At 50.2% G+C, this 72,089-nt stretch overlaps 1 protein-coding gene and 1 long non-coding RNA gene across 2 annotated transcripts; one reads left to right on the top strand and one right to left on the bottom strand.

The window, feature by feature from the left end:
* Positions 1-753: 753 nt before the first annotated feature.
* Positions 754-5,335, bottom strand: LOC140453082 (uncharacterized). The gene is made up of 3 exons (XR_011952295.1): positions 3,990-5,335; positions 1,079-1,136; positions 754-819 (listed from the first exon to the last, which is right to left on the bottom strand). It is a non-coding gene; the product is annotated as an uncharacterized lncRNA (long non-coding RNA).
* A 6,655-nt stretch (positions 5,336-11,990) lies between these two features.
* Positions 11,991-26,322, top strand: LOC140493007 (C2 calcium-dependent domain-containing protein 4C-like). Its single transcript, XM_072591734.1, has 2 exons — positions 11,991-12,112; positions 24,834-26,322. Exon 2 carries the CDS (start codon positions 24,875-24,877, stop codon positions 26,177-26,179), a length of 1,305 nt encoding a protein of 434 aa, XP_072447835.1. The 5' UTR covers positions 11,991-12,112; positions 24,834-24,874; the 3' UTR covers positions 26,180-26,322.
* The last annotated feature ends 45,767 nt before the right edge of the window (positions 26,323-72,089 follow it).

Here is a 72,089-nt window from a genome sequence, read left to right as displayed (position 1 = left end):
GGCCAATCCACCCTAACCTGCACATCCCTGGGCACTATGGGACAATTTAGCATGGCCAATCCACCCTAACCTGCACATCCCTGGGGCACTATGGGACAATTGAGCATGGCCAATCCACCCTAACCTATACATCCCTGGGCACTATGGGACAATTTAGCATGGCCAATCCACCCTAACCTATACATCCCTGGGCACTATGGGACAATTTAGCATGGCCAATCCACCCCAACCTGTACATCCCTGGGCACTATGGGACAATTTAGCATGGCCAATCCACCCTAACCTGCACATCCCTGGGGCACTGTGGGACAATTTAGCATGGCCAATCCACCCTAACCTGCACATCCCTGGGGCACTCTGGGACAATTTAGCATGGCCAATCCACCCTAACCTGCACATCCTGGGGCACTGTGGGACAATTTAGCATGGCCAATCCACCCTAACCTGCACATCCCTGGGCACTGTGGGACAATTTAGCATGGCCAACCCACCCTAATGTGCACATCTTTGTGAATGTGGGACAAAACTGGAGCATCCAGAAGAAACCACGTTGGTTGGGGGGGGGGGGGGGTAAAATGTGCAAACTCTACACAGACAGTTGCCCTGAGGCTGGAATCAAACTCGGGTCCTTGGCGCCATGAGCGCTAACCACTGAGCCCCCGTGCTGTCTGGTTTTATTTTTAAAAGGTTTGACGTTCTGGGAGTGAGGCGTTAAGGGGAAAACAGTTTAGGGATGCGTTTTCAAATTTGTTACCTGTTCAAAGTTTAGCTGCAGTCCCTCGGAGTTCTCCTTGGGTTTCGTGGTAAGGATATAGTCACCTTGGGGGGCGGGGGGGGGTAGGAGAAGAGAGAGAAAACAATTTTAAACTCCCACCGTAGTAAAACATACTGACACTCAGAGCGAGGGCAGAGGGGACGACGGTGATAGGGAGGGGGTGTAGGGGGTGACACAGAGATAGGGAGGAGATGTGGGGGGGGGGGACACAGAGTTTGGAATGTGAGGGGGCTGACGAGAGGGCCGGGGGGGGGGGGGGGTGTAGATGGAGGAAGGCGGAGGAATGGCTGAGTAAATATTTACCCAGGAGGGTCATCAACTGTTCGACCGAGATGACCTCAGTCTTTGGCAGTATCTTCACCTGCAAGACAGAGAGAGAGAGGGAGACTGCAGACATTCTGAAATGTTCCACGACAACACATTCAACAGATGGTCTTGTTCAACAGTAAAGATTCGATTCTAAGTTAAACACCGACGTGCATTTATGTAGCCCCCGACAAACTGGCAATAGGTAACTGGCAAAAAGAGAGAGAGGCAAAGACAGAGACTGTGTACTGGAAACAGGATTGTTTGTCCTCTTAAGTAAAGGACTGAGTTTATAGTCACAGACATTTAAAAACGTCAAGGGTTCAAGTGAAGACTCAAAGTGGCCATGTTAAATTGTCCCATAGTGCCCAGGGATGTGCAGGTTAGGGTGGATTGGCCATGTTAAATTGTCCCATAGTGCCCAGGGATGTGCAGGTTAGGGTGGATTGGCCATGTTAAATTGTCCCATAGTGTCCAGGGATGTGCAGGTTAGGGTGGATTGGCCGTGCTAAATTGTCCCATAGTGCCCAGGGATGTGCAGGTTAGGGTGGATTGGCCATGTTAAATTGTCCCATAGTGCCCAGGGATGTGCAGGTTAGGGTGGATTGGCCATGCTAAATTGTCCCAATAGTGCCAGGGATGTGCAGGTTAGGGTGGATTGCCATGCTAAATTGTCCCATAGTGCCCAGGGATGTGCAGGTTAGGGTGGATTGGCCATGGGAAATTGTCCCATAGTGCCCAGGGATGTGCAGGTTAGGGTGGATTGGTCATGCTAAATTGTCCCATAGTGCCCAGGGATGTGCAGGTTAGGGTGGATTGGCCATGCTCAATTGTCCCATAGTGCCCAGGGATGTGCAGGTTAGGGTGGATTGGCCATGGGAAATTGTCCCATAGTGCCCAGGGATGTGCAGGTTAGGGTGGATTGGCCATGCTAAATTGTCCCATAGTGCCCAGGGATGTGCAGGTTAGGGTGGATTGGCCATGCTAAATTGTCCCATAGTGTCCAGGGATGTGCAGGTTAGGGTGGATTGGCCATGCTAAATTGTCCCATAGTGTCCAGGATGTGCAGGTTAGGGTGGACTGGCCATGCTAAATTGTCCCATAGTGCCCAGGGATGTGCAGGTTAGGGTGGATTGGCCATGCTAGATTGTCCCATAGTGTCCAGGGATGTGCAGGTTAGGGTGGACTGGCCATGCTAAATTGTCCCATAGTGCCCAGGGATGGACAGGTTAGGGTGGATTGGCCATGCTAAATTGTCCCGTAGTGCCCAGGGATGTGCAGGTTAGGGGGGATTGGCCATGCTAAATTATCTATAGTGCCCAGGGACCTCCAGGTTAGGGTGGATGGGCTGAACGGCCTGCTACCACACTGCAGGGATTCTGTGAAATCAGAATTCGAGTTCCCTCAAATCATCACAATTCTTTAGCACTCTCCAAGCAGTGTGCGCCAAGTCTTTAGCTTTCTGTAGACGTTGGGCTGGACAGATTCCAAATAGGCCAAGGGGGTGAGGTTCGGGCAAAAGGTTCTTGGAGGCAAGGGATGGGATTCCATTTGGGGAGCTGGGATCTTATTGCAGGAGGGAGCACATCCAAGGGGTACAGGGGACTAATCCCCTGACCGAAACACAGTGTCTATAGTCACATTCAGATGGACTGACCCTCCCACAGTGCCCACTCCCTCAGCACTGACCCTCCGACAGCGCCCACTCCCTCAGCACTGACCCTCCGACAGCGCCCGCTCCCTCAGCACTGACCCTCCGACAGCGCCTGCTCCCTCAGCACTGACCCTCCGACAGCGCCTGCTCCCTCAGCACTGACCCTCCGACAGCGCCCGCTCCCTCAGCACTGACCCTCCGACAGCGCCCGCTCCCTCAGCACTGACCCTCCGACAGCGCCCGCTCCCTCAGCACTGACCCTCCCACAGCGCCCGCTCCCTCAGCACTGACCCTCCGACAGCGCCCGCTCCCTCAGCACTGACCCTCCGACAGCGCCCGCTCCCTCAGCACTGACCCTCCGACAGCGCCCGCTCCCTCAGCACTGACCCTCCGACAGCGCCCGCTCCCTCAGCACTGACCCTCCGACAGCGCCCGCTCCCTCAGCACTGACCCTCCCACAGCGCCCACTCCCCCAGCACTGACCCTCCCACAGCGCCCGCTCCCTCAGCACTGACCCTCCGACAGCCCCCACTCCCTCAGCACTGACCCTCCCACAGCACCCACTCCCTCAGCACTGACCATCCCACAGCGCCCACTCCCTCAGCACTGACCCCCCCACAGCGCCCACTCCCTCAGCACTGACCCTCCCACAGTGCCACTCCCTCAGCACTGACCCTCCCACAGTGCCCACTCCCTCAGCACTGACCCTCCCACAGTGCCCACTCCCTCAGCACTGACCCTCCCACAGTGCCCACTCCCTCAGCACTGACCCTCCCACAGTGCCCACTCCCTCAGCACTGACCCTCCCACAGTGCCCACTCCCTCAGCGCTGACCCTCCCACAGCACCCGCCCCCTCAGCACTGACCCTCCGACAGTGCCCGCCCCCTCAGCGCTGACCCTCCGACAGCGCCCGCTCCCCTCAGCACTGACCCTCCCACAGCGCCCGCTCCCTCAGCACTGACCCTCCGACAGCACCCGCTCCCTCAGCACTGACCCTCCGACAGCACCCGCTCCCTCAGCACTGACCCTCCCACAGCACCCGCTCCCTCAGCACTGACCCTCCCACAGCCCCCACTCCCTCAGCACTGACCCTCCCACAGCACCCGCTCCCTCAGCGCTGACCCTCCCTCAGCGCCGATACTGAAGGCAAATGGTTTCAGGGGTTAAGGAGGGTGATATGTAAATGCAGAGTTTGGACCGGGGAGTGGGGGGGGGGGGGGGGGGGGGGGGGGGGGAGCGCCAGGCTCCCCTACCTTCCAGCGTAGGAGCAGGATGTTGATAATGGCGATGAGGGGGCAGGGCCCCATTCTCACTCTGCGTGATCAGTGGGGTCTTCTCCCCTTCCAGGTCACCCACTTCACCAGGTGGAAGGTGCTGCTGGGGTCTGCCCTCGCCATCTCGGGTCTGGGCAGGGTGCCCTCCGGCTGCGCCGCGGGAGGGGCGACCCCCTCCGGTTCGGGCAGGGAGACCCGACCTCGCTCGCCGACTCCAGGCCGTTCACCTCCTCCAGGCCTTCCTGGGCGGGAGACGTCCGCCCATCGCTCTCCTTCCCGTCTCCCCCCGGAGTGCCAGCGGGAGCGGTCTCTTCCTTGGCCGGGCTGGCACCCTCCACAGCCGCCGCGTCACCTTCCTGCCAGCGCCCGTCCTCCGTGGCGGACATGGCTCCGCGGCCTCTGCCGATCCTCTGGGCCTGGATCAGCCGCCCCCTTGGCGCCTCGCGGTTGACGAGCCGCCCTCCCCCTCCCCGATTTTCACCGGAGCCGCGTCACGTTCCCGGTGAGGGTCGGGTCGTGCGGCCAGCGTCTCTCACGGCCTCGGCGAGAGGGCCGCGGTTTTCGGAGGCAGGAACGCCGCGGTTTCCGACGTCGCTCCCAGCGGCCAACAGTGCAACGCCCTCTCCGCCGATCCAGGCCGGGAAATCTCGGCGGGTGGGGCAGGATGAGTAGGCACCCTCCCGGCACCCTCTTTCCCCACCCTGAATGACTCGGCAACCTCGCCCTGGGTAACCCACTTCAGGACGCACCCAGGCCCTCGAGTTCGGCTCCTTTGCCCCTGTTTGGTGTCGGGTTTTGCAACTACGGCGCTTGCACGTGTGTGGGGAGAGTCACAAATTACCCCCGCCCCCCCCCTCGGGAAGGGACGGATGAGTCAGGTCTCCTTCTGTGTCCCGGACGACCCCTCCACCAGGACTTGACCACCTCTCATGGGCGTCCGGACGCCACTGCTCGGACTTCACCGTCTCTCCCCACCAAACTCCTAACCACCACGAAGACCAGGCACCCTTTTACCCTTGTGTTACCACCACCACACCCCTCAACCAAATATACCCCCACCCGACTCAAATTACCACCTCACCTCTGCCCCCACCACAACTACCACCCCAGCCCCACTCTGCTAAAACTACCCCTCCACCAGATCAACTCCTCCCACTAAAATGACACCGGCACCATCACCATAACTACACCCTCCAACAAAAAAAAGGTCTACCCCAACCCTGCCTTCACCAAAGCCAACACTCTCCCAACCAGAACTGACAACACCGACTCCTAACAAATCTACCCCCCAGCTGGAACGGCCAATGCCAACCCCACCAGATCTACCCCCCCAGCTAGAACGGCCAACGCCAACCCCACCAGATCTACCCCCCAGCTAGAACGGCCAACGCCAACCCCACCAGATCTACCCCCCAGCTAGAACGGCCAACGCCAACCCCACCAGATCTACCCCCCAGCTAGAACGGCCAACGCCAACCCCACCAGATCTACCCCCCAGCTAGAACGGCCAACGCCAACCCCACCAGATCTACCCCCCAGCTAGAACGGCCAACGCCAACCCCACCAGATCTACCCCCCAGCTAGAACGGCCAACACCAACCCCACCAGATCTAACCCCCCAGCTAGAACGGCCAACGCCAACCCTTCCAAACCTACCCCCAAATAGAACATCCAAACCAACCCTTCCAAATCTAGCCCCAACCAAATCAGCCAACACCAATCCCACCAAAACGTCCCCCCCAAAGCAAAATGACCCCTCCCCCACCAACCCAACACTCCCACCACTAGCCCCCAATCCCAATTACCCCCCAACCCCTACCTCCCTGTTATTTGCCCCCCTCCACTGACGTCAGAGGGACCTTGCTATCCCGCCCCTCCCCCACAACCCCCAGGAAACCCCGGTTTTGAAAAGCGGGGTAAATCCGGGCGATGACCGCCCGGTTGAGTGGCCACTCGGTGGATCTCCCGGATCCTGAGGTAACCCCGGGTCGATTCCCACCCGATCCCCCGGAAAATCGGGGTTTTATTATTTTTCCCCGCCTTTTTCAAAATGGCGGCGGGCGAACCGGAAACGGACGGCCGGGGCGACAAGGAGACCGCGGCAGGGACAAGAAGGGAACCGCTACCGGGCACCGGTCCTCCCAGTTCCCTCGGCTCGCAGCGCCCCCCAAGCTCCGCTGCAGGCCGGAGGACCACACTGCAGCTCAATGCAACTCATTCTCCCCCTTTCCCCAAATTTACCCCCTTCACCCCCCTCCATTTCCCAGTCAATTTACCCCCTTCACCTCCTCCTCCATTTCCCATTCCATTTACCCCCTCAATCTCCCCTCCATCTTCTATTCCATTTACCCCCTCAATCTCCCCCTCCATTTCCCATTCCATTTACCCCCTCAATCTCCCCTCCATCTTCTATTCCATTTACCCCCTTTCACCTCCCCCTCCATTTCCCATTCCATTTACCCCCTCAATCTCCCCTCCATCTTCTATTCCATTTACCCCCTCAACTCTCCCCCTCCATTTCCCATTCCATTTACCCCCTCAATCTCCCCTCCATCTTCTATTCCATTTACCCCCTCAATCTCCCCTCCATCTTCTATTCCATTTACCCCCTCAATCTCCCCTCCATCTTCTATTCAATTTACCCCCTCAATCTCCCCTCCATCTTCTATTCCATTTACCCCCTCAATCTCCCCTCCATTTCCCATTCCATTTACCCCCTCAATCTCCCCTCCTTCTTCTATTCCATTTACCCCCTCAATCTCCCCTCCATTTCCCATTCCATTTACCCCCTCAATCTCCCCTCCTTCTTCTATTCCATTTACGTCTTCACCTCCCCTTCCATCTCCTATTCCATTCACCCCTTCATCTTACCCATTTCCCATTCTATTATCCATTACATCTCCCACTCCATTTCCCATTCCATCTCCCCATCCATCTCCTCTTCCATTTACCCCCTTCATCTCACCCACCATTTCCCCTCCACCTACCCCTCCATCTCCCATTCCATTTACCCCTTCATCTGCCCCTCCATCTCCTATTCCATTCACCCCTTCATCTTCCCCATTTCCCATTCTATTTACCACTACATCTCCCCCTCCATTTCCCAGTCCATTTATCAGCTTCATCTCCCCATCACCTCTCCCTCCATTTCCCATTCTATTTTCCCCCTTCACCTCCCCCTCCATTTCCCATTCCATTTACCCCCCTCAATCTCCCCCTCCATTTCCCATTCCATTTACCCCTTCATCTCCCCATCACCTCCCCCTCCATTTCCCATTCCATTTACCCCTTTCATCTCCCCATCACCTCCCCCTCCATTTCCCATTCCATTTACCCCTTTCATCTCCCCATCACCTTCCCCTCCATTTCCTATTCCATTTGCCTCCTCCATTTCCAATTCCATTTACCGCCTCCATTTCCCCCTCCATTTTCCATTCTATTTACCCCTTCATCTCCCCCTCCATTTGCCATTCAATTTAACCCCTCAATCTCCCCCTCCATTTCCCATTCCATTTATCCCCCTCCATCTCCCCCTCCGTTTTCCATTCCATTTACCCCTTCACCTCCACCCCAGTTCCCATTCCATTTACCCCCTTTCATCTCCTCTTCTCCTCCCCCTCCATTTCCCATTCCATTTACCCCTTTCATCTCCCCATCACCTTCCCCTCCATTTCCTATTCCATTTGCCTCCTCCATTTCCAATTCCATTTACCGCCTCCATTTCCCCCTCCATTTTCCATTCTATTTACCCCTTCATCTCCCCCTCCATTTGCCATTCAATTTAACCCCTCAATCTCCCCCTCCATTTCCCATTCCATTTATCCCCCTCCATCTCCCCCTCCGTTTTCCATTCCATTTACCCCTTCACCTCCACCCCAGTTCCCATTCCATTTACCCCCTTCATCTCCTCTTCTCCTCCCCCTCCATTTCCCATTCCATTTACTCCCTCCACCTCCCCCTCCATTTCCCATTCCATTTACCCCCTTCACACATCCCTCCATTTCCCATTCCATTTACCCCCTCCACCTCCCACTCCATTTCCCATTCCATTTACCCCCTTCACACATCCCTCCATTTCCCATTCCATTTACCCCCTTCACCTCCCCCTCCATTTCCCATTCCATCTCCCCCTTCACCTCCCCTCCATTTCTCATTCCATTTACCCCCTTCACCTCCCCCTCCATTTCCCATTACATTTACCCCCTCCACCTCCCCCTCCATTTCCCATTCCATTTACCCCCTCCACCTCCCCCTCCATTTCCCATTCCATTTACCCCCCCCATCTCCCATTCCATCTCCCCATCACCTCCCCCTCCATCTCCCATTCCATTTACCCCCTTCATCTCCCCATCACCATCCCTCCATTTCCTATTCAATTTGCCTCCTCCATTTCACATTCTATTTACCCCTTCACCTCCCCCTCTATTTCCCATTCCACTTACCCCCTCCATCTCCCCCTCCATTTCCCATTCCACTTACCCCCTCCATCTCCCCCTCCATTTCCCATTCCATTTACCCCTTCACCTCCCCCTCCATCTCCCATTCTATTTACCCCTCCATCTCCCCCTCCATTTTCCATTCTATTTACCCCTTCATCTCCCCCTCCATTTGCCATTCAATTTAACCCCTCAAACTCCCCCTCCATTTCCCATTCCATTTACCCCTTCACCTCCCCCTCCATTTCTCATTCCATTTACCCCTTCACCTCCCCCTCCATCTCCCATTCCATTTACCCCTTCACCTCCCCCTCCATCTCCCATTCTATTTACCCCTCCACCTCCCCCTCCATTTCCCATTCCATTTACCCCTTCACCTCCCCCTCCATTTCCCATTCCATTTACCCCCTCCACCTCCCCCTCCATTTCTCATTCCATTTACCCCTTCACCTCCCCCTCCGTTTCCCATTCTATTTACCCCTTCACCTCCCCCTCCATTTCCCATTCCATTTACCCCTTCACCTCCCCCTCCATTTCCCATTCCATTTACCCCTTCACCTCCCCCTCCATTTCCCATTCTATTTACCCCCTCCACCTACCCCTCCATTTCCCATTCTATTTACCCCCTCCACCTCCCCCTCCATTTCCCCTTCCATTTCCCCCCTTCACCTCCCCCTCCATTTCCCATTCCATTTACCCCCTTCACCTCCCCCTCCATTTCCCATTCCATTTACCCCTTCACCTCCCCCTCCATTTCCCATTTTATTTACCCCCTCCACCTACCCCTCCATTTCCCATTCTATTTACCCCCTCCACCTCCCCCTCCATTTCCCCTTCCATTTCCCCCCTTCACCTCCCCCTCCATTTCCCATTCCATTTACCCCCTTCACCTCCCCCTCCATTTCCCATTCCATTTACCCCTTCACCTCCCCCTCCATTTCCCCTTCCTTTTCCCCCATCTATTCCCCCCACCCCGTCATTTGCACCTCTCCATTATACCCCATTTACCCTGACCTACCTCCCCCCTCCATTTGCCCCTAAACATCTACGACCATTACCACCCACTCCATCCCCTGTTCTCACCCCCCACCTCGCCCTTTTTTATCCCCATTTCTTCACCCTCCCCCTCTTTATTTCACCCACCATCACCCCCTTGGCAGGCCACGCAATGTCATTGTCCCACATCGTCGTTTACTCCATGAGAGGGTCAGGGCTGAGGGAGTGGGCGCTGTGGGAGGGTCAGTGCTGAGGGAGCGGGCGCTGTGGGAGGGTCAGTGCTGAGGGAGCAGGCGCTGTGGGAGGGTCAGTGCTGAGGGAGCGGGCACTGTCGGAGGGTCAGTGCTGAGGGAGCGGGGGCTGTGGGAGGGTCAGTGCTGAGGGAGCGGGCGCTGTGGGAGGGTCAGTGCTGAGGGAGCGGGCACTGTCGGAGGGTCAGTGCTGAGGGAGCGGGGGCTGTGGGAGGGTCAGTGCTGAGGGAGTGGGTGCTGTGGGAGGGTCTTTGCTGAGGGAGTGGGCGCTGTGGGAGGGTCAGTGCTGAGGGAGCAGGTGCTGTCGGAGGGTCAGTGCTGAGGGAGCGGGTGCTGTGGGAGGGTCAGTGCTGAGGGAGCAGGCGCTGTCGGAGGGTCAGTGCTGAGGGAGTGGGCGCTGTCGGAGGGTCAGTGCTGAGGGAGAGGGGGCTGTCGGAGGGTCAGTGCTGAGGGAGTGGGCGCTGTCGGAGGGTCAGTGCTGAGGGAGTGGGCACTGTCGGAGGGTCAGTGCTGAGGGAGCGGGTGCTGTGGGAGGGTCAGTGCTGAGGGAGTGGGCGCTGTCGGAGGGTCAGTGCTGAGGGAGTGGGTCCAGTTGGAGGGTCAGTGCTGAGGGAGCGGGCGCTGTGGGAGGGTCAGTGCTGAGGGAGTGGGCGTTGTCAGAGGGTCAGTGCTGAGGGAGTGGGTCCAGTTGGAGGGTCAGTGCTGAGGGAGCGGGCACTGTGGGAGGGTCAGTGCTGAGGGAGTGGGTCCAGTTGGAGGGTCAGTGCTGAGGGAGTGGGCGCTGTGGGAGGGTCAGTGCTGAGGGAGTGGGCGCTGTCGTAGGGTCAGTGCTGAGGGAGTGGGCGCTGTGGGAGGGTCAGTGCTGAGGGAGTGGGCACTGTCGGAGGGTCAGTGCTGAGGGATCGGGTGCTGCAGGTTTGGGAATCAACACCCGGTGGCAGCAGAGCCCAGTGCTGAGAGTCGGAGCAGATGGATCTCGGGATAAATTCCTCCGAATTCCTGGTGAATAACGGAGACCAGTCCCGAATGAATGGGTGTGACGGTAGGGGGTGACAACGTTCCCCCATTCTCAAGCCCCTAGGTGCAAGGCTGAATGGGTACAAAGACATAGATTGGATGACCATTGTGGGCTGAATGGCCTTTTCTGACCCACACAGAGGGGAGGATCAATATTTCATCAACTTCAGATGCAATGCAGGAGAGTAAAGCTTCCTCTACACTGTCCCCCCCCCCTCCCCCCCCATCCCAGGGACGGACAGCATGGGTTAAATACAGAGTAAAGCTCCCTCTACACTGTCCCCCCCATCCCAGGGACAGGGACAGCACGGGGTTAGATACAGAGTAAAGCTTCCTCTACACTGTCCCCCCCATCCCAGGGACAGGGACAGCACGGGGTTATATACAGAGTAAAGCTTCCTCTACACTGTCCCCCCCATCCCAGGGACAGGGACAGCACGGGGTTAGAAATAGAGTAAAGCTCCCTCTACACTGTCCCCCCCACCCCAGGGACAGGGACAGCACAGGGTTAGATACAAAGTAGAGCTTACTCTACACTGTCCCCCCCATCCCAGGGACAGCATGGGTTAGATGCAGAGTAAAGCTCCCTCTACACTGTCCCCCCCCATCCCAGGGACAGGGACAGCACGAGGTTAGATACAGAGTAAAGCTCCCTCTACACTGTCCCCCCCATCCCAGGAACAGGGACAGCACGAAGTTAGATGCAGAGTAAAGCTCCCTCTACACTGTCCCCCTATCCCAGGGACAGGGACAGCACGGGGTTAGATACAGAGTAAAGCTCCCTCTGTCTCTCTGCTCTCTACCTATCCCTCTGTCTGGCTAATCCATCCACTCCCCTCCCACACAGAGAGAGAGAGAGAGAGAGAGAGGGATAGAGACAGACAGAGAAATAGATCGAGACAGACAGATAGAGAGAAACAGAGAGAGAGAAAAACAGAGAGAGGTAGAGAGAGAGAGAGAGGGACAGAGAGAGAGAGAGAGAAAGAGGGACAGATAAAGAGACAGAGAGAGGGAGAGACAGAGAGAGTGTAGTCTGCTCACTGTCTCAGCTGAGAATACATATCACATGAGAATGTGTTCCGTGTCTGTGACAACACGAGCTGATATAAAACCCAGTAACAGGCTCCCGTATCCCAGTCTGGGAGACTGCTGACCGAGAGAGAGAGAGAGAGAGAGAGAGGGGGAGGGAGAAAGGGACAGAGAGAGGGAGGGGCAGAGAGGGACGGGCAATGAGAGGGAGAGAAAGGGAAGGAAAGTGACACAGAGAGAAGAGCGCGAGACAGAGCGAGAGAGAGAGAGAGAGCGACAGAGAGAGGACAAGGGGCAGTGAGTCTCTCGGAAGTGTTTTTTTCTCCAGTACTGACACATCACCTCCACCACCCTGACCATCAACAGACAGAAGGTAAGGAGGGAGCAGATGCTAGTGTCTGAGTGTGTGTGAGTCTGTGGGAGAGTCTGTGGGAGAGTGAGAGTGTGTGAGAGAGTGTGTGGGAGAGTGAGAGTGTGTGAGAGTGTGTGTGTCTGTGGGAGAGTGTGTGTCTGTGTGAGAGTGTGTGGGAGAGTGAGAGTGTGTGAGAGAGTGTGTGGGAGAGTGAGAGTGTGAGAGTGTGTGTGTCTGTGGGAGAGTCTGTGGGAGAGTGAGAGTGTGTGAGAGAGTGTGTGGGAGAGTGTGTGTCTGTGGGAGAGTCTGTGGGAGAGTGAGAGTGTGTGAGAGAGTGTGTGGGAGAGTGTGAGTGTGTGTGAGAGTGTGTGTGTCTGTGGGAGAGTGTGTGGGAGAGTGAGAGTGTGTGTGAGAGTGTGTGGGAGAGTGAGAGTGTGTGAGAGAGTGTGTGGGAGAGTGTGAGTGTGTGAGAGAGTGTGTGGGAGAGTGTGTGTGTGTGAGAGTGTGTGGGAGAGTGAGAGTGTGTGAGAGAGTGTGTGGGAGAGTGAGAGTGTGTGAGAGTGTGTGTGTCTGTGGGAGAGTGTGTGGGAGAGTGTGTGTCTGTGTGAGAGTGTGTGGGAGAGTGAGAGTGTGTGAGAGAGTGAGAGTGTGTGAGAGAGTGTGTGGGAGAGTGAGAGTGTGTGAGAGTGTGTGTGTCTGTGGGAGAGTGTGTGGGAGAGTGAGAGTGTGTGAGAGAGTGTGTGGGAGAGTGTGAGTGTGTGAGAGAGTGTGTGGGAGAGTGTGAGTGTGTGAGAGAGTGTGTGGGAGAGTGTGAGTGTGTGTGAGAGTGTGTGGGAGAGTGTGTGGGAGAGTGAGAGTGTGTGAGAGAGTGTGTGGGAGAGTGAGAGTGTGTGTGTCTGTGAGAGAGTGTGTGGGAGAGTGTGTGTCTGTGTGAGAGTGTGTGGGAGAGTGTGTGTCTGTGTGAGAGTGTGTGGGAGAGTGAGAGTGTGTGTGTCTGTGGGAGAGTGTGTGGGAGAGTGTGTGTCTGTGTGAGAGTGTGTGGGAGAGTGTGTGTCTGTGTGAGAGTGTGTGGGAGAGTGAGAGTGTGTGAGAGAGTGAGAGTGTGTGAGAGAGTGTGTGGGAGAGTGAGAGTGTGTGAGAGTGTGTGTGTCTGTGAGAGAGTGTGTGGGAGAGTGTGTGTCTGTGTGAGAGTGTGTGGGAGAGTGTGTGTCTGTGTGAGAGTGTGTGGGAGAGTGAGAGTGTGTGAGAGAGTGAGTGTGTGTGAGAGAGTGTGTGGGAGAGTGAGAGTGTGTGAGAGTGTGTGTGTCTGTGGGAGAGTGTGTGGGAGAGTGAGAGTGTGTGAGAGAGTGTGTGGGAGAGTGTGAGTGTGTGAGAGAGTGTGTGGGAGAGTGTGAGTGTGTGAGAGAGTGTGTGGGAGAGTGTGAGTGTGTGTGAGAGTGTGTGGGAGAGTGTGTGGGAGAGTGAGAGTGTGTGAGAGAGTGTGTGGGAGAGTGAGAGTGTGTGTGTCTGTGAGAGAGTGTGTGGGAGAGTGTGTGTCTGTGTGAGAGTGTGTGGGAGAGTGTGTGTCTGTGTGAGAGTGTGTGGGAGAGTGAGAGTGTGTGAGAGTGTGTGTGTCTGTGGGAGAGTGTGTGGGAGAGTGTGTGTCTGTGTGAGAGTGTGTGGGAGAGTGAGAGTGTGTGGGAGAGTGAGAGTGTGTGAGAGAGTGAGAGTGTGTGAGAGAGTGAGAGTGTGTGAGAGAGTGTGTGGGAGAGTGAGAGTGTGTGAGAGTGTGTGTGTCTGTGAGAGAGTGTGTGGGAGAGTGTGTGTCTGTGTGAGAGTGTGTGAGAGAGTGAGAGTGTGTGAGAGAGTGTGTGGGAGAGTGAGAGTGTGTGAGAGTGTGTGTCTGTGTGAGAGTGTGTGGGAGAGTGTGTGTCTGTGTGAGAGTGTGTGGGAGAGTGAGAGTGTGTGAGAGAGTGAGAGTGTGTGAGAGAGTGTGTGGGAGAGTGAGAGTGTGTGAGAGAGTGTGTGGTAGAGTGAGTGTGTGTGAGAGTTTGTGTGGGAGAGTGAGAGTGTGTGAGAGAGTGTGTGGGAGAGTGAGTGTGTGTGAGAGTTTGTGTGTCTGTGTGAGAGTGAGAGTGTGTGAGAGAGTGTGTGGGAGAGTGAGTGTGTGTGAGAGTCTGTGGGAGAGTGTGTGGGAGAGTGTGAGTGTGTGAGAGAGTGTGTGGGAGAGTGAGTGTGTGTGAGAGTGTGTGAGAGTGTGTGTGGGAGAGTGAGTGTGTGTGAGAGTGTGTGTGTGTGAGAGTGTGTGGGAGAGTGAGTGTGTGTGAGAGTGTGTGTGGGAGAGTGAGTGTGTGTGAGAGTGTGTGTGTCTGTGTGAGAGTGTGTGGGAGAGTGAGAGTGTGTGAGAGAGTGTGTGGGAGAGTGAGAGTGTGTGAGAGAGTGTGTGGGAGAGTGAGTGTGTGGGAGAGTGAGTGTGTGTGAGAGTTTGTGTGTCTGTGGGAGAGTGTGTGGGAGAGTGAGTGTGTGTGAGAGTGTGTGTGTCTGTGTGAGAGTGTGTGGGAGAGTGAGAGTGTGTGAGAGAGTGTGTGGGAGAGTGAGTGTGTGTGAGAGTTTGTGTGTCTGTGGGAGAGTGTGTGGGAGAGTGAGAGTGTGTGAGAGAGTGTGTGGGAGAGTGAGAGTGTGTGAGAGAGTGTGTGGGAGAGTGAGAGTGTGTGTGAGTGTGTGTGTCTGTGTGAGAGTGTGTGGGAGAGTGAGAGTGTGTGTGAGTGTGTGTGTCTGTGTGAGAGTGTGTGGGAGAGTGAGAGTGTGTGAGAGAGTGTGTGGGAGAGTGAGAGTGTGTGTGTGTGTCTGTATCTGTGTGTGCATCTGAGTGTGAGTGTATGAACTTGTAAGTGTGTCTGTGTATGAGAAAGTGTGTGTGTGTGTGTGTGTGAGTGTGTGTGTGTATGCGAGTGTGAGACGGTGTGCATGTGTCTGTGTGTGTGAAAGAGTGTGTGAGTCTGTATCTGTGTCTCTCTCACACGCACACACACTCATACACACAGTCAGTCACACACATACACACTCACACACTTTCAGACACACACAGTCACTCACTCACACACACTCTCTCTCACACACTCTCTCACACACACTCGCACACACAGACACACTTACACACATTCACACAGACAAATACACACTGTCTCACACACACACACTCCCACACATTCTCACGCAGATGCACTCAGACACACACACACAGGCACACACACTCACACACTCACTCACACAGACACACGCAGACACACAGACACATACACTCTCACACTTACACACACAGACACCCTCACACAGACTATCACTCACACACACATTCACACACACACACAGTCACTCACACAGATACATTCCCACACACTCTCACACTCATTCACACATACTCACACGCACACATACACACACAAATACACACAGACACACACACACAGACACTCACACACACACTCTCATATACAGACACATACACGCTGTTTCACATTCACACACACACACTCACTCACACACACAAACACAGATGTATTCACACATACCGACACAGATACAGACACACACACAGACACACACATACTGTATCACACTCACACACTCACCTACACACACACTCTCTCACACTCACTCATACTCAGAAACACGTACACAGTGTTTGTGAGTGTGTGTGTGTATGAGTGTGTGCGTGTGTGTGTGAATGAGTGTGTGTACGTGAGTGACTGTGCGTATGAGAGTGTGTGTGAGTGTGTGTGTGAGCGTGTGTGAGTGTGTGTGTGAACGTGTGAGTGAGTGTATGCATGTGTGAGTGTGTGTGTGTCTGTGTGTGAGAGTGAGTGTGTGTGTCTGTGTGTGAGAGTCAGTGTGAGTGACTGTGAGTCAGTGTGTGTGAGTGTGTGTGAGTGTGTGTGCATGTGTGTGTCTGTGTGTGAGAGTGTCCGTGAGAGTGTGTGTGTGTGCGTGTGCGAGTGAGTGTGTGTGCGTGTGTGTGTGAGAGTGAGAAGGTGTATGTGTGAGAGCGTGTGTATGTGTGAGAGTGTGTATGTGAGTGTGTGAGCGTGTGAGTGTGTATGTGTGTGAGTGAGAGGGTGTGTGTGTGAGAGCGTGTGTGTGTGCATGTGAGCATTTTGAGTGTGTGTGTGTGAGAGGGTGTGTGTGAGTTTGTGTGAGTGAGTGAGTGTGAGTCTGTGAGTGTGTGTCTGTGAGACTGTGTGTGCGTGAGTCAGTGTGAATCTGTGAGTGTGTGAGAATGAGTGTGTGAGTGAATGTGCATGTGTGAGTGTGTGTGTGTGTCCGAGTGTGAATGTGTGTGAGAGAATGTGTGTGTGAGACAGTGTGTATGTGTCTGTGTGTATGTGAGTCTGTATCTGTGTGTATGTATGTGTGTCTGAGTGTGTGTATCTTTGTGTGAGTGTATGAACGTGTGAGTGTGTGTGTATGTGAGTGTGTATGTAAGTGTGTGTGAGTATGTATGTGAGAGAGTGTGTGAGTATGTGTGTGAAAGAGTGTGTGTGTGTGAGTCTGTATCTGTGTCTCTCACACACAGTCATTCATTCACTCACGCACACACACACATGCACACACACTCTCTTTCTCACACACACTCACTTAGATACACATACACACACACACACTCACACACAGACACACTCACACATTCACACAGACACACACATTCTCACACACACACTCACTCACTCACACACACAGATACACACATACTGTATCACACTCACACACACCTACACACACATTCTCTCTCACACACACTCACACTCAGAAACACATACACACAGTGTTGTGAGTGTGTGTGCATGAGTGTGTGTGTGTCTGTGTGTGCGTGAGTGTGTGTGCGTGAGTGTGTGCGTGAGTGAGTGACTGTGTGTATGAGTGTGTGTGAGTGTGTGTGTATGTCAGTGTGTGAGCGAGTGAGTGTGTGTGAGTGTGTGTGTCTGTGTGTGTGAGTGTGAGTGTGTGTGTCTGAGTGTGTGTGTGTGTGTGTGTCAGTGTGTGTGTGTGAGTGTGAGAATGTGTCTGTGTGAGTCTGTCTGTGTGAGTCTGTGTGTGTGAGTCTGTGTGTGTGTGTCTGTGTGTGTGTGTCTGTGTGTGTGTGTCTGTGTGTGTGTGAGTGTGTGTGTGTGAGTGTGTGTGTGTGAGTGTGTGTGTGTGAGTGTCTGTGTGTGTGTATCTGTGTGTGTGAGTGTGTGTGTCTGAGTGTGTGTGTCAGAGTGTGTGTGTGGGAGAGTGTGTGTGTGTCTGTGTGTGTGTCTGTGTGAGTGTGTGTGAGTGAGTGCGAGAGTGTGTCTTTGTGAGTGTGTGTGTGTGTCTGTGTGTGTGAGTATGTGTGTGTGTGTCTGAGTGTGTGTGTCAGTGTGTGTGTGAGTGTCTGTGTGTGTGTGAGTGTGAGTGAGTGTGTGTGTCAGTGTGTGTGTGTATCTGTGAGAGTGTGTGTGTGTGTGTGTGTGTATGAGTGTGAGTGTGTGTGTGTGTGATACGGCCAGTCGGAGGGTTTAACACTGCGGTGAGTGATGTGCCCAGGCTGTTACAGTCTCAGCCCTCGATCCACCTTCACTCAGCTCCAGGGTCGGGATATCAAAGGGAATACACTATCCTCACCCTCACCCTCTTCATGATCCTTACACAGAATCAGAACACAGGCTCCAAAACTGAACATACCCACTCTATCTGTCTCTCTCTCTCTCTCTCTCTGTCTGTCCGTCCCTCTCTGTTTTTCTCTCTCTCTGTCTCTCTTCCTCTCTTTCTCTCTCTGTCTCTCTTCCTCTCTCTCCCTCCCTGTCTCTCTCTCTCTCATTGTCTCTGTCTTTGTCTTGTGTGTGTGTCTCTCTCTCTCTCTCTCTGTGTCTCTCACTAACATGACATCGCTTTTTAAAAAGGGTGTCAGGCAAAAGATGGAAGATTATAGATCGATTAGCCTCACCTCGGGGGTGGGTACGAACCTGGAATTCATTGCGAGGGATTACATTCCTGAGTACTTGGAGGTGTGTGCTAAAACAGGGGAACGTCAGCACGGCTTCATCTGGGTCGGTCGCGCCTGACAAACCTGCTAGGATTCTTTGAGGAAGTAACGAGCAGGGTAGACCAAGGAGATCCAGTGGATGTTAGCTACCTGGACTCCAGGAAGGCCTTTGACAAGGTGCTGCGGAGGAGGCTGGTGGGTAAGATAAGGGCCCATGGTGTCAGAGGCAAGGTGCTGAAGACATTTCTCCTTATCTCTGTCCTAAAGGGTCTTCTCTTTACTCTAAGGCTGTGCCCTCGGGTCCCAGTCTCTCCTACCAATGGAAACAACTTCCCAAAATCCACCCTGTCCAGGTGGATAGAAGATTGGCTGTCTGGAAGGAAGCAGAGATTGGGAGTAAAAGGCCCCCCGCCTTCTCAGAATGGCAGCCGCTGACAAATGGCGTTCCAGCAGTGTTGGGGCCACAACGTTTCACTTTATACATTAACGATCCTAGATGAAGGAACTGAGAGCATTCTGGCTAAGCTTGGCAACCGGATACAAAGAACAAAGAGAATGTACAGGCCAGGAACAGGCCCTTCGGCCCTCCAAGCCTGAGCCGATCCAAATCCACTCTCTGAACCTGTCGCCCAATTCCTAAGCATCCCTCTGCTCCCCCACCTACCTTTGCATCTGTCCAGACGCATCTCAAATGAATCTACCGCGTCTGCCTCTCCCACCTCTGCTGGCAACGCGTTCCCGACGCCCACCACCCTCTGGGTGAAGTACTTGTCGCGTCTATCCCCCCTTAAACTTCCCGCCTCTCACCTTGAAAGCGTGGCCTCTCGTTACTGAATCCCTCACCCTGGGAAAAAAGGAGAGATACGAAGATAGATAGAGGGACAGGTAGCACTGCACTGAGGAGGTAGGGAGGCTGCAGAAGGATTGGGACAGGTCAGGAGAGTGGGCGAAGAAGTGGCAGATGGAATACAACCTGGGAAGGTCTGGGATCACGCAGTTTGGTGGGAAGAATCGAGGCATACTTTCAAAGCGGGGAGAAAATTCAGAAATCTGAGACTTTGGGGGGTGCTAGCCCAGGATTGTCTCGAGATAAACTTGCAGGTGGGGGTCAGTCGTTAGGAAGGCAGACGCAACGATGGCATTTATTTTGAGAGGACTTGAATATAAAAGCTGGGGTGTACATCTGAGGCTCTCTAAGGGTCTGGTCAGACCGCATTTGGAGTATTGTGCACAGTTTTGGGCCCCATATCTCAGGAAGGATGTAGTGACAGAGATGGATAGGGTCCTGGGGATCGAGGGGGACGATGGAGTATATTTAAGATGAAGATGGATAGGGTCCCGGGGATCGAGGGGGACGATGGAGTATATTTAAGATGGAGATGGATAGGGTCCTGGGGATTGAAGGGGACGATGGAGTATATTTAAGATGGAGATGGATAGGGTCCCGGGGATCGAGGGGGACGATGGAGTATATTTAAGACGGAGATGAATAGGGTCCTGGGAACGAGGGGGACGATGGAGTATATTTAAGATGGAGATGGATAGGGTCCTGGGCATCGAGGGGGACAATGGAGTATATTTAAGACACAGATGGATAGGGTCCCGGGGATCGAGGGGGACGATGGAGTATATTTAAGACACAGATGGATAGGGTCCCGGGGATCGAGGGGGACGATGGAGTATATTGAAGATGGAGATGGATAGGGTCCCCGTGATCGAGGGGGACGATGGAGTATATTTAAGATGGAGATGGATAGGGTCCTGGGCATCGAGGGGGACGATGGAGTATATTTAAGACAGAGATGGATAGGGTCCCAGGGATCGAGGGGGACGATGGAGTATATTTAAGACGGAGATGGATAGGGTCCTGGGGATCGAGGGGGACGATGGAGTATATTTAAGATGGAGATGGATAGGGTCCTGGGGATCGAGGGGGACGATGGAGTATATTTAAGATGGAGATGGATAGGGTCCTGGGGATCGAGGGGGACGATGGAGTATATTTAAGATGGAGATGGATAGGGTCCTGGGGATCGAGGGGGACGATGGAGTATATTTAAGACACAGATGGATAGGGTCCTGGGGATCGAGGGGGACGATGGAGTATATTTAAGATGGAGATGGATAGGGTCCTGGGGATCGAGGGGGACGATGGAGTATATTTAAGACACAGATGGATAGGGTCCTGGGGATCGAGGGGGACGATGGAGTATATTTAAGATGGAGATGGATAGGGTCCTGGGGATCGAGGGGGACGATGGAGTATATTTAAGATGGAGATGGATAGGGTCCCGGGGATCGAGGGGGACGATGGGGTATATTTAAGATGGAGATGGATAGGGTCCCGGGGATCGAGGGGGACGATGGGGTATATTTAAGATGGAGATGGATAGGGTCCTGGGGATCGAGCGGGACGATGGGGTATATTTAAGACGGAGATGGATAGGGTCCTGGGGATCGAGGGGGACGATGGAGTATATTTAAGATGGAGATGGATAGGGTCCTGGGGATCGAGGGGGACGATGGAGTATATTTAAGATGGAGATGGATAGGGTCCTGGGGATCGAGGGGGACGATGGAGTATATTTAAGATGGAGATGGATAGGGTCCTGGGGATCGAGGGGGACGATGGAGTATATTTAAGACGGAGATGAATAGGGTCCTGGGGATCGGGGGGGACGATGGAGTATATTTAAGACACAGATGGATAGGGTCCCGGGGATCGAGGGGGACGATGGAGTATATTTAAGACAGAGATGGATAGGGTCCCGGGGATCGAGGGGGATGATGGAGTATATTTAAGATGGAGATGGATAGGGTCCTGGGGATCGAGGGGGACGATGGAGTATATTTAAGATGGAGATGGATAGGGTCCCGGGGATCGAGGGGGACGATGGAGTATATTTAAGATGGAGATGGATAGGGTCCTGGGGATCGAGGAGGACGATGGAGTATATTTAAGACGGAGATGGATAGGGTCCTGGGGATCGAGGGGGACGATGGAGTATATTTAAGATGGAGATGGATAGGGTCCTGGGGATCGAAGGGGACGATGGAGTATATTTAAGACGGAGATGGATAGGGTCCCGGGGATCGAGGGGGACGATGGAGTATATTTAAGACGGAGATGGATAGGGTCCTGGGGATCGAGGGGGACGATGGAGTATATTTAAGATGGAGAGGGATAGGGTCCTGGGGATCGAGGGGGACGATGGTGTATATTTAAGACAGAGATGGATAGGGTCCTGGGGATCGTGGGGGACGATGGAGTATATTTAAGACACAGATGGAAAAGGTCCTGGGGATCGAGGGGGACGATGGAGTATATTTAAGATGGAGATGGATAGGGTCCTGGGGATCGAGGGGGACGATGGAGTATATTTAAGATGGAGATGGATAGGGTCCTGGGGATCGAGGGGGACGATGGAGTATATTTAAGATGGAGATGGATAGGGTCCTGGGGATCGAGGGGGTCGATGGAGTATATTTAAGACAGAGATAGATAGGGTCCCGGGGATCGAGGGGGACGATGGAGTATATTTAAGATGGAGATGGATAGGGTCCTGGGGATCGAGGGGGACGATGGAGTATATTTAAGACACAGATGGATAGGGTCTGGGGATCGAGGGGGACGATGGAGTATATTTAAGATGGAGATGGATAGGGTCCCGGGGATCGAGGGGGACGATGTGGTATATTTAAGATGGAGATGGATAGGGTCCCGGGGATCGAGGGGGACGATGGGGTATATTTAAGATGGAGATGGATAGGGTCCTGGGGATCGAGGGGGACAATGGGGTATATTTAAGATGGAGATGGATAGGGTCCTGGGGATCGAGGGGGACGATGGAGTATATTTAAGATGGAGATGGATAGGGTCCTGGGGATCGAGGGGGACGATGGAGTATATTTAAGACAGAGATGGATAGGGTCCTGGGGATCGAGGGGGACGATGGAGTATATTTAAGATGGAGATGGATAGGGTCCCGGGGATCGAGGGGGACGATGGGGTATATTTAAGACGGAGATGGATAGGGTCCTGGGGATCGAGGGGGACGATGGAGTATATTTAAGATGGAGATGGATAGGGTCCCGGGGATCGAGGGGGACGATGGAGTATATTTAAGATGGAGATGGATAGGGTCCTGGGGATCGAGGAGGACGATGGAGTATATTTAAGATGGAGATGGATAGGGTCCCGGGGATCGAGGGGGACGATGGAGTATATTTAAGACGCAGATGGATAGGGTCCCGGGGATCGAGGGGGACGATGGAGTATATTTAAGATGGAGATGGATAGGGTCCTGGGGATCGAGGGGGAGGATGGAGTATATTTAAGACAGAGATGGATAGGGTCCCGGGGATCGAGGGGGACGATGGAGTATATTTAAGATGGAGATGGATAGGGTCCTGGGGATCGATGGGGACGACGGAGTATATTTAAGACACAGATGGATAGGGTCCCGGGGATCGAGGGGGACGATGGAGTATATTTAAGACGCAGATGGATAGGGTCCCGGGGATCGAGGGGGACGATGGAGTATATTTAAGATGGAGATGGATAGGGTCCCGGGGATTGAGGGGGACGATGGAGTATATTTAAGATGGAGATGGATATGGTCCCGGGGATCGAGGTGGACGATGGAGTATATTTAAGATGGAGATGGATAGGGTCCTGGGGATCGAGGGGGACGATGGAGTATATTTAAGATGGAGATGGATAGGGTCCTGGGGATCGAGGGGGACGATGGAGGATATTGAAGATGGAGATGGATAGGGTCCCGGGGATCGAGGGGGACGATGGAGTATACTTAAGACAGAGATGGATAGGGTCCCGGGGATCGAGGGGGACGATGGAGTATATTTAAGACACAGATGGATAGGGTCCCGGGGATCGAGGGGGACGATGGAGTATATTTAAGATGGAGATGGATAGGGTCCCGGGGATCGAGGGGGACGATGGAGTATATTTAAGACACAGATGGATAGGGTCCCGGGGATCGAGGGGGACGATGGAGTATATTTAAGATGGAGATGGATAGGGTCCCGGGGATCGAGGGGGACGATGGAGTATATTTAAGACAGAGATGGATAGGGTCCCGGGGATCGAGGGGGACGATGGAGTATATTTAAGATGGAGATGGATAGGGTCCCGGGGATCGAGGGGGACGATGGAGTATATTTAAGATGGAGATGGATAGGGTCCTGGGGATCGAGGGGGACGATGGAGTATATTTAAGACGGAGATGGATAGGGTCCTGGGGATCGAGGGGGACGATGGAGTATATTTAAGATGGAGATGGATAGGGTCCCGGGATCGAGGGGGACGATGGAGTATATTTAAGACAGAGATGGATAGGGTCCCGGGGATCGAGGGGGACGATGGAGTATATTTAAGATGGAGATGGATAGGGTCCTGGGGATCGAGGGGGACGATGGAGTATATTTAAGACGGAGATGGATAGGGTCCCGGGGATCGAGGGGGACGATGGAGTATATTTAAGATGGAGATGGATAGGGTCCTGGGGATCGAGGGGGACGATGGAGTATATTTAAGACAGAGATGGATAGGGTCCCGGGGATCGAGGGGGACGATGGAGTATATTTAAGACACAGATGGATAGGGTCCCGGGGATCGAGGGGGACGATGGAGTATATTTAAGATGGAGATGGATAGGGTCCCGGGGATCGAGGGGGACGATGGAGTATATTTAAGACGCAGATGGATAGGGTCCTGGGGATCGAGGGGGACGATGGAGTATATTTAAGACAGAGATGGATAGGGTCCTGGGGATCGAGGGGGACAATGGAGTATATTTAAGACAGAGATGGATAGGGTCCTGGGGATCGAGGGGGACGATGGAGTATATTTAAGATGGAGATGGATAGGGTCCTGGGGATCGAGGGGGACGATGGAGTATATTTAAGATGGAGATGGATAGGGTCCTGGGGATCGAGGGGGACGATGGAGTATATTTAAGATGGAGATGGATAGGGTCCCGGGGATCGAGGGGGACGATGGAGTATATTTAAGATGGAGATGGATAGGGTCCCGGGGATCGAGGGGGACGATGGAGTATATTTAAGATGGAGATGGATAGGGTCCCGGGGATCGAGGTGGACGATGGAGTATATTTAAGATGGAGATGGATAGGGTCCTGGGGATCGAGGGGGACAGGGAGAAAGTGGGAGAATGGGATTGAGAAACATATCAGCCATAACTGAATGGGGGATCGGATTTGATGGGCTGAATGGCCTCATTTCTGCTTCTAGATCTTATGGTCTCTCTCTCACACTTTCTCCCTATTTCTCTCCCTCCCACTCTCTCTGTTTCTCACTCTCTCTCTCTCTCTCTCTCTTTCTTCCTCCCCCTTCCACACTCTCTTTTTCTCTCTCCCTCTCTCTCCCCCTCTCAATGAATATCCCCCAACCCTCCCGGAGGCAGTCGGTTCGAGAGTCCCGTTATGACCCTCTCGGGATTGTGTGTGTATCTATGTGGGCGGCCATATTGGTTTCCTCAAATCCCCTTGGAATGACGCACTCTCGCTACTGACCCTTCCTCATCCATGCCCCTCGTCATCCTGTACATCCCAGCTTGGTCCACCCCACCCGCCGGGACCCCCATCTCAACACCAAACCCCTCCCCCACCCCCCCCCCCCCGACTCTAGCATGGGGCTGGATGGGTCAAATGGCCTCATGCTGTGAATGGATTTGGAGGTCCAATCATCAGCTTCTGTTCCGTTGATTTCTTTCCTTAGAAATTTTTGGACGAGTGAGGGCCGTACCCCGCTGCCACGTAATGTGGTTCCTGGAGAGCGTAGGCCGCACGATGACGGGACCCAGTGACGTAGGGAGGACACGAGGACGGCGCCATCGTCTGGGCCAGGCACAGGGTGGCCACCCGAACGTGCTGACCCCGGACAGGATCCCCGAATTTTTCATCCCGCCCTCACTCGCACCCGGGAGGGGGTCTCCCTCCCGCCCGTGGAGGGAGCGGCCCACCCGGGGCGAAAGGGAGGGAAAGGAGGAGGAAGAGGGGCCTGCAGGCCTCATCCCGCGGCACGCTAACCCTGGGGAGATTGTCTGCCTTTCTGAGAGCCCGCACACCCGCCGGAAGGAGTCACTTTTCCATGGCCCTGATCTCTGCCACCCCGGGGAGAGCCCTCCCAAGGCCTGGTACAGGGCCCCGAGCCTGAGCACTAGGCCTGAGTCTCAGGCCCGAGAATCAAGCCTGAGCACGAGGCCCGAGGCTTGGAGTTTGAACACTAGGCCCAAGGCTCAGAACTGGGCTGAAAGCCTGAGGTCTACGCCAGAGGCCCGGAGCCTGAATACTCGGCCTGAGGCCCGAAGCTGGACCCAAAGCCTGAGGCCTAAGCCCAAAGCCCAGAGCCTGAATACTAGGCCCAAGGCCTGGAGCTGGGCCCAGATGTTGAGATCCAGGCCTGTGTCCCAGAGCTGGGCACAGAGCCTAAGGCCCGGAGGCCTCCTGGACAGCGACACCGCCTCCTCCTCGGCTGAGTCCTCGCCCTTCAACTCTCCCTCGCCCGCTCGCTTGCCGCACTGGGCCCTCACTGTAGACGACGATGACAGCAGCTCCTCCGAGAGCAGCCCCGTGGTCCACCGGAGGGCGGGGCGGGATTTGGGAGGCCCCCTCCGCTACCCAGCAAACCCCCGATGGCAGCACCCGTGGGGCCCGGCAGAGGAGGAGGAGGGGTGCTGGGTCACTCTGGACACCGGGGGCAGGCTCCTTCTGTTGTCAGAATACACGGCAGAGAGCCGGCTCCTCCGCGTAAGGCTGGTGAGCGGGCGGGGCCTGTACCCGGACTCCTTCCCCGTCGCAGGGGTCAGCTGCTGCGCTGCCCTCTGCCTCTTGCCCGGGAGGACCCAGCAGCAGCGGAGCACTGTTGTCCGGAGGAGCCGGAGCCCAGTCTTCGACCAGGCATTCGTCTTTGAGGGGGTTGCCGTGGGCGACCTCCATGACAAGGCCTTGGGCCTAAAGGTCATCAACAAAGGCTCCAGGATGAGGAGGGACTGTGTTTTGGGACAGAGCCAACTAGGCCTGGCGGCCATCTTGTCTGGCAACCACACATTGGCCAAGGGTTAGACCCAGAGTGAGTGTGAGGGGCGAGGGAGGGGGACTGATGGAGGGGGAGCGATCCCTCGCCTGCAGGCCAATGTTCGGAAACTTTTTGATTTCCGTCTGTTCGTTTCTCTGCTTTTGTAATAAATCGTTGCCATTGACGACGCCTACTGACTCTGAGCCTCGTTTGTCCAGGGAGTCCTGCCCATCCCCCAACCGAGGGACGAGGGGAGAGGGAGGAAGGGTCAAAGGCAGGAACATGGGAAGGGGCTGGATTTAGGGGAGGGAAGGTGGAACGGGGAGGAGGAGGAGGAGGAGAAGGGGCTCAGGGAGACAGTGAGGGCTTGAGGGAGGGAGATTACCATCCTGACCAGGTCTTTTTATTGAGGATCGAGGAGAGAACTTAGCAACAGAACCAGCTATGACAGAGAATTGTCAACATACCCCCTCAGCGTTGACCCTCCGACAGCGCCCGCTCCCTCAGCACTGACCCTCCCACAGCACCCACTCCCTCAGCACTGACCCTCCGACAGCACCCACTCCCTCAGCACTGACCCTCCCACAGCACCCACTCCCTCAGCACTGACCCTCCGACAGCGCCCGCTCCCTCAGCACTGACCCTCCGACAGCGCCCACTCCCTCAGCACTGACCCTCCGACAGCACCCACTCCCTCAGCACTGACTGTCCGACAGCGCCCACTCCCTCAGCACTGACCCTCCGACAGCACCCGCTCCCTCAATACTGACCCTCCGACAGAGCCCATTCCCTCAGCACTGACCCTCCCAAACGCCAACTCCCTCAGCACTGACCCTGACAGTGTGCGCTACATTGTGGCAGTGATCAGTTTGTTTTTAGATTTGAGTTGGTCATTTTTTGATGAGATTGGCACTGTGGATTTGAATGAGGAGTGATGTACTCTCTGACCCTCGGCCTCCGGGATATTTACTTGGAGCGGACTCTGCAGAAAGATGACGTGTCCATCTGGCCTGTCATCGTGTTTTTTCCTGTTCAGTTCCGGGCTGGAAAATGGAGTGGGGATTTACACAGGAACCCACTCCCCCTTCCAGAATGTTCCCTTCCCCTTCATAAACTCCGAAAACTTCCTGGCAGTTGCCGGGAGAGAGCTCCGTCGCTTAGAAACGGCACACGGTCAACATCTGTTTAATCAGACAGCGAGGGAGAGGGATAGAGAGTCGAGGGAGGGAGAGAAATCGAGAGGGGAGGGAGAGACAGATAGAACAAGAGAGAGGGAGGGGACAGAGGGAGAGACAGAGAACAAGAGAGAGACGGAGGGAGAGAGGGAACAAGAGAGAGATGGCAGGAGAGGGGGGAGAGAGAGAAAACGAGAGAGATAGGGGAGGGGGAGAGATGGAGAGATAGGGAAGGGCGAGACAGAGAGATGTGGGGGAGAGATATAGAGAGAGATGTAGAAAGTGGAGGGAGAGAGAGAACAAGAGAGAGATGGGGGGGGAGGGAGAGAGAGATAGAGGGAGAGATAGGGAAGGGAGAGACAGAGAGATAGAATGAGAGAGAGATAGCGAGGGGAGGGAGGGAGGGAGAGAGAACAAGAGAAAGAAGGAGAGGGGAGAGAGAGATAGAGATAGAGAGAACGAGAGCGATAGAGAGAATGAGAGAGATATAGAGAGGGGAGGGAGAGGGAGAGAGACCAAGAGAGAGATGGAGAGGGGAGGGAGAGACAGAGATAGAACAAGAGAGATAGAGAGAATGAGAAAGATATAGAGAGGAGAGGGAGAGGAAGATAGAACAAGAGAGAGATGGAGGGAGAGAGAGAGAAATAGGGAGAGAGGAGGGAGACAGATTGAAATAGGAGAGTGGGAGAGGGAGAGAGAGGAGGGAGAGAGAAATGTAGAGAGAGAGGAAGAGAGAGATAGAGAGAACAAGAGAGAGGGTTAGAGAGAGAGAGAACGTGGAAGGGGAGATACAGATAGAGTGCCAGAAAAGGAGGAGAGCAAGATAGAGAGAATGGGTGGAGGGGGGGGGAAGAGAAATACAGAGGACGAGAGGGAGAAGGGAGAGAGGGAGGGAGAGAGATTGAGAGAAGGGGGGGGAGAGAGAGAGAGAGCAGAAAGAGGGAGACAGGCTGAGGGGAGAATTGGAAGAGAAAAAGATTGGAGAGAAGGAGAGATGGAGAGATGTAGAGGAGGAGAGCAATTGAGTCAGAGAGCCAGTCAGTGAAGGTAGAGAGAGAGAGATCAGAAGAGAGAGGGAGGTTGAAGAGAAAATGAGTGAGGGGAGAGGGGGAGGGAGAGAGATAGGGAGGCAGGCAAAGAAAGGAAGGAGAAGGGAGAGAGAAAGACAGGCAAATAAAGGTAGAGAGAGATGGGGGGGGGGGGGGGGGCGGGGATGGGCGGAGAGTGATAGGGAGAGAGAGTGACCATTTCAAAAATTCCAACTTCGGATATAAAACCACTTTGACTCAGGATTGGGATACTCATAAACTGAAACCTAACACCTTTAATACAGTGTCTGAGACCCAGTCCCTAACCTCACACCTTTAATACAGTGTCTGATCCCCAGACTCTAACCTCACACCTTTAATACAGTGTCTGAGCCCCAGACTCTAACCTCACACCTTTAATACAGTGTCTGAGCCCCAGTCCCGAACCTCACACCTTTAATACAGTGTCTGAGCCCCAGACTCTTACCTCACACCTTTAATACAGTGTCTGAGCCCCAGACTCTAACCTCACACCTTTAATACAGTGTCTGAGCCCCAGACTCTAACCTCACACCTTTAATACAGTGTCTGAGCCCCAGTACGAACCTCACGCCTTTAATACAGTGTCTGAGACCCAGACTCTAACCTCACACCTTTAATACAGTGTCTGAGCCCCAGACTCTAACCTCACACCTTTAATACAGTGTCTGAGCCCCAGATTCGAACCTCACACCTTTAATACAGTGTCTGAGCCCCAGACTCTAACCTCACACCTTTAATACAGTGTCTGAGCCCCAGACTCTAACCTCACACCTTTACTACAGTGTCTGAGCCCCAGACTCTAACCTCACACCTTTAATACACTGTCTGAGCGCCAGTCCCTAACCTCACACCTTTAATACAGTGTCTGAGCCCCAGACTCTAACCTCACACCTTTAATACAGTGTCTGAGCCCCAGACTCTAACCTCACACCTTTAATACAGTGTCTGAGCCCCAGACTCTAACCTCACACCTTTAATACCGTGTCTGAGCCCCAGTCCCTAACCTCACACCTTTAATACAGTGTCTGAGCCCCAGACTCTAACCTCACACCTTTAATACCGTGTCTGAGCCCCAGACTCTAACCTCACACCTTTAATACAGTGTCTGAGCCCCAGATTCTAAACTCACACCTTTAATACAGTGTCTGAGCCCCAGTCCCTAACCTCACTCCTTTAATACAGTGTCTGAGCCCCAGACTCTAACCTCACACCTTTAATGCAGTGTCTGAGCCCCAGACTCTAACCTCACACCTTTAATACAGTGTCTGAGCCCGAGACTCTAACCTCACACCTTTAATACAGTGTCTGAGCCCCAGACTCTAACCTCACACCTTTAATACAGTGTCTGAGCCCCAGTCTCTAACCTCACACCTTTAATACAGTGTCTGAGCCCCAGACTCTAACCTCACACCTTTAATACAGTGTCTGAGCCCCAGTCCCTAACCTCACACCTTTAATACAGTGTCTGAGCCCCAGACTCTAAGCTCACACCTTTAATACAGTGTCTGAGCCCCAGCCTCTAACCTCACACCTTTAATACAGTGTCTGAGCCCCAGACTCTAACCTCACACCTTTCATACAGTGTCTGAGCCCCAGTCCCTAACCTCACACCTTTAATACAGTGTCTGAGCCCCAGACTCTAAGCTCACACCTTTAATACAGTGTCTGAGCCCCAGACTCTAACCTCACTCCTTTAATACAGTGTCTGAGTACCAGTCCCTAACCTCACACCTTTAATACAGTGTCTGAGCCGAAGACAATAACCTCACACCTTTAATACAGTATCTGAGCACCAGACTCTAACCTCACACCTTTAATACAATATCTGAGCCCCAGACTCTAATCTCACACCTTTAATACAGTGTCTAAGCCCCAGAATCTAACCTCACACCGTTCATACAGTGTCTGAGCCCCAGTCCCTAACCTCACACCTTTAATACAGTGTCTGAGCCCCAGATTCTAACCTCACACCTTCAATACAGTGTCTGAGCCCCAGACTCTAACCTCACACCTTTAATACAGTGTCTGAGCACCAGACTCTAACCTCACACCTTTAATACAGTGTCAGAGCCCCAGACTCTAACCTCACACCTTTAATACAGTGTCTGAGTCCCAGACTCTAACCTCACACCTTTAATACAGTGTCTGAGCCCCAGACTCTAACCTCACACCTTTAATACAGTGTCTGAGCCCCAGACTCTAACCTCACACCTTTAATACAGTGTCTGAGCTTCAGACTCTAACCTCACACCTTTAATACAGTGTCAGAGCCCCAGACTCTAACCTCACACCTTTAATACGGTGTCTGAGCCCCAGTCCCTAACCTCACACCTTTAATACATTGTCTGAGCCCAAGACAATAACCTCACACCTTTAATACAGTGTCTGAGCCCCAGTCTCTAACCTCACACCTTCAATACAATGTCTGAGCTTCAGACTCTAACCTCACACCTTTAATACAGTGTCAGAGCCCCAGACTCTAACCTCACACCTTTAATACAGTGTCTGAGCCCCAGACTCTAACCTCACACCTTTAATACAGTGTCTGAGCCCAAGACAATAACCTCACACCTTTAATACAGTGTCTGAGCCCCAGTCTCTAACCTCACACCTTTAATACAGTGTCTGAGCCCCAGACTCTAACCTCACACCTTTAATACAGCGTCTGAGCCCAAGACAATAACCTCACACCTTTAATACAGTGTCTGAGCCCCAGTCTCTAACCTCACACCTTTAATACAGTGTCTGAGCCCCAGACTCTAACCTCACACCTTTAATACAGTGTCTGAGCCCCAGACTCTAACCTCACACCTTTAATACAGTGTCTGAGCCCCAGACTCTAACCTCACACCTTTAATACAGTGTCTGAGCCCAAGACAATAACCTCACACCTTTAATACAGTGTCTGAGCACCAGACTCTAACCTCACACGTTTAATACAGTGTCTGAGCCCCAGACTCTAACCTCACCTCTTTAATACAGTGTCCGAGCCCCAGACTCTAACATCACACCTTTAATACAGTGTCTGAGCCCCAGACTCTAACCTCACACCTTTAATACAGTCTCTGAGCCCCAGACTCTAACCTCACACCTTTAATACAGTGTCTGAGCTCCAGACTCTAACCTCACACCTTTAATATACTGTCTGAGCCCAAGACAATAACCTCACACCTTTAATACAGTGTCTGAGCACAAGATTGTAACCTCACACCTTTAATACAGTGTCTGAACCCCAGTCTCTAACCTCACACCTTTAATACAGTGTCTGAGCCCCAGACTCTAACCTCACACCTTTATTACAGTGTCTGAGCCCAAGACAATAACCTCAAACCTTTAATACAGTGTCTGAGTCCCCGACTCTAACCTTACACCTTTAATACAGTGTCTGAGCCCCAGACTCTAACCTCACACCTTTAATACAGTGTCTGAGCCCCAGAATCTAACCTCACACCGTTCATACAGTGTCTGAGCCCCAGTCCCTAACCTCACACCTTTAATACAGTGTCTGAGCCCCAGACTCTAACCTCACACCTTCAATACAGTGTCTGAGCCCCAGACTCTAACCTCACTCCTTTAATACAGTGTCTGAGCTCCAGACTCCAACCTCACACCTTTAATACAGTGTCTGAGCTTCAGACTCTAACCTCACACCTTTAATACAGTGTCTGAGCCCCAGACTCTAACCTCACACCTTTAATACGGTGTCTGAGGCCGAGTCCCTAACCTCACACCTTTAATACAGTGTCTGAGCCCAAGACAATAACCTCACACCTTTAATACAGTGTCTGAGCCCCAGTCTCTAACCTCACACCTTTAAGACAGTGTCTGAGCCCCAGACTCTAACCTCACACCTTTAATATAGCGTCTGAGCCCAAGACAATAACCTCACACCTTTAATACAGTGTCTGAGCCCCAGTCTCTAACCTCACATCTTTAATACAGTGTCTGAGCCCCAGACTCTAACCTCACACCTTTAATACAGTGTCTGAGCCCCAGACTCTAACCTCACACCTTTAATACAGTGTCTGAGCCCCAGACTCTAACCTCACACCTTTAATACAGTGTCTGAGCCCAAAACAATAACCTCACGGGTCTGAGCCCCTGACTCTAACCTCACACCTTTAATACAGTGTCTGAGCCCAAAACAATAACCTCACACCTTTAATACAGTGTCTGAGCCCCAGTCTCTAACCTCACACCTTTAAGACAGTGTCTGAGCACCAGACTCTAACCTCACACCTTTAATACCGTGTCTGAGTCCCAGACTCTAACCTCACACCTTTAATACAGTGTCTGAGCCCCAGACTCTAACCTCACACCTTTAAAACAGTCTCTGAGCCCCAGACTCTAACCTCACACCTTTAATACAGTGTCTGAGCTCCAGACTCTAACCTCACAGCTTTAATACAGTGTCTGAGCCACAGTCCCTCACCTCACACCTTTAATACAGTGTCTGAGCCCCACACTCCAACCTCTCGCCTTTAATACAGTGTCTGAGTCCCAGACTCTAACCTCACACCCTTAATACAGTGTATGAGCCCCAGACTCTAACCTCACAACTTTAATACAGTGTCTGAGCCCCAGTCCCTAACCTCACACCTTGAATACAGTGTCTGAGCCCCAGACTCTAACCTCACACCTTTAATACAGTGTCTGATCCCCAGCCTCTAACCTCACACCTTTAATACAGTGTCTGAGCCCCAGACTCTAACCTCACACCTTTAATACAGTGTCTGAGCCCCAGACTCTAACCTCACACCTTTAATACAGTGTCTGAGCTTCAGACTCTAACCTCACACCTTTAATACCGTGTCTGAGCCCCAGACTCTAACCTCACACCTTTAATACGGTGTCTGAGCCCCAGTCCCTAACCTCACACCTTTAATACATTGTCTGAGCCCAAGACAATAACCTCACACCTTTAATACAGTGTCTGAGCCCCAGTCTCTAACCTCACACCTTTAATACAGTGTCTGAGCCCCAGACTCTAACCTCACACCTTTAATACAGCGTCTGAGCCCAAGACAATAACCTCACACCTTTAATACAGTGTCTGAGCCCCAGTCTCTAACCTCACACCTTTAATACAGTGTCTGAGCCCCAGACTCTAACCTCACACCTTTAACACAGTGTCTGAGCCCCAGACTCTAACCTCACACCTTTAATACAGTGTCTGAGCCCAAGACAATAACCTCACACCTTTAATACAGTGTCTGAGCACCAGACTCTAACCTCACACGTTTAATACAGTGTCTGAGCCCCAGTCCCTAACCTCACACCTTCAAACAGTGCCTGAGCCCCAGACTCTAACCTCACTCCTTTAATACAGTGTCTGAGTACCAGTCCCTAACCGCACACCTTTAATACAGTGTCTGAGCCCCAGTCTCTAACCTCACACATTTAATACAGTATCTGAGCACCAGACTCTAACCTCACACGTTTAATACAGTGTCTGAGCCCCAGACTCTAACCTCACTCCTTTAATACAGTGTCCGAGCCCCAGACTCTAACATCACACCTTTAATACAGTGTCTGAGCCCCAGACTCTAACCTCACACCTTTAATACAGTGTCTGAGCCCCAGACTCTAACATCACACCATTAATACGGTCTCTGAGCCCCAGACGCTAACCTCACAGCTTTAATACAGTGTCTGAGCCACAGTCCCTAACCTCACACCTTTAATACAGTGTCTGAGCCCCAGACTCTAACCTCACACCTTTAATACAGTGTCTGAGCCCCAGTACGAACCTCACGCCTTTAATACACTGTCTGAGCCCCAGACTCTAACCTCACACCTTTAATACAGTGTCTGAGCCCTAGACTCTAACCTCACACCTTTAATACAGTGTCTGAGCCCAAGACAATAACCTCACACCTTTAATACAGTGTCTGAGCCCCAGACTCTAACCTCACACCTTTAATACAGTGTCTGAGCACCAGACTCTAACCTCACACGTTTAATACAGTGTCTGAGCCCCAGACTCTAACCTCACTCCTTTAATACAGTGTCCGAGCCCCAGACTCTAACATCACACCTTTAATACAGTGTCTGAGCCCCAGACTCTAACCTCACACCTTTAATACAGTGTCTGAGCCCCAGATTCTAACCTCACACCTTTAATACAGTGTCTGAGCCCCAGTCCCTAACCTCACTCCTTTAATACAGTGTCTGAGCCCCAGACTCTAACCTCACACCTTTAATGCAGTGCCTGAGCCCCAGACTCTAACCTCACAACTTTAATACAGTGTCTGAGCCCCAGTCCCTAACCTCACACCTTTAATACAGTGTCTGAGCCCCAGTCTCTAACCTCACACCTTTATTACAGTGTCTGAGCCCCAGATTCTAACCTCACACCTTTAATACAGTGTCTGAGCCCCAGTCCCTAACCTCACTCCTTTAATACAGTGTCTGAGCCCCAGACTCTAACCTCACACCTTTAATGCAGTGTCTGAGCCCCAGACTCTAACCTCACAACTTTAATACAGTGTCTGAGCCCCAGTCCCTAACCTCACACCTTTAATACAGTGTCTGAGCCCCAGTCTCTAACCTCACACCTTTAATACAGTGTCTGAGCCCCAGATTCTAACCTCACACCTTCAATACAGTGTCTGAGCCCCAGACTCTAACCTCACACCTTTAATACAGTGTCTGAGCCCCAGACTCTAACCTCACACCTTTAATACAGTGTCAGAGCCCCAGACTCTAACCTCACACCTTTAATACAGTGTCTGAGCCCCAGTCTCTAACCTCACACCTTTAATACAGTGTCTGAGCCCCAGACTCTAACCTCACACCTTTAATACAGTGTCTGAGCCCCAGTCCCTAACCTCACACCTTTAATACAGTGTCTGAGCCCCAGACTCTAAGCTCACACCTTTAATACAGTGTCTGAGCCCCAGCCTCTAACCTCACACCTTCAAAACAGTGCCTGAGCCCCCAGACTCTAACCTCACTCCTTTAATACAGTGTCTGAGTACCAGTCCCTAACCTCACACCTTTAATACAGTGTCTGAGCCCCAGTCTCTAACCTCACACCTTTAATACAGTGTCTGAGCCCCAGACTCTAACCTCACACCTTTAATACAGTATCTGAGCACCAGACTCTAACCTCACACCTTTAATACAATATCTGAGCCCCAGACTCTAATCTCACACCTTTAATACAGTGTCTAAGCCCCAGAATCTAACCTCACACCGTTCATACAGTGTCTGAGCCCCAGTCCCTAACCTCACACCTTTAATACAGTGTCTGAGCCCCAGACTCTAACCTCACACCTTCAATACAGTGTCTGAGCCCCAGACTCTAACCTCACTCCTTTAATACAGTGTCTGAGCTCCAGACTCCAACCTCACACCTTTAATACAGTGTCTGAGCTTCAGACTCTAACCTCACACCTTTAATACAGTGTCTGAGCCCCAGACTCTAACCTCACACCTTTAATACGGTGTCTGAGGCCGAGTCCCTAACCTCACACCTTTAATACAGTGTCTGAGCCGAAGACAATATCCTCACACCTTTAATACAGTGTCTGAGCCCCAGTCTCTAACCTCACACCTTTAAGACAGTGTCTGAGCCCCAGACTCTAACCTCACACCTTTAATACAGCGTCTGAGCCCAAGACAATAACCTCACACCTTTAATACAGTGTCTGAGCCCCAGTCTCTAACCTCACATCTTTAATACAATGTCTGAGCCCCAGACTCTAACCTCACACCTTTAATACAGTGTCTGAGCCCCAGACTCTAACCTCACACCTTTACTACAGTGTCTGAGCCCCAGACTCTAACCTCACACCTTTAATACAGTGTCTGAGCCCCAGACTCTAACCTCACACCTTTAATACAGTGTCTGAGCCCAAAACAATAACCTCACACCTTTAATACAGTGTCTGAGCACCAGACTCTAACCTCACACCTTTAATACAGTGTCTGAACCCCAGACTCTAACCTCACTCCTTTAATACAGTGTCCGAGCCCCAGACTCTAACATCACACCTTTAATACAGTGTCTGAGCCCCAGACTCTAACCTCACACCTTTAATACAGTGTCTGAGCCCCAGACTCTAACCTCACACCTTTAATACAGTGTCTGAGCCCCAGACTCTAACCTCACATCTTTAATACAATGTCTGAGCCCCAGACTCTAACCTCACACCTTTAATACAGTGTCTGAGCCCCAGACTCTAACCTCACACCTTTAATACAGTGTCTGAGCCCCAGACTCTAACCTCACACCTTTAATACAGTGTCTGAGCCCAAAACAATAACCTCACGTGTCTGAGCCCCTGACTCTAACCTCACACCTTTAATACAGTGTCTGAGCCCAAAACAATAACCTCACACCTTTAATACAGTGTCTGAGCACCAGACTCTAACCTCACACCTTTAATACAGTGTCTGAGCCCCAGACTCTAACCTCACTCCTTTAATACAGTGTCCGAGCCCCAGACTCTAACATCACACCTTTAATACAGTGTCTGAGCCCCAGACTCTAACCTCACACCATTAATACAGTCTCTGAGCCCCAGACGCTAACCTCACAGCTTTAATACAGTGTCTGAGCCACAGTCCCTCACCTCACACCTTTAATACAGTGTCTGAGCCCCACACTCCAACCTCTCGCCTTTAATACAGTGTCTGAGTCCCAGACTCTAACCTCACACCCTTAATACAGTGTATGAGCCCCAGACTCTAACCTCACAACTTTAATACAGTGTCTGAGCCCCAGTCCCTAACCTCACACCTTGAATACAGTGTCTGAGCCCCAGACTCTAACCTCACACCTTTAATACAGTGTCTGAGCTTCAGACTCTAACCTCACACCTTTAATACAGTGTCTGAGCCCCAGACTCTAACCTCACACCTTTAATACGGTGTCTGAGCCCCAGTCCCTAACCTCACACCTTTAATACATTGTCTGAGCCCAAGACAATAACCTCACACCTTTAATACAGTGTCTGAGCCCCACTCTCTAACCTCACACCTTTAATACAGTGTCTGAGCCCCAGACTCTAACCTCACACCTTTAATACAGTGTCTGAGCTTCAGACTCTAACCTCACACCTTTAATACAGTCTCTGAGCCCCAGACTCTAACCTCACACCTTTAATACAGTGTCTGAGCCCCAGACTCTAACCTCACACCTTTAATACAGTGTCTGAGCCCCAGTCTCTAACCTCACACCTTTAATACAGTGTCTGAGCCCCAGACTCTAACCTCACACCTTTAATACAGTGTCTGAGCTTCAGACTCTAACCTCACACCTTTAATACAGTGTCTGAGCTTCAGACTCTAACCTCACACCTTTAATACAGTGTCTGAGCCCCAGACTCTAACCTCACACCTTTAATACGGTGTCTGAGCCCCAGTCCCTAACCTCACACCTTTAATACATTGTCTGAGCCCAAGACAATAACCTCACACCTTTAATACAGTGTCTGAGCCCAGTCTCTAACCTCACACCTTTAATACAGTGTCTGAGCCCCAGACTCTAACCTCACACCTTTAATACAGCGTCTGAGCCCAAGACAATAACCTCACACCTTTAATACAGTGTCTGAGCCCCAGTCTCTAACCTCACACCTTTAATACAGTGTCTGAGCCCCAGACTCTAACCTCACACCTTTAACACAGTGTCTGAGCCCCAGACTCTAACCTCACAACTTTAATACAGTGTCTGAGCCCTAGACAATAACCTCACACCTTTAATACAGTGTCTGAGCACCAGACTCTAACCTCACACGTTTAATACAGTGTCTGAGCCCCAGTCCCTAACCTCACACCTTTAATACAGTGTCTGAGCCCCAGACTCTAACGTCACACCTTTAATACAGTGTCTGAGCCCCAGCCTCTAACCTCACACCTTCAAAACAGTGCCTGAGCCCCAGACTCTAACCTCACTCCTTTAATACAGTGTCTGAGTACCAGTCCCTAACCGCACACCTTTAATACAGTGTCTGAGCCCCAGTCTCTAACCTCACACCTTTAATACAGTGTCTGAGCACCAGACTCTAACCTCACACGTTTAATACAGTGTCTGAGCCCCAGACTCTAACCTCACTCCTTTAATACAGTGTCCGAGCCCCAGACTCTAACATCACACCTTTAATACAGTGTCTGAGCCCCAGACTCTAACCTCACACCATTAATACAGTCTCTGAGCCCCAGACGCTAACCTCACAGCTTTAATACAGTGTCTGAGCCACAGTCCCTAACCTCACACCTTTAATACAGTGTCTGAGCCCCAGACTCTAACCTCACACCTTTAATACAGTGTCTGAGCCCCAGTACGAACCTCACGCCTTTAATACAGTTTCTGAGCCCCAGACTCTAACCTCACACCTTTAATACAGTGTCTGAGCCCTAGACTCTAACCTCACACCTTTAATACAGTGTCTGAGCCCAAGACAATAACCTCACACCTTTAATACAGTGTCTGAGCCCCAGACTCTAACCTCACACCTTTAATACAGTGTCTGAGCTCCAGACTCTAACCTCACACCTTTAATACCGTGTCTGAGCCCCAGACTCTAACCTCACACCTTTAATACAGTGTCTGAGCCCCAGATTCTAACCTCACACCTTTAATACAGTGTCTGAGCCCCAGTCCCTAACCTCACTCCTTTAATACAGTGTCTGAGCCCCAGACTCTAACCTCACACCTTTAATGCAGTGTCTGAGCCCCAGACTCTAACCTCACAACTTTAATACAGTGTCTGAGCCCCAGTCCCTAACCTCACACCTTTATTGCAGTGTCTGAGCCCCAGACTCTAACCTCACACCTTTCATACAGTGTCTGAGCCCCAGTCCCTAACCTCACACCTTTAATACAGTGTCTGAGCCCCAGACTCTAACCTCACACCTTTAATACAGTGTCTGAGCCCAAGACAATAACCTCACACCTGTAATACAGTGTCTGAGCCCCAATCTCTAACCTTACACCTTTAATACAGTGTCTGAGCCCCAGTCCCTAACCTCACACCTTTAATACAGTGTCTGAGACCCAGACTCTAACCTCACACCTTTAATACAGTGTCTGAGCCCCAGTCCCTAACCTCACACCTTTACTACAGTGTCTGAGCCCCGGACTCTAACCTCACACCTTTAATACAGTGTCTGAGCCCCGGTCTCTAATCTCACACCCTTAATACAGTGTCTGAGTCCCAGACTCTAACCTTCCACCTTTAATACAGTGCCTGAGTCCCAGACTCTAACCTCACACCTTCAATACAGTGTCTGAGCCCCAGACGCTAACCTCACACCTTTAATACAGTGTCTTAGCCCCAGACTCTAACCTCACACCTTTAATACAGTGTCTGAGCCCCAGACTCTAACCTCACACCTTTAATACAGTGTCTGATCCCCAGACTCGAACCTCACACCTTTAATACAGTGTCTGAGCCCAAGACAATAACCTCACACCTTTAATACAGTGTCTGAGCCCCAGACTCTAACCTCACACCTTTAATACAGTGTCTGAGCCACAGTCTCTAACCTCACACCTTTATTAATGTGACTGAGCTCCAGACTCTAACCTCACACCTTTAATACAGTGTCTGAGCCCCAGTCCCTAACCTCACGCCTTTAATACAGTGTCTGAGCCCAAGACAATAACCTCACACCTGTAATACAGTGTCTGAGCCCCAGACTCTAACCTCACAACTTTAATACTGTGTCTGAGCCCCAGTCCCTAACCTCACACCTTTAATACAGTGTCTGAGCTCCAGACTCTAACCTCACACCTTTAATACAGTGTCTGAGCCCCAGACTCTAACCTCACTCCTTAATACAGTGTCCGAGCCGCAGACTCTAACCTCACACCTTTAATACAGTGTCTGAGCCCCAGACTCTAACCTCACACCTTTAATACAGTGTCTGAGCCCCAGACTCTAACCTCACACCTTTAATACAGTGTCTGAGCCCCAGACTCTAACCTCACACCTTTGATACAGTGTCTGAGCCCCAGACTCTAACCTCACACCTTTAATACAGTGTCTGAGCGCCAGTCCCTAACATCACACCTTTAATACAGTGTCTGAGCCCCAGACTCTAACCTCACACCTTTAATACAGTGTCTGAGCCCCAGACTCTAACCTCACACCTTTAATACAGTGACTGAGCCCCAGACTCTAACCTCACACCTTTAATACAGTGTCTGAGCCCCAGACTCTAACCTCACACCTTTAATACAGTGTCTGAGACCCAGTCCCTAACCTCACACCTTTAATACAGTGTCTGAGCCCCGGACGCTAACCTCACACCTTTAATACAGAGTCTGAGCCCCAGACGCTAACCTCACACCTTTAATACAGTGTCTGAGCCCCAGACGCTAACCTGACACCTTTAATACAGTGTCTGAGCCCCAGATGCTAACCTCACACCTTTAATACACTGTCTGAGCCCCAGTTTCTCACCTCACTCCTTTAATACAGTGTCTGAGCCCCAGACGCTAACCTCACTCCTTTAATACAGTGTCTGTGCCCCAGACTCTAACCTCACACCTTTAATACAGTGTCTGAGCCCCAGACTCTAACCTCACACCTTTCATACAGTGTCTGAGCCCCAGTCCCTAACCTCACGTCTTTAATACAGTGTCTGAGCCCAAGACAATAACCTCACACCTGTAATACAGTGTCTGAGCCCCAATCTCTAACCTTACACCTTTAATACAGTGTCTGAGCCCCAGTCCCTAACCTCACACCTTTAATACAGTGTCTGAGCCCCAGACTCTAACCTCACACCTTTAATACAGTGTCTGAGCCCCAGTCCCTAACCTCACACCTTTAATACAGTGTCTGAGCCCCGGACTCTAACCTCACACCTTTAATACAGTGTCTGAGCCCCAGTCTCTAATCTCACACCTTTAATACAGTGTCTGAGCCCCAGACTCTAACCTCACATCTTTAATACAGTGTCTGAGCCCCAGACTCTAACCTCACACCCTTAATACAGCGTCTGAGTCCCAGACTCTAACCTCACACCTTTAATACAGTGCCTGAGTCCCAGACTCTAACCTCACACCTTCAATACAGTGTCTGAGCCCCAGACTCTAACCTCACACCCTTAATACAGTGTCTGAGCCCCAGACTCTAACCTCACACCTTTCATACAGTGTCTGAGCCCCAGTCCCTAACCTCACGTCTTTAATACAGTGTCTGAGCCCAAGACAATAACCTCACACCTGTAATACAGTGTCTGAGCCCCAATCTCTAACCTTACACCTTTAATACAGTGTCTGAGCCCCAGTCCCTAACCTCACACCTTTAATACAGTGTCTGAGCCCCAGACGCTAACCTCACTCCTTTAATACAGTGTCTGTGCCCCAGACTCTAACCTCACACCTTTAATACAGTGTCTGAGCCCCAGACTCTAACCTCACACCTTTCATACAGTGTCTGAGCCCCAGTCCCTAACCTCACGTCTTTAATACAGTGTCTGAGCCCAAGACAATAACCTCACACCTGTAATACAGTGTCTGAGCCCCAATCTCTAACCTTACACCTTTAATACAGTGTCTGAGCCCCAGTCCCTAACCTCACACCTTTAATACAGTGTCTGAGACCCAGACTCTAACCTCACACCTTTAATACAGTGTCTGAGCCCCGGACTCTAACCTCACACCTTTAATACAGTGTCTGAGCCCCAGTCTCTAATCTCACACCTTTAATACAGTGTCTGAGCCCCAGACTCTAACCTCACATCTTTAATACAGTGTCTGAGCCCCAGATTCTAACCTCACACCCTTAATACAGCGTCTGAGTCCCAGACTCTAACCTCACACCTTTAATACAGTGCCTGAGTCCCAGACTCTAACCTCACACCTTCAATACAGTGTCTGAGCCCCAGACTCTAACCTCACACCCTTAATACAGTGTCTGAGCCCCAGTCCGTAACCTCACACCTTTAATACAGTGTCTGAGCCCCAGTCCCTAACCTCACACCTTTAATACAGTGTCTGAGCCCCAGTCCCTAACCTCACACCTTTAATACAGTGTCTGAGCCCCGGACTCTAACCTCACACGTTTAATACAGTGTCTGAGCCCCAGTCCCTAACCTCACACCTTTAATACAGTGTCCGAGCCCCAGACTCTAACCTCACACCTTTAATACAGTGTCTGAGCCCCAGACTCTAACCTCACACCTTTAATACAGTGTCTGAGCCCCAGACACTAACCTCACACCATTAATACAGTGTCTGAGCCCCAGACGCTAACCTCACAGCTTTAATACAGTGTCTGAACCCCAGTCCCTTACATCACACCTTTAATACAGTGTCTGAGCCCCAGTTTCTAACCTCACTCCTTTAATACAGTGTCTGAGCCAAAGACTCTAACCTCACACCCTTAATACAGTGTCTGAGTCCCAGACTCTAAACTCACACCTTTAATACAGTGTCTGAGCCCCAGACGCTAACCTCACACCTTTAATACAGTGTCTGAGCCCCAGACGCTAACCTCCCACCTTTAATACAGTGTCTGAGCCCCAGATGCTAACCTCACACCTTTAATACAGTATCTGAGCCCCAGACGCTAACCTGACACCTTTAATACAGTGTCTGAGCCCCAGATGCTAACCTCACACCTTTAATACAGTGTTTGAGCCCCGGACTCTAACCTCACACCTTTAATACAGTGTCTGAGCTCCAGACTCTAACCTCACACCTTTAATACAGTGTCTGAGCCCCAGACGCTAACCTCACTCCTTTAATACAGTGTCTGTGCCCCAGACTCTAACCTCACACCTTTAATACAGTGTCTGAGCCCCAGACTCTAACCTCACACCTTTAATACAGTGTCTGAGCCCCAGACTCTAACCTCACACCTTTAATACACTGTCTGAGCCCCAGACTCTAACCTCACACCTTTAATACAGTGTCTGAGCCGCAGACTCTAACCTCACACCTTTAATACAGTGTCTGAGCCCAAGACAATAACCTCACACCTTTAATACAGTGTCTGAGCCCCAGACTCTAACCTCACACCTTTAATACAGTGTCTGTGCCCCAGACTCTAACCTCACACCTTTAATACAGTGTCTGAGCCCCAGTCTCTAACCTCACACCTTTAATACAGTGTCTGAGCCCCAGACTCTAACCTCACACCTTTAATACAGTGTCTGAGCCCCAGACTCTAACCTCACACCTTTAATACAGTGTCTGAGCTCCAGACTCTAACCTCACACCTTTAATACAGTGTCTGAGCCCCAGACTCTAACCTCACACCTTTAATACAGTGTCTGAGCCCCAGTCCCTAACCTCACACCTTTAATACAGTGTCTGAGCCCCAGACTCTAACCTCACACCTTTAAGACACTGTCTGAGCCCCAGTCCCTAACCTCACACCTTTGATACAGTGTCTGAGCCCCAGACTCTAACCTCACACCTTTAATACAGTGTCTGAGCCCCAGATTCTAACCTCACACCTTTAATACAGTGTCTGAGCCCCAGACTCTAACCTCACACCTTTAATACAGTGTCTGAGCTACAGACTCTAACCTCACACCTTTAATACCGTGTCTGAGCCCCAGACTCGAACCTCACACCTTTAATACATTGTCTGAGCCCCAGACTCTAACCTCACACCCTTAATACAGTGTCTGAGCCCCAGACTCTAACCGCACACCTTTAAAACAGTGTCTGAGCCCCAGTCTCTAACCTCACACCTTTAATACAGTGTCTGAGCCCCAGACAATAACCTCACACCTTTAATACAGTGTCTGAGCCCCAGTCTCTAACCTCACACCTTTAATACAGTGTCTGAGCCCCAGACTCTAACCTCACACCTTTAATACAGTGTCTGAGCCCCAGTCTCTAACCTCACACCTTTAATACACTGTCTGAGCCCCAGACTCTAACCTCACACCTTTAATACAGTGTCTGATCCCCAGACTCTAACCTCACACCTTTAATACAGTGTCTGAGCCCAAGACAATAACCTCACACCTTTAATACAGTGTCTGAGCCCCAGACTCTAGCCTCACACCTTTAATACACTGTCTGAGCCCCAGACGCTAACCTCACTCCTTTAATACAGTGTCTGTGCCCCAGACTCTAACCTCACACCTTTAATACAGTGTCTGAGCCCCAGACTCTAACCTCACACCTTTAATACAGTGTCTGAGCCACAGTCTCTAACCTCACACCTTTAATACAGTGTCTGAGCCCAAGACAATAACCTCACACCTTTATTAATGTGACTGAGCCCCAGACTCTAACCTCACACCTTTAATACAGTGTCTGAGCCCCAGTCCCTAACCTCACGCCTTTAATACAGTGTCTGAGCCCAAGACAATAACCTCACACCTTTAATACAGTGTCTGAGCCGCAGACTCTAACCTCACACCTTTAATACAATGTCTCAGCCCCAGACTCTAACCTCACACCATTAATTCAGTGTCTGAGCCCCAAACGCTAACCTCACAGCTTTAATACAGTGTCTGAGCCCCAGTCCCTAACATCACACCTTTAATACAGTGTCTGAGCCCCAGACTCTAACCTCACACCTTTAATACAGTGTCTGAGCCCCAGACTCTAACCTCACACCTTTAATACAGTGTCTGAGCCCCAGACTCTAACCTCACACCTTTAATACACTGTCTGAGCCCCAGTTTCTAACCTCACTCCTTAATACAATGTCCGAGCCCCAGACTCTAACCTCACACCTTTAATACAGTGTCTGAGCCCCAGTCCCTAACATCACACCTTTAATACAGTGTCTGAGCCCCAGACTCTAACCTCACACCTTTAATACAGTGTCTGAGCCCCAGACTCTAACCACACACCTTTAATACACTGTCTGAGCCCCAGACTCTAACCTCACACCTTTAATACAGTATCTGAGCCCCAGTCCCTAACCTCACACCTTTAATACAGTGTCTGAGCCCCAGTCCCTAACCTCACACCTGTAATACAGTGTCTGAGCCCCAGACTCTAACCTCACACCTTTAATACAGTGTCTGAGCCCCAGTCTCGAACCTCACACCTTTAATACAGTGTCTGAGCTCCAGATTCTAACCTCACACCTTTAGTACAGTGTCTCAGCCCCAGACTCTAACCTCACACCTTTAATACAGTGTCTGAGCCCCAGACTCTAACCTCACTCCTTAATACAGTGTCCGAGCCCGAGACTCTAACCTCACACCTTTAATACAGTGTCTGAGCCCCAGACTCTAACCTCACACCTTTAATACAGTGTCTGAGCCCCAGACTCTAACCTCACACCATTAATACAGTGTCTGAGCCCCAGACGCTAACCTCATAGCTTTAATACAGTGTCTGAGCCCCAGTCCCTAACATCACACCTTTAATACAGTGTCTGAGCCCCAGACTCTAACCTCACACCTTTAATACAGTGTCTGAGCCCCAGACTCTAACCTCACACCTTTAATACAGTGTCTGAGCCCCAGACTCTAACCTCACACCTTTAAAACAGTGTCTGAGCCCCAGACTCTAACCTCACACCTTTAATACACTGTCTGAGCCCCAGTTTCTAACCTCACTCCTTAATACAGTGTCCGAGCCCCAGACTCTAACCTCACACCTTTAATACAGTGTCTGAGCCCCAGACTCTAACCTCACACCTTTAATACAGTGTCTGAGCCCCAGACTCTAACCTCACACCATTAATACAGTGTCTGAGCCCCAGACGCGAACCTCACAGCTTTAATACAGTGTCTGAGCCCCAGTCCCTAACATCACACCTTTAATACAGTGTCTGAGCCCCAGACTCTAACCTCACACCTTTAATACAGTGTCTGAGCCCCAGACTCTAACCTCACACCTTTCATTCAGTGTCTGAGCCCCAGACTCTAACCTCACACCTTTAATACACTGTCTGAGCCCCAGTTTCTAACCTCACTCCTTTAATACAGTGTCTGAGCCGAAGACAATAACCTCACACCTTTAATACAGTGTCTGAGCCCCAGACTCTAACCTCACACCTTTAATACAGTGTCTGAGCCCCAGTTTCTAACCTCACTCCTTTAATACAGTGTCTGAGCCGAAGACAATAACCTCACGTCTTTAATACAGTGTCTGAGCCCAAGACAATAACCTCACACCTGTAATACAGTGTCTGAGCCCCAATCTCTAACCTTACACCTTTAATACAGTGTCTGTGCCCCAGACTCTAACCTCACACCTTTATTACAGTGTCTGAGCCCCAGACTCTAACCTCACACCTTTCATACAGTGTCTGAGCCCCAGTCCCTAACCTCACACCTTTAATACAGTGTCTGAGCCCCAGACTCTAACCTCACACCTTTAATACAGTGTCTGAGCTCCAGACTCTAACCTCACTCCTTTAATACAGTGTCTGAGCCCCAGTCCCTAACCTCACACCTTTAATACAGTGTCTGAGCCCCAGACTCTAACCTCACACCTTTAATACAGTGTCTGAGCCCCAGACTCTAACCTCACACCTTTAATACAGTGTCTGAGCCCCAGACTCTAACCTCACACCTTTAATACAGTGTCTGAGCCCCAGTCCGTAACCTCACAGCTTTAATACAGTGTCTGAGCCCCAGTCTCTAACCTCACACCTTTAATACAGTGTCTGAGCTCCAGACTCTAACCTCACACCTTTAATACATTGTCTGAGCCCCAGACTCTAACCTCACACCTTTAATACAGTGTCTGAGCCCCAGTCCCTAGCCTCACACCTTTTATACAGTGTCTGAGCCCCAGACTCTAACCCCGCACCTTTAATACAGTGTCTGAGTCCCAGACTCTAACCTCACACCTTTAATACAGTGTCTGAGTCCCAGTCCCTGACCTCACACATTTAATACAGTGTCTGAGGCCCAGACTCTAACCTCACACCTTTAATACAGTGTCTGAGCCCCAGTCCGTAACCTCACACCTTTAATACAGTGTCTGAGCCCCAGTCTCTAACCTCACACCTTTAATACAGTGTCTGAGCTCCAGACTCTAACCTCACACCTTTAATACAGTGTCTGAGCCCCAGACTCTAACCCCACACCTTTAATACAGTGTCTGAGCCCCAGTCCCTAACCTCACACATTTAATACAGTGTCTGAGCCCCAGACTCTAACCTCACACCTTTAATACAGTGTCTGAGCCCCAGTCCCTAACCTCACACCTTTAATACAGTGTCTGAGCCCGAGACTCGACCCTCACACCTTTAATACATTGTCTGAGCCCAAGACAATAACCTCACACCTTTAATACAGTGTCTGAGCCCCAGACGCTAACCTCACACCTTTAATACTGTGTCAGAGCCCCACTCTCTGACCTCAGACCTTTAATAGAGTGTCTGAGGCCAAGACAATAACTTCAAACCTTTAATACAGTGTCTGAGCCCCAGACTCTAACCCTACACCTTTAATACAGTGTCTGAGCCCCAGTCCCTAACCTCACACCTTTAATACAGTGTCTGAGCCCCAGACTCGAACCTCACACCTTTCTTCAGTGTCTGAGCCCCAGACTCTAACCTCACACCTTTAATACAGTGTCTGAGCCCGAGAGTCGACCCTCACACCTTTAATACATTGTCTGAGCCCAAGACAATAACCTCACACCTTTAATACAGTGTGTGAGCCCCAGACTCTAACCTCACACCTTTAATACAGTGTCTGAGCCCCAGACTCTAACCTCACACCTTTAATACAGTGTCTGAGCTCCAGACTCTAACCTCACACATTTAATACAGAGTCTGAGGCCCAGACTCTAACCTCACACCTTTAATACAGTGTCTGAGCCCCAGACGCTAACCTCACACCTTTAATACAGTGTCTGAGCCCAAGACAATAACCTCACACCTTTAATACAGTGTCTGAGCCCCAGACTCTAACCTCACACCTTTAATACAGTGTCTGAGCCCCAGACTCTAACCTCACACCTTTAATACAGTGTCTGAGCCCCTGACTCTAACCTCACACCTTTAATACAGTGTCTGAGCGCCAGACTCTAACCTCACACCTTTAATACAGTGTCTGAGCCCCAGACTCTAACCTCACACCTTTAATACAGTGTCTGAGCCCCAGACTCTAACCTCACAAATTTAATACAGTGTCTGAGGCCCAGACTCTAACCTCACACCTTTAATACAGTGTCTGAGCCCCAGTCCGTAACCTTGCACCTTTAATACAGTGTCTGAGCGCCAGTCTCTAACCTCACACCTTTAATACAGTGTCTGAGCTCCAGACTCTAACCTCACACCTTTAATACAGTGTCTGAGCGCCAGTCTCTAACCTCACACCTTTAATACAATGTCTGAGCGCCAGTCTCTAACCTCACACCTTTAATACAGTGTCTGAGCTCCAGTCTCTAACCTCACACCTTTAATACAGTGTCTGAGCTCCAGTCTCTAACCTCACACCTTTAATACAGTGTCTGAGCTCCAGACTCCAGCCTCACACCTTTAATACAGTGTCTGAGCCCCAGACTCTAACCCCACACCTTTAATACAGTGTCTGAGCCCCAGTCCCTAACCTCACACATTTAATACAGTGTCTGAGCCCCAGACAATAACCTCACACCTTTAATACAGTGTCTGAGCCCCAGTCCCTAACCTCACACCTTTAATACAGTGTCTGAGCCCGAGACTCGACCCTCACACCTTTAATACAGTGTCTCAGCCCAAGACAATAACCTCACACCTTTAATACAGTGTCTGAGCCACAGTCTCTAACCTCACACCTTTAATACAGTGGCTGAGCCCCAGACTCTAACCTCACACCTTTAATACAGTGTCTGAGCCCCAGACGCTAACCTCACACCTTTAATACTGTGTCTGAGCCCCACTCTCTGACCTCACATCTTTAATACAGTGTCTGAGCCCAAGACAATAACTTCAAACCTTTAATTCAGTGTCTGAGCCCCAGACTCTAACCTCACACCTTTAATACAGTGTCTGAGCCCCAGACTCTAACCTCACACCATTAATACAGTGTCTGAGCCCCAGACTCTAACCCCACACCTTTAATACAGTGTCTGAGCCCCAGTCCCTAACCTCACACCTTTAATACAGTGTCTGAGCCCCAGACTCGAACCTCACACCTTTCTTCAGTGTCTGAGCCCCAGACTCTAACCTCACACCTTTAATACAGTGTCTGAGCCCGAGAGTCGACCCTCACACCTTTAATACAGTGTCTGAGCCCCAGTCCCTAACCTCACACCTTTAATACAGTGTCTGAGCCCCAGACTCGAACCTCACACCTTTCTTCAGTGTCTGAGCCCCAGACTCTAACCTCACACCTTTAATACAGTGTCTGAGCCCGAGAGTCGACCCTCACACCTTTCATACATTGTCTGAGCCCAAGACAATAACCTCACACCTTTAATACAGTGTCTGAGCTCCAGACTCTAACCTCACACCTTTAATACATTGTCTGAGCCCCAGACTCTAACCTCACACCTTTAATACAGTGTCTGAGCCCCAGTCCCTAGCCTCACACCTTTAATACAGTGTCTGAGCCCCAGACTCTAACCCCGCACCTTTAATACAGTGTCTGAGTCCCAGACTCTAACCTCACACCTTTAATACAGTGTCTGAGTCCCAGTCCCTAACCTCACACATTTAATACAGTGTCTAAGGCCCAGACTCTAACCTCACACCTTTAATACAGTGTCTGAGCCCCAGTCCGTAACCTTACACCTTTAATACAGTGTCTGAGCCCCAGTCTCTAACCTCACACCTTTAATACAGTGTCTGAGCTCCAGACTCGAACCTCACACCTTTGATACAGTGTCTGAGCCCCAGACTCTAACCCCACACCTTTAATACAGTGTCTGAGCCCCAGTCCCTAACCTCACACCTTTAATACAGTGTCTGAGCCCCAGTCCCTCACCTCACACCTTTAATACAGTGTCTGAGCCCAAGACAATAACCTCACACGTTTAATACAGTGTCTGAGCCCCAGACGCTAACCTCACACCTTTAATACTGTCTCTGAGCCCCACTCTCTGACCTCACACGTTTAATACAGTGTCTGAGCCCAAGACAATAACTTCAAACCTTTAATACAGTGTCTGAGCCCCAGACTCTAACCTCACACCTTTAATACAGTGTCTGAGCCCCAGAATCTAACCCCACACCTTTAATACAGTGTCTGAGCCCCAGACTCTAACCCCACACCTTTAATACAGTGTCTGAGCCCCAGTCCCTAACCTCACACCTTTAATACAGTGTCTGAGCCCCAGACTCGAACCTCACACCTTTCTTCAGTGTCTGAGCCCCAGACTCTAACCTCACACCTTTAATACAGTGTCTGAGCCCGAGAATCGACCCTCACACCTTTAATACAGTGTCTGAGCCCCAGACGCTAACCTCACACCTTTAATACAGTGTCTGAGCCCCAGATGCTTACCTCACACCTTTAATACACTCTCTGAGCCCCAGACGCTAACCTCACTCCTTTCATACAGTGTCTGAGACCCAGTCTCGAACCTCACTCCTTTAATACAGTGTCTGAGCCCCAGAAGCTAACCTCACTCCTTAAATACAGTGTCTGTGCCCCAGACTCTAACCTCACACCTTTATTACAGTGTCTGAGCCACAGACTCTAACCTCACACCTTTCATACAGTGTCTGAGCCCCAGTCCCTAACCTCACACCTTTAATACAGTGTCTGAGCCCAAGACAATAACCTCACACATGTAATACAGTGTCTGAGCCCCAGTCTCTAACCTTACACCTTTAATACAGTGTCTGAGCCCCAGTCCCTAACCTCACACCTTTAATACAGTGTCTGAGCCCCAGACTCTAACCTCACACCTTTAATACAGTGTCTGAGCCCCAGTCTCTAACCTCACACCTTTAATACAGTGTCTGAGCCCCAGACTCTAACCTCACACCTTTAATACAGTGTCTGAGCCCAAGACAATAACCTCACACCTTTAATACAGTGTCTGAGCCCCAGACTCTAACCTCACACCTTTAATACAGTGTCTGAGCACCAGACTCTAACCTCACACCTTTAATACAGTGTCTGAGCCCCAGACGCTAACCTCACACCTTTAATACAGTGTCTGAGCCCCAGACGCTAACCTCACACCTTTAATACAGTGTCTGAGCCCAAGACAATAACCTCACACCTTTAATACAGTGTCTGAGCTCCAGACTCTAACCTCACACCTTTAATACAGTGTCTGAGCCCCAGACTCTAACCTCACACCTTTAATACAGTGTCTGAGCCCCAGACTCTAACCTCACACCTTTAATACAGTGTCTGAGTCCCAGACTCTAACCTCACACCTTTAATACAGTGTCTGAGCTCCAGACTCTAACCTCACACCTTTAATACAGTGTCTGAGCCCCAGACTCTAACCTCACACCTTTAATACAGTGTCTCAGCCCCAGACTCTAACCTCACACGTTTAATACAGGGTTTGAGCCCCAGACTCTAACCCCACACCTTTAATTCAGTGTCTGAGTTCCAGACTCTAACCTCACAGCTTTAATACAATGCCTGAGCCCCAGACTCTAACCTCACTCCTTTAATACAGTGTCTGAGCCCCAGACTCTAACCTCACACCTTTAATACAATGTCTGAGCCCCAGACTCTAACCTCACACCTTTAATACAGTGTCTGAGCCCCAGACTCTAACCTCACATCTTGAGTACAGTGTCTGAGTCCCAGACGCTAACCTCACACCTTTAATACAGTGTCTGAGTCCCAGACTCTAACCGCACACCTCTAATACAGTGTCAGAGCCCCAGACTCTAACCTCACACCTTTAATACAGTGTCTGAGCCCTAGACTCTAACCTCACATCTTGAGTACAGTGTCTGAGTCCCAGACGCTAACCGCACACCTTTAATACAGTGTCTGAGCCCCAGTCCCAAACCTCACACCTTTAATACAGTGCTTGATCCCCAGACTCTAACCTCACACCTTTAATACTGTGTTTGAGTCCCAGACTCTAACCACACACCTTTAATACAGTGTCTGAGCCCCAGACTCTAACCTCATACCTTTAATACAGTGTCTGAGCTCCAGAACCCAACCTCACACCTTTAATACAGTGTCTGAGCCCCAGACTCTAACCTCACACCTTTAATACAGTGTCTGAGCCCCGGACTCTAACCTCACACCTTTAATACAGTGTCTGAGCCCCGGACTCTAACCTCACACTTTTAATACAGTGTCTGAGTCCCAGACTCTAACCACACACCTTTAATACAGTGTCTGAGCCCCAGACTCTAACCCCACACCTTTAATTCAGTGTCTGAGTTCCAGACACTAACCTCACATCTTTAGTACCGTGTCTGAGTCGCAGACGCTAACCGCACACCTTTAATACAGTGTCTGAGCCCCAGTCCCAAACCTCACACCTTTAATACAGTGTTTGATCCCCAGACTCTAACCTCACATGTTTAATTCAGTGTCTGAGCCCCAGACTCTAACCTCACACCTTTAATACAGTGTCTGAGCCCCAGACTCTAACCTCACACTTTTAATACAGTGTCTGAGTCCCAGACTCTAACCTCACACCTTTAATACAGTGTCTGAGCCCCAGACTCTAACCTCACACTTTTAATACAGTGTCTGAGTCCCAGTCCCTAACCTCACTCCTTTAATACAGTGTCTGAGCCCCAGACTCTAAACTCACACCTTTAATACAGTGTCTGAGCCCCAGACTCTAACCTCACACCTTTAATACAGTGTCTGAGACCCAGACTCTAACCTCACACCTTTAATACAGTGTCTGAGACCCAGACTCTAACCTCACACCTTTCATACAGTGTCTGAGCCCCAGACTCTAACCTCACACCTTTAATACAGTGTCTGAGCCCCAGACTCTAACCTCACACCTTTAATACAGTGTCTGAGTCCCAGACGCTAACCGCACACCTTTAATACAGTGTCTGAGCCCCAGTCCCAAACCTCACACCTTTAATACAGTGCTTGATCCCCAGACTCTAACCTCACACCTTTAATACTGTGTTTGAGTCCCAGACTCTAACCACACACCTTTAATACAGTGTCTGAGCCCCAGACTCTAACCTCATACCTTTAATACAGTGTCTGAGCCCCGGACTCTAACCTCACACCTTTAATACAGTGTCTGAGCCCCGGACTCTAACCTCACACCTTTAATACAGTGTCTGAGCCCCAGACTCTAACCTCACACCTTTCATACTGTGTTTGAGTCCCAGACTCTAACCACACACCTTTAATACAGTGTCTGAGCCCCAGTTTCTAACCTCACTCCTTAATACAGTGTCCGAGCCCCAGACTCTAACCTCACACCTTTAATACAGTGTCTGAGCCCCAGACTCTAACCTCACACCTTTAATACAGTGTCTGAGCCCCAGACTCTAACCACACACCTTTAATACACTGTCTGAGCCCCAGACTCTAACCTCATACCTTTAATACAGTGTCTGAGCCCCAGTCCCTAACCTCACACCTTTAATACAGTGTCTGAGCCCCAGTCCCTAACCTCACACCTGTAATACAGTGTCTGAGCCCCAGACTCTAACCTCACACCTTTAATACTGTGTCTGAGCCCCAGTCCCTAACCTCACACCTTTAATACAGTGTCTGAGCCCCAGTCTCGAACCTCACACCTTTAATACAGTGTCTGAGCTCCAGATTCTAACCTCACACCTTTAGTACAGTGTCTCAGCCCCAGACTCTAACCTCACACCTTTAATACAGTGTCTGAGCCCCAGACTCTAACCTCACTCCTTAATACAGTGTCCGAGCCCGAGACTCTAACCTCACACCTTTAATACAGTGTCTGAGCCCCAGACTCTAACCTCACACCTTTAATACAGTGTCTGAGCCCCAGACTCTAACCTCACACCATTAATACAGTGTCTGAGCCCCAGACTCTAACCTCACTCCTTAATACAGTGTCCGAGCCCGAGACTCTAACCTCACACCTTTAATACAGTGTCTGAGCCCCAGACTCTAACCTCACTCCTTTAATACAGTGTCTGAGCCGAAGACAATAACCTCACACCTTTAATACAGTGTCTGAGCCCCAGACGCTAACCTCACAGCTTTAATACAGTGTCTGAGCCCCAGTCCCTAACATCACACCTTTAATACAGTGTCTGAGCCCCAGACTCTAACCTCACACCTTTAATACAGTGTCTGAGCCCCAGACTCTAACCTCACACCTTTAATACAGTGTCTGAGCCCCAGACTCTAACCTCACACCTTTAAAACAGTGTCTGAGCCCCAGACTCTAACCTCACACCTTTAATACACTGTCTGAGCCCCAGTTTCTAACCTCACACCTTTAATACAGTGTCTGAGCCCCAGACTCTAACCTCACACCTTTAATACAGTGTCTGAGCCCCAGACTCTAACCTCACACCATTAATACCGTGTCTGAGCCCCAGACTCTAACCTCACACCTTTAATACAGTGTCTGAGCCCCAGACTCTAACCTGACACCTTTAATACAGTGTCTGAGCCCCAGACTCTAACCTCACACCTTTAATACACTGTCTGAGCCCCAGTTTCTAACCTCACTCCTTTAATACAGTGTCTGAGCCGAAGACAATAACCTCACACCTTTAATACAGTGTCTGAGCCCCAGACTCTAACCTCACTCCTTTAATACAGTGTCTGAGTCCCAGACTCTAACCTCACACCTTTAATACACTGTCTGAGCCCCAGTTTCTAACCTCACTCCTTTAATACAGTGTCTGAGCCGAAGACAATAACCTCACACCTTTAATACAGTGTCTGAGCCCCAGACTCTAACCTCACACCTTTAATACAGTGTCTGAGCCCCAGACTCTAACCTCACACCTTTAATACAGTGTCTGAGCCCCAGTTTCTAACCTCACTCCTTTAATACAGTGTCTGAGCCGAAGACAATAACCTCACGTCTTTAATACAGTGTCTGAGCCCAAGACAATAACCTCACACCTGTAATACAGTGTCTGAGCCCCAATCTCTAACCTTACACCTTTAATACAGTGTCTGTGCCCCAGACTCTAACCTCACACCTTTATTACAGTGTCTGAGCCCCAGACTCTAACCTCACACCTTTCATACAGTGTCTGAGCCCCAAACCCTAACCTCACACCTTTAATACAGTGTCTGAGCCCCAGACTCTAACCTCACACCTTTAATACAGTGTCTGAGCTCCAGACTCTAACCTCACTCCTTTAATACAGTGTCTGAGCCCCAGTCCCTAACCTCACACCTTTAATACAGTGTCTGAGCCCCAGACTCTAACCTCACACCTTTAATACAGTGTCTGAGCCCCAGACTCTAACCTCACACCTTTAATACAGTGTCTGAGCCCCAGACTCTAACCTCACACCTTTAATACAGTGTCTGAGCCCCAGTCCGTAACCTCACAGCTTTAATACAGTGTCTGAGCCCCAGTCTCTAACCTCACACCTTTAATACAGTGTCTGAGCTCCAGACTCTAACCTCACACCTTTAATACATTGTCTGAGCCCCAGACTCTAACCTCACACCTTTAATACAGTGTCTGAGCCCCAGTCCCTAGCCTCACACCTTTTATACAGTGTCTGAGCCCCAGACTCTAACCCCGCACCTTTAATACAGTGTCTGAGTCCCAGTCTCTAACCTCACACCTTTAATACAGTGTCTGAGTCCCAGTCCCTGACCTCACACATTTAATACAGTGTCTGAGGCCCAGACTCTAACCTCACACCTTTAATACAGTGTCTGAGCCCCAGTCCGTAACCTCACACCTTTAATACAGTGTCTGAGCCCCAGTCTCTAACCTCACACCTTTAATACAGTGTCTGAGCTCCAGACTCTAACCTCACACCTTTAATACAGTGTCTGAGCCCCAGACTCTAACCCCACACCTTTAATACAGTGTCTGAGCCCCAGTCCCTAACCTCACACATTTAATACAGTGTCTGAGCCCCAGACTCTAACCTCACACCTTTAATACAGTGTCTGAGCCCCAGTCCCTAACCTCACACCTTTAATACAGTGTCTGAGCCCGAGACTCGACCCTCACACCTTTAATACATTGTCTGAGCCCAAGACAATAACCTCACACCTTTAATACAGTGTCTGAGCCCCAGACGCTAACCTCACACCTTTAATACTGTGTCAGAGCCCCACTCTCTGACCTCACACCTTTAATAGAGTGTCTGAGGCCAAGACAATAACTTCAAACCTTTAATACAGTGTCTGAGCCCCAGACTCTAACCCTACACCTTTAATACAGTGTCTGAGCCCCAGTCCCTAACCTCACACCTTTAATACAGTGTCTGAGCCCCAGACTCGAACCTCACACCTTTCTTCAGTGTCTGAGCCCCAGACTCTAACCTCACACCTTTAATACAGTGTCTGAGCCCGAGAGTCGACCCTCACACCTTTAATACATTGTCTGAGCCCAAGACAATAACCTCACACCTTTAATACAGTGTCTGAGCCCCAGACTCTAACCTCACACCTTTAATACAGTGTCTGAGCTCCAGACTCTAACCTCACACATTTAATACAGTGTCTGAGGCCCAGACTCTAACCTCACACCTTTAATACAGTGTCTGAGCCCCAGAATCTAACCTCACACCTTTAATACAGTGTCTGAGCCCCAGACGCTAACCTCACACCTTTAATACAGTGTCTGAGCCCAAGACAATAACCTCACACCTTTAATACAGTGTCTGAGCTCCAGACTCTAACCTCACACATTTAATACAGTGTCTGAGGCCCAGACTCTAACCTCACACCTTTAATACAGTGTCTGAGCCCCAGACGCTAACCTCACACCTTTAATACAGTGTCTGAGCCCAAGACAATAACCTCACACCTTTAATACAGTGTCTGAGCCCCAGACTCTAACCTCACACCTTTAATACAGTGTCTGAGCCCCAGACTCTAACCTCACACCTTTAATACAGTGTCTGAGCCCCAGACTCTAACCTCACACCTTTAATACAGTGTCTGAGCCCCAGTCTCTAACCTCACACCTTTAATACAGTGTCTGAGCCCCAGACTCTAACCTCACAAATTTAATACAGTGTCTGAGGCCCAGACTCTAACCTCACACCTTTAATACAGTGTCTGAGCCCCAGTCCGTAACCTTGCACCTTTAATACAGTGTCTGAGCGCCAGTCTCTAACCTCACACCTTTAATACAGTGTCTGAGCTCCAGACTCTAACCTCACACCTTTAATACAGTGTCTGAGCGCCAGTCTCTAACCTCACACCTTTAATACAGTGTCTGAGCTCCAGACTCCAGCCTCACACCTTTAATACAGTGTCTGAGCCCCAGACTCTAACCCCACACCTTTAATACAGTGTCTGAGCCCCAGTCCCTAACCTCACACCTTTAATACAGTGTCTGAGCCCCAGTCCCTAACCTCACACCTTTAATACAGTGTCTGAGCCCGAGACTCGACCCTCACACCTTTAATACAGTGTCTCAGCCCAAGACAATAACCTCACACCTTTAATACAGTGTCTGAGCCACAGTCTCTAACCTCACACCTTTAATACAGTGGCTGAGCCCCAGACTCTAACCTCACACCTTTAATACAGTGTCTGAGCCCCAGACGCTAACCTCACACCTTTAATACTGTGTCTGAGCCCCACTCTCTGACCTCACACCTTTAATACAGTGTCTGAGCCCAAGACAATAACTTCAAACCTTTAATTCAGTGTCTGAGCCCCAGACTCTAACCTCACACCTTTCATACAGTGTCTGAGCCCCAGTCCCTAACCTCACACCTTTAATACAGTGTCTGAGCCCAAGACAATAACCTCACACATGTAATACAGTGTCTGAGCCCCAGTCTCTAACCTTACACCTTTAATACAGTGTCTGAGCCCCAGTCCCTAACCTCACACCTTTAATACAGTGTCTGAGCCCCAGACTCTAACCTCACACCTTTAATACAGTGTCTGAGCCCCAGTCTCTAACCTCACACCTTTAATACAGTGTCTGAGCCCCAGACTCTAACCTCACACCTTTAATACAGTGTCTGAGCCCAAGACAATAACCTCACACCTTTAATACAGTGTCTGAGCCCCAGACGCTAACCTCACACCTTTAATACAGTGTCTGAGCCCCAGACTCTAACCTCACACCTTTAATACAGTGTCTGAGCCCCAGACGCTAACCTCACACCTTTAATACAGTGTCTGAGCCCCAGACGCTAACCTCACACCTTTAATACAGTGTCTGAGCCCAAGACAATAACCTCACACCTTTAATACAGTGTCTGAGCTCCAGACTCTAACCTCACACCTTTAATACAGTGTCTGAGCCCCAGACTCTAACCTCACACCTTTAATACAGTGTCTGAGCCCCAGACTCTAACCTCACACCTTTAATACAGTGTCTGAGTCCCAGACTCTAACCTCACACCTTTAATACAGTGTCTGAGCTCCAGACTCTAACCTCACACCTTTAATACAGTGTTTGAGCCCCAGACTCTAACCTCACACCTTTAATACAGTGTCTCAGCCCCAGACTCTAACCTCACACGTTTAATACAGGGTTTGAGCCCCAGACTCTAACCCCACACCTTTAATTCAGTGTCTGAGTTCCAGACTCTAACCTCACACCTTTAATACAATGCCTGAGCCCCAGACTCTAACCTCACTCCTTTAATACAGTGTCTGAGCCCCAGACTCTAACCTCACACCTTTAATACAATGTCTGAGCCCCAGACTCTAACCTCACACCTTTAATACAGTGTCTGAGCCCCAGACTCTAACCTCACATCTTGAGTACAGTGTCTGAGTCCCAGACGCTAACCTCACACCTTTAATACAGTGTCTGAGTCCCAGACTCTAACCGCACACCTCTAATACAGTGTCAGAGCCCCAGACTCTAACCTCACACCTTTAATACAGTGTCTGAGCCCTAGACTCTAACCTCACATCTTGAGTACAGTGTCTGAGTCCCAGACGCTAACCGCACACCTTTAATACAGTGTCTGAGCCCCAGTCCCAAACCTCACACCTTTAATACAGTGCTTGATCCCCAGACTCTAACCTCACACCTTTAATACTGTGTTTGAGTCCCAGACTCTAACCACACACCTTTAATACAGTGTCTGAGCCCCAGACTCTAACCTCATACCTTTAATACAGTGTCTGAGCCCCGGACTCTAACCTCACACCTTTAATACAGTGTCTGAGCCCCGGACTCTAACCTCACACCTTTAATACAGTGTCTGAGCCCCAGACTCTAACCTCACACCATTAATACAGTGTCTGAGCCCCAGACTCTAACCCCACACCTTTAATACAGTGTCTGAGCCCCAGTCCCTAACCTCACACCTTTAATACAGTGTCTGAGCCCCAGACTCGAACCTCACACCTTTCTTCAGTGTCTGAGCCCCAGACTCTAACCTCACACCTTTAATACAGTGTCTGAGCCCGAGAGTCGACCCTCACACCTTTAATACAGTGTCTGAGCCCCAGTCCCTAACCTCACACCTTTAATACAGTGTCTGAGCCCCAGACTCGAACCTCACACCTTTCTTCAGTGTCTGAGCCCCAGACTCTAACCTCACACCTTTAATACAGTGTCTGAGCCCGAGAGTCGACCCTCACACCTTTCATACATTGTCTGAGCCCAAGACAATAACCTCACACCTTTAATACAGTGTCTGAGCTCCAGACTCTAACCTCACACCTTTAATACATTGTCTGAGCCCCAGACTCTAACCTCACACCTTTAATACAGTGTCTGAGCCCCAGTCCCTAGCCTCACACCTTTAATACAGTGTCTGAGCCCCAGACTCTAACCCCGCACCTTTAATACAGTGTCTGAGTCCCAGACTCTAACCTCACACCTTTAATACAGTGTCTGAGTCCCAGTCCCTAACCTCACACATTTAATACAGTGTCTAAGGCCCAGACTCTAACCTCACACCTTTAATACAGTGTCTGAGCCCCAGTCCGTAACCTTACACCTTTAATACAGTGTCTGAGCCCCAGTCTCTAACCTCACACCTTTAATACAGTGTCTGAGCCCCAGACTCTAACCCCACACCTTTAATTCAGTGTCTGAGTTCCAGACTCTAACCTCACACCTTTAATACAGTGTCTGAGCCCCAGACTCTAACCTCACACCTTTAATACAGTGTCTGAGCCCCAGACTCTAACCTCACACCTTTAAAACAGTGTCTGAGCCCCAGACTCTAACCTCACACCTTTAATACACTGTCTGAGCTCCAGTTTCTAACCTCACTCCTTAATACAGTGTCCGAGCCCCAGACTCTAACCTCACACCTTTAATACAGTGTCTGAGCCCCAGACTCTAACCTCACACCTTTAATACAGTGTCTGAGCCCCAGACTCTAACCTCACACCATTAATACAGTGTCTGAGCCCCAGACGCGAACCTCACAGCTTTAATACAGTGTCTGAGCCCCAGTCCCTAACATCACACCTTTAATACAGTGTCTGAGCCCCAGACTCTAACCTCACACCTTTAATACAGTGTCTGAGCCCCAGACTCTAACCTCACACCTTTAATACAGTGTCTGAGCCCCAGACTCTAACCTCACACCTTTAATACACTGTCTGAGCCCCAGTTTCTAACCTCACTCCTTTAATACAGTGTCTGAGCCGAAGACAATAACCTCACACCTTTAATACAGTGTCTGAGCCCCAGACTCTAACCTCACACCTTTAATACAGTGTCTGAGCCCCAGTTTCTAACCTCACTCCTTTAATACAGTGTCTGAGCCGAAGACAATAACCTCACGTCTTTAATACAGTGTCTGAGCCCAAGACAATAACCTCACACCTGTAATACAGTGTCTGAGCCCCAATCTCTAACCTTACACCTTTAATACAGTGTCTGTGCCCCAGACTCTAACCTCACACCTTTATTACAGTGTCTGAGCCCCAGACTCTAACCTCACACCTTTCATACAGTGTCTGAGCCCCAGTCCCTAACCTCACACCTTTAATACAGTGTCTGAGCCCCAGACTCTAACCTCACACCTTTAATACAGTGTCTGAGCTCCAGACTCTAACCTCACTCCTTTAATACAGTGTCTGAGCCCCAGTCCCTAACCTCACACCTTTAATACAGTGTCTGAGCCCCAGACTCTAACCTCACACCTTTAATACAGTGTCTGAGCCCCAGACTCTAACCTCACACCTTTAATACAGTGTCTGAGCCCCAGACTCTAACCTCACACCTTTAATACAGTGTCTGAGCCCCAGTCCGTAACCTCACAGCTTTAATACAGTGTCTGAGCCCCAGTCTCTAACCTCACACCTTTAATACAGTGTCTGAGCTCCAGACTCTAACCTCACACCTTTAATACAGTGTCTGAGCCCCAGTCCCTAGCCTCACACCTTTTATACAGTGTCTGAGCCCCAGACTCTAACCCCGCACCTTTAATACAGTGTCTGAGTCCCAGACTCTAACCTCACACCTTTAATACAGTGTCTGAGTCCCAGTCCCTGACCTCACACATTTAATACAGTGTCTGAGGCCCAGACTCTAACCTCACACCTTTAATACAGTGTCTGAGCCCCAGTCCGTAACCTCACACCTTTAATACAGTGTCTGAGCCCCAGTCTCTAACCTCACACCTTTAATACAGTGTCTGAGCTCCAGACTCTAACCTCACACCTTTAATACAGTGTCTGAGCCCCAGACTCTAACCCCACACCTTTAATACAGTGTCTGAGCCCCAGTCCCTAACCTCACACATTTAATACAGTGTCTGAGCCCCAGACTCTAACCTCACACCTTTAATACAGTGTCTGAGCCCCAGTCCCTAACCTCACACCTTTAATACAGTGTCTGAGCCCGAGACTCGACCCTCACACCTTTAATACATTGTCTGAGCCCAAGACAATAACCTCACACCTTTAATACAGTGTCTGAGCCCCAGACGCTAACCTCACACCTTTAATACTGTGTCAGAGCCCCACTCTCTGACCTCAGACCTTTAATAGAGTGTCTGAGGCCAAGACAATAACTTCAAACCTTTAATACAGTGTCTGAGCCCCAGACTCTAACCCTACACCTTTAATACAGTGTCTGAGCCCCAGTCCCTAACCTCACACCTTTAATACAGTGTCTGAGCCCCAGACTCGAACCTCACACCTTTCTTCAGTGTCTGAGCCCCAGACTCTAACCTCACACCTTTAATACAGTGTCTGAGCCCGAGAGTCGACCCTCACACCTTTAATACATTGTCTGAGCCCAAGACAATAACCTCACACCTTTAATACAGTGTGTGAGCCCCAGACTCTAACCTCACACCTTTAATACAGTGTCTGAGCCCCAGACTCTAACCTCACACCTTTAATACAGTGTCTGAGCTCCAGACTCTAACCTCACACATTTAATACAGTGTCTGAGGCCCAGACTCTAACCTCACACCTTTAATACAGTGTCTGAGCCCCAGACGCTAACCTCACACCTTTAATACAGTGTCTGAGCCCAAGACAATAACCTCACACCTTTAATACAGTGTCTGAGCCCCAGACTCTAACCTCACACCTTTAATACAGTGTCTGAGCCCCAGACTCTAACCTCACACCTTTAATACAGTGTCTGAGCCCCAGACTCTAACCTCACAAATTTAATACAGTGTCTGAGGCCCAGACTCTAACCTCACACCTTTAATACAGTGTCTGAGCCCCAGTCCGTAACCTTGCACCTTTAATACAGTGTCTGAGCGCCAGTCTCTAACCTCACACCTTTAATACAGTGTCTGAGCTCCAGACTCTAACCTCACACCTTTAATACAGTGTCTGAGCGCCAGTCTCTAACCTCACACCTTTAATACAGTGTCTGAGCGCCAGTCTCTAACCTCACACCTTTAATACAGTGTCTGAGCTCCAGTCTCTAACCTCACACCTTTAATACAGTGTCTGAGCTCCAGACTCCAGCCTCACACCTTTAATACAGTGTCTGAGCCCCAGACTCTAACCCCACACCTTTAATACAGTGTCTGAGCCCCAGTCCCTAACCTCACACATTTAATACAGTGTCTGAGCCCCAGACAATAACCTCACACCTTTAATACAGTGTCTGAGCCCCAGACTCTAACCTCACACCTTTAATACAGTGTCTGAGCCCCAGACTCTAACCTCACACCATTAATACAGTGTCTGAGCCCCAGACTCTAACCCCACACCTTTAATACAGTGTCTGAGCCCCAGTCCCTAACCTCACACCTTTAATACAGTGTCTGAGCCCCAGACTCGAACCTCACACCTTTCTTCAGTGTCTGAGCCCCAGACTCTAACCTCACACCTTTAATACAGTGTCTGAGCCCCAGACTCTAACCTCACACCTTTAATACAGTGTCTGAGCCCCAGTCCCTAGCCTCACACCTTTAATACAGTGTCTGAGCCCCAGACTCTAACCCCACACCTTTAATACAGTGTCTGAGCCCGAGAGTCGACCCTCACACCTTTAATACAGTGTCTGAGCCCCAGTCCCTAACCTCACACCTTTAATACAGTGTCTGAGCCCCAGACTCGAACCTCACACCTTTCTTCAGTGTCTGAGCCCCAGACTCTAACCTCACACCTTTAATACAGTGTCTGAGCCCGAGAGTCGACCCTCACACCTTTCATACATTGTCTGAGCCCAAGACAATAACCTCACACCTTTAATACAGTGTCTGAGCTCCAGACTCTAACCCCACACTTTTAATACAGTGTCTGAGTCCCAGACTCTAACCTCACACCTTTAATACAGTGTCTGAGCCCCAGACTCTAACCTCACACTTTTAATACAGTGTCTGAGTCCCAGTCCCTAACCTCACTCCTTTAATACAGTGTCTGAGCCCCAGACTCTAAACTCACACCTTTAATACAGTGTCTGAGCCCCAGACTCTAACCTCACACCTTTAATACAGTGTCTGAGACCCAGACTCTAACCTCACACCTTTAATACAGTGTCTGAGACCCAGACTCTAACCTCACACCTTTAATACAGTGTCTGAGCCCCAGACTCTAACCTCACACCTTTAATACAGTGTCTGAGCCCCAGACTCTAACCTCACACCTTTAATACAGTGTCTGAGTCCCAGACGCTAACCGCACACCTTTAATACAGTGTCTGAGCCCCAGTCCCAAACCTCACACCTTTAATACAGTGCTTGATCCCCAGACTCTAACCTCACACCTTTAATACTGTGTTTGAGTCCCAGACTCTAACCACACACCTTTAATACAGTGTCTGAGCCCCAGACTCTAACCTCATACCTTTAATACAGTGTCTGAGCCCCGGACTCTAACCTCACACCTTTAATACAGTGTCTGAGCCCCGGACTCTAACCTCACACCTTTAATACAGTGTCTGAGCCCCAGACTCTAACCTCACACCTTTCATACTGTGTTTGAGTCCCAGACTCTAACCACACACCTTTAATACAGTGTCTGAGCCCCAGTTTCTAACCTCACTCCTTAATACAGTGTCCGAGCCCCAGACTCTAACCTCACACCTTTAATACAGTGTCTGAGCCCCAGACTCTAACCTCACACCTTTAATACAGTGTCTGAGCCCCAGACTCTAACCACACACCTTTAATACACTGTCTGAGCCCCAGACTCTAACCTCATACCTTTAATACAGTGTCTGAGCCCCAGTCCCTAACCTCACACCTTTAATACAGTGTCTGAGCCCCAGTCCCTAACCTCACACCTGTAATACAGTGTCTGAGCCCCAGACTCTAACCTCACACCTTTAATACTGTGTCTGAGCCCCAGTCCCTAACCTCACACCTTTAATACAGTGTCTGAGCCCCAGTCTCGAACCTCACACCTTTAATACAGTGTCTGAGCTCCAGATTCTAACCTCACACCTTTAGTACAGTGTCTCAGCCCCAGACTCTAACCTCACACCTTTAATACAGTGTCTGAGCCCCAGACTCTAACCTCACTCCTTAATACAGTGTCCGAGCCCGAGACTCTAACCTCACACCTTTAATACAGTGTCTGAGCCCCAGACTCTAACCTCACACCTTTAATACAGTGTCTGAGCCCCAGACTCTAACCTCACACCATTAATACAGTGTCTGAGCCCCAGACGCTAACCTCACAGCTTTAATACAGTGTCTGAGCCCCAGTCCCTAACATCACACCTTTAATACAGTGTCTGAGCCCCAGACTCTAACCTCACACCTTTAATACAGTGTCTGAGCCCCAGACTCTAACCTCACACCTTTAATACAGTGTCTGAGCCCCAGACTCTAACCTCACACCTTTAAAACAGTGTCTGAGCCCCAGACTCTAACCTCACACCTTTAATACAGTGTCTGAGCCCCAGTTTCTAACCTCACTCCTTAATACAGTGTCCGAGCCCCAGACTCTAACCTCACACCTTTAATACAGTGTCTGAGCCCCAGACTCTAACCTCACACCTTTAATACAGTGTCTGAGCCCCAGACTCTAACCTCACACCATTAATACAGTGTCTGAGCCCCAGACGCGAACCTCACAGCTTTAATACAGTGTCTGAGCCCCAGTCCCTAACATCACACCTTTAATACAGTGTCTGAGCCCCAGACTCTAACCTCACACCTTTAATACAGTGTCTGAGCCCCAGACTCTAACCTGACACCTTTAATACAGTGTCTGAGCCCCAGACTCTAACCTCACACCTTTAATACACTGTCTGAGCCCCAGTTTCTAACCTCACTCCTTTAATACAGTGTCTGAGCCGAAGACAATAACCTCACACCTTTAATACAGTGTCTGAGCCCCAGACTCTAACCTCACTCCTTTAATACAGTGTCTGAGTCCCAGACTCTAACCTCACACCTTTAATACACTGTCTGAGCCCCAGTTTCTAACCTCACTCCTTTAATACAGTGTCTGAGCCGAAGACAATAACCTCACACCTTTAATACAGTGTCTGAGCCCCAGACTCTAACCTCACACCTTTAATACAGTGTCTGAGCCCCAGACTCTAACCTCACACCTTTAATACAGTGTCTGAGCCCCAGTTTCTAACCTCACTCCTTTAATACAGTGTCTGAGCCGAAGACAATAACCTCACGTCTTTAATACAGTGTCTGAGCCCAAGACAATAACCTCACACCTGTAATACAGTGTCTGAGCCCCAATCTCTAACCTTACACCTTTAATACAGTGTCTGTGCCCCAGACTCTAACCTCACACCTTTATTACAGTGTCTGAGCCCCAGACTCTAACCTCACACCTTTCATACAGTGTCTGAGCCCCAGTCCCTAACCTCACACCTTTAATACAGTGTCTGAGCCCCAGACTCTAACCTCACACCTTTAATACAGTGTCTGAGCTCCAGACTCTAACCTCACTCCTTTAATACAGTGTCTGAGCCCCAGTCCCTAACCTCACACCTTTAATACAGTGTCTGAGCCCCAGACTCTAACCTCACACCTTTAATACAGTGTCTGAGCCCCAGACTCTAACCTCACACCTTTAATACAGTGTCTGAGCCCCAGTCCGTAACCTCACAGCTTTAATACAGTGTCTGAGCCCCAGTCTCTAACCTCACACCTTTAATACAGTGTCTGAGCCCCAGTCCCTAGCCTCACACCTTTTATACAGTGTCTGAGCCCCAGACTCTAACCCCGCACCTTTAATACAGTGTCTGAGTCCCAGTCTCTAACCTCACACCTTTAATACAGTGTCTGAGTCCCAGTCCCTGACCTCACACATTTAATACAGTGTCTGAGGCCCAGACTCTAACCTCACACCTTTAATACAGTGTCTGAGCCCCAGTCCGTAACCTCACACCTTTAATACAGTGTCTGAGCCCCAGTCTCTAACCTCACACCTTTAATACAGTGTCTGAGCTCCAGACTCTAACCTCACACCTTTAATACAGTGTCTGAGCCCCAGACTCTAACCCCACACCTTTAATACAGTGTCTGAGCCCCAGACTCTAACCTCACACCTTTAATACAGTGTCTGAGCTCCAGACTCTAACCTCACTCCTTTAATACAGTGTCTGAGCCCCAGTCCCTAACCTCACACCTTTAATACAGTGTCTGAGCCCCAGACTCTAACCTCACACCTTTAATACAGTGTCTGAGCCCCAGACTCTAACCTCACACCTTTAATACAGTGTCTGAGCCCCAGTCCGTAACCTCACAGCTTTAATACAGTGTCTGAGCCCCAGTCTCTAACCTCACACCTTTAATACAGTGTCTGAGCCCCAGTCCCTAGCCTCACACCTTTTATACAGTGTCTGAGCCCCAGACTCTAACCCCGCACCTTTAATACAGTGTCTGAGTCCCAGTCTCTAACCTCACACCTTTAATACAGTGTCTGAGTCCCAGTCCCTGACCTCACACATTTAATACAGTGTCTGAGGCCCAGACTCTAACCTCACACCTTTAATACAGTGTCTGAGCCCCAGTCCGTAACCTCACACCTTTAATACAGTGTCTGAGCCCCAGTCTCTAACCTCACACCTTTAATACAGTGTCTGAGCTCCAGACTCTAACCTCACACCTTTAATACAGTGTCTGAGCCCCAGACTCTAACCCCACACCTTTAATACAGTGTCTGAGCCCCAGTCCCTAACCTCACACATTTAATACAGTGTCTGAGCCCCAGACTCTAACCTCACACCTTTAATACAGTGTCTGAGCCCCAGTCCCTAACCTCACACCTTTAATACAGTGTCTGAGCCCGAGACTCGACCCTCACACCTTTAATACATTGTCTGAGCCCAAGACAATAACCTCACACCTTTAATACAGTGTCTGAGCCCCAGACGCTAACCTCACACCTTTAATACTGTGTCAGAGCCCCACTCTCTGACCTCACACCTTTAATAGAGTGTCTGAGGCCAAGACAATAACTTCAAACCTTTAATACAGTGTCTGAGCCCCAGACTCTAACCCTACACCTTTAATACAGTGTCTGAGCCCCAGTCCCTAACCTCACACCTTTAATACAGTGTCTGAGCCCCAGACTCGAACCTCACACCTTTCTTCAGTGTCTGAGCCCCAGACTCTAACCTCACACCTTTAATACAGTGTCTGAGCCCGAGAGTCGACCCTCACACCTTTAATACATTGTCTGAGCCCAAGACAATAACCTCACACCTTTAATACAGTGTCTGAGCCCCAGACTCTAACCTCACACCTTTAATACAGTGTCTGAGCTCCAGACTCTAACCTCACACATTTAATACAGTGTCTGAGGCCCAGACTCTAACCTCACACCTTTAATACAGTGTCTGAGCCCCAGAATCTAACCTCACACCTTTAATACAGTGTCTGAGCCCCAGACGCTAACCTCACACCTTTAATACAGTGTCTGAGCCCAAGACAATAACCTCACACCTTTAATACAGTGTCTGAGCTCCAGACTCTAACCTCACACATTTAATACAGTGTCTGAGGCCCAGACTCTAACCTCACACCTTTAATACAGTGTCTGAGCCCCAGACGCTAACCTCACACCTTTAATACAGTGTCTGAGCCCAAGACAATAACCTCACACCTTTAATACAGTGTCTGAGCCCCAGACTCTAACCTCACACCTTTAATACAGTGTCTGAGCCCCAGACTCTAACCTCACACCTTTAATACAGTGTCTGAGCCCCAGACTCTAACCTCACACCTTTAATACAGTGTCTGAGCCCCAGTCTCTAACCTCACACCTTTAATACAGTGTCTGAGCCCCAGACTCTAACCTCACAAATTTAATACAGTGTCTGAGGCCCAGACTCTAACCTCACACCTTTAATACAGTGTCTGAGCCCCAGTCCGTAACCTTGCACCTTTAATACAGTGTCTGAGCGCCAGTCTCTAACCTCACACCTTTAATACAGTGTCTGAGCTCCAGACTCTAACCTCACACCTTTAATACAGTGTCTGAGCGCCAGTCTCTAACCTCACACCTTTAATACAGTGTCTGAGCTCCAGACTCCAGCCTCACACCTTTAATACAGTGTCTGAGCCCCAGACTCTAACCCCACACCTTTAATACAGTGTCTGAGCCCCAGTCCCTAACCTCACACCTTTAATACAGTGTCTGAGCCCCAGTCCCTAACCTCACACCTTTAATACAGTGTCTGAGCCCGAGACTCGACCCTCACACCTTTAATACAGTGTCTCAGCCCAAGACAATAACCTCACACCTTTAATACAGTGTCTGAGCCACAGTCTCTAACCTCACACCTTTAATACAGTGGCTGAGCCCCAGACTCTAACCTCACACCTTTAATACAGTGTCTGAGCCCCAGACGCTAACCTCACACCTTTAATACTGTGTCTGAGCCCCACTCTCTGACCTCACACCTTTAATACAGTGTCTGAGCCCAAGACAATAACTTCAAACCTTTAATTCAGTGTCTGAGCCCCAGACTCTAACCTCACACCTTTCATACAGTGTCTGAGCCCCAGTCCCTAACCTCACACCTTTAATACAGTGTCTGAGCCCAAGACAATAACCTCACACATGTAATACAGTGTCTGAGCCCCAGTCTCTAACCTTACACCTTTAATACAGTGTCTGAGCCCCAGTCCCTAACCTCACACCTTTAATACAGTGTCTGAGCCCCAGACTCTAACCTCACACCTTTAATACAGTGTCTGAGCCCCAGTCTCTAACCTCACACCTTTAATACAGTGTCTGAGCCCCAGACTCTAACCTCACACCTTTAATACAGTGTCTGAGCCCAAGACAATAACCTCACACCTTTAATACAGTGTCTGAGCCCCAGACGCTAACCTCACACCTTTAATACAGTGTCTGAGCCCCAGACTCTAACCTCACACCTTTAATACAGTGTCTGAGCCCCAGACGCTAACCTCACACCTTTAATACAGTGTCTGAGCCCCAGACGCTAACCTCACACCTTTAATACAGTGTCTGAGCCCAAGACAATAACCTCACACCTTTAATACAGTGTCTGAGCTCCAGACTCTAACCTCACACCTTTAATACAGTGTCTGAGCCCCAGACTCTAACCTCACACCTTTAATACAGTGTCTGAGCCCCAGACTCTAACCTCACACCTTTAATACAGTGTCTGAGTCCCAGACTCTAACCTCACACCTTTAATACAGTGTCTGAGCTCCAGACTCTAACCTCACACCTTTAATACAGTGTTTGAGCCCCAGACTCTAACCTCACACCTTTAATACAGTGTCTCAGCCCCAGACTCTAACCTCACACGTTTAATACAGGGTTTGAGCCCCAGACTCTAACCCCACACCTTTAATTCAGTGTCTGAGTTCCAGACTCTAACCTCACACCTTTAATACAATGCCTGAGCCCCAGACTCTAACCTCACTCCTTTAATACAGTGTCTGAGCCCCAGACTCTAACCTCACACCTTTAATACAATGTCTGAGCCCCAGACTCTAACCTCACACCTTTAATACAGTGTCTGAGCCCCAGACTCTAACCTCACATCTTGAGTACAGTGTCTGAGTCCCAGACGCTAACCTCACACCTTTAATACAGTGTCTGAGTCCCAGACTCTAACCGCACACCTCTAATACAGTGTCAGAGCCCCAGACTCTAACCTCACACCTTTAATACAGTGTCTGAGCCCTAGACTCTAACCTCACATCTTGAGTACAGTGTCTGAGTCCCAGACGCTAACCGCACACCTTTAATACAGTGTCTGAGCCCCAGTCCCAAACCTCACACCTTTAATACAGTGCTTGATCCCCAGACTCTAACCTCACACCTTTAATACTGTGTTTGAGTCCCAGACTCTAACCACACACCTTTAATACAGTGTCTGAGCCCCAGACTCTAACCTCATACCTTTAATACAGTGTCTGAGCCCCGGACTCTAACCTCACACCTTTAATACAGTGTCTGAGCCCCGGACTCTAACCTCACACCTTTAATACAGTGTCTGAGCCCCAGACTCTAACCTCACACCATTAATACAGTGTCTGAGCCCCAGACTCTAACCCCACACCTTTAATACAGTGTCTGAGCCCCAGTCCCTAACCTCACACCTTTAATACAGTGTCTGAGCCCCAGACTCGAACCTCACACCTTTCTTCAGTGTCTGAGCCCCAGACTCTAACCTCACACCTTTAATACAGTGTCTGAGCCCGAGAGTCGACCCTCACACCTTTAATACAGTGTCTGAGCCCCAGTCCCTAACCTCACACCTTTAATACAGTGTCTGAGCCCCAGACTCGAACCTCACACCTTTCTTCAGTGTCTGAGCCCCAGACTCTAACCTCACACCTTTAATACAGTGTCTGAGCCCGAGAGTCGACCCTCACACCTTTCATACATTGTCTGAGCCCAAGACAATAACCTAACACCTTTAATACAGTGTCTGAGCTCCAGACTCTAACCTCACACCTTTAATACATTGTCTGAGCCCCAGACTCTAACCTCACACCTTTAATACAGTGTCTGAGCCCCAGTCCCTAGCCTCACACCTTTAATACAGTGTCTGAGCCCCAGACTCTAACCCCGCACCTTTAATACAGTGTCTGAGTCCCAGACTCTAACCTCACACCTTTAATACAGTGTCTGAGTCCCAGTCCCTAACCTCACACATTTAATACAGTGTCTAAGGCCCAGACTCTAACCTCACACCTTTAATACAGTGTCTGAGCCCCAGTCCGTAACCTTACACCTTTAATACAGTGTCTGAGCCCCAGTCTCTAACCTCACACCTTTAATACAGTGTCTGAGCCCCAGACTCTAACCCCACACCTTTAATTCAGTGTCTGAGTTCCAGACACTAACCTCACATCTTTAGTACCGTGTCTGAGTCGCAGACGCTAACCGCACACCTTTAATACAGTGTCTGAGCCCCAGTCCCAAACCTCACACTTTTAATACAGTGTCTGAGTCCCAGTCCCTAA

Source organism: Chiloscyllium punctatum, chromosome 2 (genome assembly GCF_047496795.1).
Source record: "Chiloscyllium punctatum isolate Juve2018m chromosome 2, sChiPun1.3, whole genome shotgun sequence".
Lineage (NCBI taxonomy): Eukaryota > Metazoa > Chordata > Chondrichthyes > Orectolobiformes > Hemiscylliidae > Chiloscyllium > Chiloscyllium punctatum.
Note: the sequence above shows the minus strand (reverse complement) of the source record. Positions and strands in the feature narration are given on the sequence as shown.

Excerpts from the sequence above, each read along its gene's own strand:
- LOC140493007 (XM_072591734.1), top strand. The coding sequence starts at position 24,875 with ATGTGGTTCCTGGAGAGCGTAGGCCGCACGATGACGGGACCCAGTGAC.